At 31.6% G+C, this 72,089-nt stretch overlaps 3 protein-coding genes and 1 long non-coding RNA gene across 8 annotated transcripts in view; 1 reads left to right on the forward strand and 3 right to left on the reverse strand.

Annotated features, from left to right (window-relative positions):
• LOC101265125 (uncharacterized) overlaps positions 1 to 5,484 on the reverse strand; it is an 8,931-nt gene extending 3,447 nt beyond the window's left edge. For 2 of the 5 annotated variants that reach the window (XR_011220713.1, XM_069297152.1), the window contains exons 1-2: positions 4,916 to 5,020; positions 4,345 to 4,403 (exon numbers count right to left, since the gene is read on the reverse strand). Coding sequence is in view for 1 of the 5 variants with exons in the window: in XM_069297152.1 (XP_069153253.1) it covers positions 4,345 to 4,403; positions 4,916 to 4,966 (110 nt within the window). In the remaining 4 variants the exon portion in view is untranslated. Of the gene's footprint in view, positions 1 to 4,344 lie in introns of all 5 variants that reach the window. The other 3 variants (XR_741151.4, XR_011220712.1, XR_011220711.1) reach the window with 2 other exon arrangements.
• Positions 5,485 to 18,503: 13,019 nt separating this feature from the next.
• CYP736A1 (cytochrome P450 CYP736A1) lies at positions 18,504 to 20,382 on the reverse strand. The gene is made up of 2 exons (XM_004237457.5): positions 19,339 to 20,382; positions 18,504 to 19,243 (listed from the first exon to the last, which is right to left on the reverse strand). Exons 1-2 carry the CDS (start codon positions 20,209 to 20,211, stop codon positions 18,632 to 18,634), a joined length of 1,485 nt encoding a protein of 494 aa, XP_004237505.1. The 5' UTR covers positions 20,212 to 20,382; the 3' UTR covers positions 18,504 to 18,631.
• A 14,547-nt stretch (positions 20,383 to 34,929) lies between these two features.
• LOC104646983 (uncharacterized) lies at positions 34,930 to 35,403 on the reverse strand. Its single transcript, XR_741150.4, has 2 exons — positions 35,281 to 35,403; positions 34,930 to 35,179 (listed from the first exon to the last, which is right to left on the reverse strand). It is a non-coding gene; the product is annotated as an uncharacterized lncRNA (long non-coding RNA).
• Positions 35,404 to 65,243: 29,840 nt separating this feature from the next.
• LOC101264513 (cytochrome P450 71AU50-like) lies at positions 65,244 to 67,145 on the forward strand. The gene is made up of 2 exons (XM_010321517.3): positions 65,244 to 66,156; positions 66,379 to 67,145. Exons 1-2 carry the CDS (start codon positions 65,860 to 65,862, stop codon positions 66,994 to 66,996), a joined length of 915 nt encoding a protein of 304 aa, XP_010319819.1. The 5' UTR covers positions 65,244 to 65,859; the 3' UTR covers positions 66,997 to 67,145.
• Positions 67,146 to 72,089: the final 4,944 nt, after the last annotated feature.

Here is a 72,089-nt window from a genome sequence, read left to right on the forward strand (position 1 = left end):
GGTTGTTGTTTCCTGGAGAAATTTGAGCAAGAACAATGTAGGAGAGCTTTATGTCGCATGGTAATTGTGGATGAACTACCATTCAAGTTTGTCGAGAAGAAAGGTTTTAGAAATTTTATGAAAGTAGCGCAACCTCATTTCAAGATTCCTTCTCGTACCACTGTGACATGTGATTGTTTTAAGCTTTATGATGAAGAAAAGCAAAAGTTGAAGAGATTTCTCGGAGAAGCACGTCAAAGAGTATGTCTGACAACTGATACTTGGACCTCTTTGCAATGGATTAATTATATGTATATCACTGCACATTGGATCGATAATGATTGGATTATGCATAAGAGGATAATCAACTTCTGTCCAATTTCCAACCATAAAGGTAAAGATATGGCTAATGAGATCATTAAGTGTTTACGTGATGAGGGCTTAGATAAAATATTTACCATCATAGTCGATAACACTAGTTCAAATGACGTGACTGTGAAAGAGTTGTCTAAGATGTTCACTAAATGGGGGATCAATTTCATGAATGGAGAACACCTTCATGTGAGGTGTATGACGCATATTCTAAATCTTGTTGTTAAAGATGGTTTGAAGGTGTCTGTTGTGTCTATTGAACGGGTTAGAAAAGCAGTTAAATACATAAGGTGTTCTCCTGCAAGGTGTAAGAGGTTCCAAGAATGTTGTGAAGATGTTGATATTAATTGTAAGAAATCTTTAAGTTTGGATGTTTCTACAAGATGGAACTCCACATACTTGATGTTAAATAGAGATATTGAGTTTGAAAATGCGTTTTCCAGCTATTCTGCTCGTGATATTGGCTTGTTACATTACCTTAAGTTTGTTGAGGATGAAGATGGAAAGGATGAAAATGGAAGCGCTGTTGGTGCCCTTTTGAGTGATGACTGGGACAATGTAAGGAAAATTGCTAATTTTCTTCAAATTTTTCATGATCTTACCAGAGAAGTATCTGGATCACACTACATCACAACAAACTCACATTTTCTTAAAATTTGTGAGGTTTCTTGTTATTTGAAACAATTGATATTAAGTGAAGATGATAGTGATGATCTTTTGGGTAAAATTGCTTCAAATATGAGAGAAAATTTTAATAAGTATTGGGGTACTCCAAAGAAGATGAACAAAATGATTTTTATATCTTGCGTTTTGGATCCTCGTCACAAGTTTGTTTCAGTTGGCTTTGCACTTCAAATGATGTTTGGGAAAGAAGCTCCAATTTTAGAGAAATGAGTTAGAGACTACATGGAGTTGTTGTTTGGTGAATATGTAAAATCTCTTTCTAAAGATAAAGGTCGTCAACACTCTTTATCTTTATCTAGTTCTTCATTTGAAAATTCCAGTTCATTGCTTTCAAGTTCAGGCAGTGTTTTCCAATGGATAGGATCTTTAGGGACATTCATGGGTGATCTAATGAAACATAAAGCTGAAAATACAACAACTGTAAAAACAAAATTGCAAAAATATCTTGCTGAAGAACATGAAGTTGAAAGCAAGAACTTCAACATCTTGTCTTGGTGGAAAATAAACTCACCCAGATTTCCCGTTCTTGCTGAGATGGCTTGGGATGTGCTAGCTATTCCCATTTCAAGTGTGGCATCCGAGTGTACATTTAGTACTGGTGGACGTATCTTCGATTCATTTAGGATTTCATTAACTCCTAAATTAGTTCAAACTCTAGTGTGCCTTCAAGATTGGATAAGAAGTGAATCACGACCTATAAGTGTTGAGGAAGATATAGATGTCCTCGAACAACTTGAACAAGGTAATGATATTTTAATTATAATAGTTTTAATTGTTATTGTGATTCGTCATAAGCATATTTTTGGTTGATTAACGTAAATTCTTTATAGTTTGGCTAATACTAGCATTCTGGATGATTAATTTGGAGTTAAAATTATTCCTTTTTTGCACTTGGATCTTGATATTTGGTAAGCCACTCTAGCTACAAGTTGCTCTAAGTAATGTATTTACTTGATTTTCAAAGCATAAGACTTTTGTCAAGATAATAAATTAGAAAATGAGGTCAGATATTACATATTGTTAAGCTTAACTTACTCTACACATGATACATATTTACTATTTTAGAAGTGTTTGGAGTCAATTAAGGGACGTGATGATACTATAAATGGATTAGTTGCTCATTAAAATAGAATGTTAATCGAGTAATTGTGCCTAATAGTATGCAACTTACCGTGTTATTTGAATGTGGATGTTATGCATTTATGGAGCCTATTTCATTAAATATGTTCATCATCAAAGTGTGTTCAATTTTGTCATTAAATGTAAAGATGTACTCTAATAGTCTATTAAACTAGTGACTGTCTTTTTCTTTTTCAGGCTATGTGATTTTTTTGTGAAGAAATTGGTGAGAACTTTGTTAATTGTCTGGTGGATCGAGCAACTGTCAAGATTATCTAATTGAAATATTTTATTTTAGTTTTAATTCTAGTTCGTAATTGTAGGCGATAGTTTTTGCAAGTTTGTGAATGTTAGTAATTTGATCAACATTCAAAGCTTCCTATTATGTTTTGGCGGTAAGTTGGTAACATGTAATTATAACATACGTACTATTATATATTATTTGATCGACATTTTCTTATTAGATTAACCAAAAACCGAACCGATAACATCAAAAACCGATAAATCAAAAATTGATAAAAAAAAATTTATTGGTTTGTTATTGGGTTAGCATATTTTAAAACCAAAAACCGATAAACCGAACCGATAATATGTAAAACCGAACCGAACAGACCGATGCACACCCCTAGGCAAGATTTATTTTGATAATGTGGTATCTGGATTCGCTTATGCATACCTCGATTAATCTTATACAATATTTTGCTATTTCTAGCTTGTGTGTACCTCGATTAATTTCACATAACACCCTCACTACCTCGACTAAGTTCACCTAGCACCCTTCTAAATCAAAGATAGTTGTTTGATAAGTCTGTCAACTAAAACTTAAAAATATGAAATATATCACTTAATATATTTGCTTTCATTAGAATTTAAACTTAAAACCTCAAAATTCTCGACTCAAATCTTCAAATCACTCAACAGTAAACAGAGCAACTTATACCACAAATCTAATTAATATGAGGTTCCAAAGTCCAAAATTCATTAAAATAGAGCAAACTTAGGTACTGCATCAGCTTTTTACACTACATACTTATTTGCTTCTTCTAGCCTAATTGACCAAATATATTCAATCTCAAATACCTATAGCTACAAAATCCGAATGCGTATATTATCGTTTCCATTTTCTCCTTGTTTTTGAGCTAATATCAACAATCAACACGAACATTAAACTAAACTCTTCCGTGCTTTACTTCTAGAATCCTTTTTGAGTACATTTTCTCGTTAGACTTGCCACCGTTTTTCATACCAACGGTAAGTAGCCATTGTTGAAAAATTTCCATTTTGTTTAGTCTAAAATTTAGGATTTACAAATGAAAATTTTGGCACTTCTCACAATAGCATAAATGAATTGGAAAAAAAAATAGTGAAACTTACAAAAGTGTAGAAGTGTAGTAACAGGAAAGCGTACAAACTTAAGAATAGTAGTCACAATAACACAGATGGAATAGAAATTAGCAGTTTAGTGTCAATAGTTGGAAAATATTTAACAGTTGAAGACTAAAGAATATGTAGTATCACTTCAATCAGTCTCTTGATTGGTATAATATATTTTTGTTGAATGAATTTTTTTTATGTTGATAAAACAAAATGACCTATAGACTTCTATCATAAATTGATTTCAGCTATTAGCTCTGTTGGGTAAAGTTTTTCAATTCAATCAAATGTAAATACTAATAAAAAGAACACTAATTTGAGTCGGTAAGTAATGTAGAGGTTATTATAGCTCTCAGACTTGTAAAGGGAGATAAACGATAATAACAAATCAAGTGGCAGAACAGTAAATCATTTCGCAGAATAGTGTCTAATACAGGGATTCGGTTGAAGCAATTGTCTATTCAGAGGAGAATACATAGTAAGTAGTATGTGAGCATAGGCATATAGAAGTTGGGAGCCAGCAGCACATAACAATGCCAATTAATAAAGTAGGCGATGCATTTTTATGTATACGCAACGGATATCTAAAAAAGAATCACGACTTGATCAAGGATGGCGTGACTCCTCAAAGCTTAGGCATGTAGATAGCTTTTATATAATGAAGGCAATCCAAAAGAAAAGTCAAGCATTTATTATAACTAAAGGGAAGAGAAGTGGAAATTTTGGACACATGCTTACTAAAAACAACTAAAGAAACTGCAGAGCAAAGTAGTTAATCGAATATAATTGTAGTAAAAACGAAAAATCGACACTTACAATAGTGCAGGAAGTTGAAGACACTTGTGAATAGTAATGACAAGTACACGTACAGAAACCTGAAAGAGGGCAGTCAAATTTGGTAGCTCAGTTTAGATAATTACAGAAGACTTTAGCAACACAATACGAAGAAAATACCAGTTGTATGCAGAAGGTAAAGTAGTATTCTTTGTTCCAACTATGTGATGCATTTTCCTTTTTATTTTTTTTGCAAAAAACAATATCATACTTTCAATATCATCAGTTTTCCATATTGTGAAACCCACAGAAAAAAATTACAGAAAAATTTGGGGATAAACCCCAGACCACACAAAATTTGGCAAAATTGTGAATTATACAAAGAAAGTCTTGATTTTCCAATTGTGACATTTTTGAAAACATCTTGTGCATTACAAATATCAATTTTGAAAACCCCCAACCCCTTCTATTTCTCCTTTCTGCCTGAGTCTCTAAAAGTCCATATCCTTTCACTACATCTTCTTTCTAAACTACCTGAATTAGCAAATTGCATCTTATTTCCACTTCTATTTTTCAGTTTAGAAAACAAAAACTTGAAGGAAAAAAATAAAACCTTGTATGCTAAATCATCAGGTTGAAGAAAGTTCAATCCCAATTTTCTCATGTTTGGTTGTGTCAGATGTTTTAAAAAATTTTTCCAAATCGGCTAATTTTCCTCAAATTTAAGGAAAATGACTTTCCTTCAAAACATAAGAATTTTTTTTTTCCAATACTCTCTTCCAAACACCTCCTACCAGCCCCCCACCCACCCATCCACCCCTACCAGCTCCCTCCCCACCTCACTAGCCCCTTACCAGCCCCCACCCCTCCAAAAAAAAAAATATTTTTTTAAAAAAAAATCAACTTTAGATTTTAATTTTTTTTACTCCTACCCTCGAACCCCTCACCCCCCACCACGAAAAAAATTGAGTTTTTTTTTATAAAAAAGTTAACTTCAAAAAATTATTTTGTACTCTAGTAAAAAATAAAAGATATTTCTCAAAAATATTTTTCATTCAAAAATCAAACACTAAAATATTTTTCTGAAAAATGTTTTTTACTCACCAACCAACCATGAGAAAATAAGTCAAATATCTAATTTTTTTCGGGAAAACATTTTCTAAGAAAACATTTTCCTTCATACCAAATACACCCTGAGTGTCTATAAAGTCATGTACGACACATATTTATTTATTCAATTATACACAAATTTAAACATTTACTTAAACATATCCAAAATTAAAAAATTTAAATATTAGTTGAAGTAAAATTTAAAAGCATATTTGCTTTCAGCACCAGAGTAGGGTTTTGCTCTTAGGAGCAGGACATAATTAATTTGAAGAATAGTACTGATTAACTGTCACTTTTATTACTTTGCTTCATAAATAATCTGAATCTTATTCTAAAAAAGATTTAGTTGTAATTTACTACTAATTGGTGTATCCCAATGTATATCGGCATATGAAGAGATTCAAATTACGAGTTCCAAAATATTTCATTTTATTAAAATATATAAATGGGTTTCTCACTTACCTGTCAAAGATATGGTTAAGAAAAAAAGTTTTAAAAGGTTCGGTGATTTCATCTATTCATATGCGTTTGTATTATAAATATTTATATTTTATATTTTATTATCTGAACTTTCAAACTTAAATGAATTTTTTTTTTCAACCGTGTAACATTCACCAACTCATCCGGGGCCGCCTCTCCTCTCCATGTTCTCTGTCGTTTGGTTAAATATATCTCATGATTAAGTTTAAAATTAGATTTATGATATACTAAGAATAAAAAAGATAAATAAATTTATACATTCTACCAAAAGCAATATAAATTATATACTAGACTTAATTGTGGATTATAACCTGAGGACTATAATTTCAGGATAATTTAATCCACATGCCCAACCACTGCCAAATATCTTACAATCTACCCACAAACATGTGAATGTCAAAGTAGTCTTTAAAGTCCCCACCCACTTGCTTAATTCATTCATTTCAATCAATTAGATTTGAGTCTTGAGTATTAATAAATTTTTTTAGGGATTGTCACCTCCAAATTTGGACTTAATCGAGGATTCAATTTTAGCACTGGACACTGAGTGAGGAAAAAAGAAATATATTATTATTTTATATTTTTTATTATCATATATATTATTAAAAGTGTAAAACTTCAATTTTAAAGTTGGATTAACATTTTATCCCTTCATTGTATTAAATGTTATAAATTATAATTCACCCAAGGTTTAATTACATGTTCCTGGTTTTAAAATAATTTTTTGTGTAAAAATAAACAATACGTCAAAACATTTCAAATTCTTGATTACGTTAACTTAGAAACAATTACTCCCTCCATTTAAAAAAGAATGATCTCCTTTCTTTTTTAGTTTGTTTAAGAAATAATGACCTCTTTCTTTATTTGGTAACATTTTAATTTCAGTTTCCACGTGGCATGTTTAAGGTCATTAGATTAAAAGACAATTTTGTACACTTGACATAACTTTAATTTGAATTATGATTCAGTTAAATATAATTAAGTCAAGTAATGTTCAATGACCTTATAGATTTATGTCATGTGTACTATATAATAATTTATGGCTGAGATCCATTTAAATTATATACTCATTTTAATAATAAAAAGGGATAATGCACAAGTACCCCCTCAACTATATTCGAAATCTCAGAGACACACATACTATACTAAGGTCATATAACCCCCTTGAACTTATTTTATTAATAATTTTCTACCCCTTTTCAGCCTACGTGACACTATCTTGTGGGTCCAATGCTAGTTGACTTTTTTTTTTCAAGCCAGTGCCACGTAGGCCGACAAGAGGTAGAAAATTACTTATAAAATAAGTTCAAGGGAGTAATAGGACCTTAGTATAGTATAAGTGTGTCTCTGAGATTTCCGGCACAGGTTGAGGGGGTACTTGTGCATTTTTCCTAATAAAAACAACAAAGCCATCAATTATTTTTATTTTTTAAAACCATCAAATAAAATAATTAAGTGTACTCTAGCTAATATTTTAAAGAAAAAAATAAGACTGGTGGGAATATGTGGACTTCTCGACTTTTTTACCCGTCAAATCTCGTACTTGTATTGAATTTTTTTATTTATTCCAATTTTAAAGAATTCGACACATTTGAAGAATCTAAATAGATATATAATTATTTGAAAACCTCCAAATAAGTTTTTTAATGTATTATCATGTTATTTAATTGAATTAGTATTTTAAACTGAGTGATGTTTTTAAGTTTGATTTAATTTTGGAGATTACTTCAGAATTTGGAGAAAGCATGTGCGAAATTACTCATGAAGAAGTTTGGCAGATAAAGAGTAAGGAACTTCGCATATTCCCGTTAGTCTTAATTTTTTTCTTGAAAATATTAGCTTAGTACACTTAATTGCTTTATTTGATAGTTTTAAAAAATTAAAAAAGTTGACAACTTTGTTATTTTATTAGCTAATATTATAATGAATATATAATTTAAATGAATCTCAATCATAAATTATTATATAATATCATGACATAAATTTATTATTATATAATATCATCACATAAATTTATAAGGTTATTGAGTATTACTTGGCCTAATTATACCAGATCTTTATCCCTTTAATTTAGGACCACAAAATTTAAAAGACTTATTTATTTTCTTATATTTCATCTCAAGTCAAACTAGACCTCTCTTTGTAAAACGAATGGATTAATATTTAAAGGAGGCCGCTTTTTAAAATGTTCTCATACTAAATGTTAATAATAGCTTAAGTAATGGTAAGAAATAATAAGTTCTCATTTACAAAACTTTCCAAAATTAGCTTATACATTTCCGAAATTATAATTAAAAATAAATAATAGGTACATATGATTTGATAAAATAATTACTATAAAAACTTGCATTAGCTTATGACTTTATATGATTTTCTATAGCACTAATATAAGTTCAAAAATATTTTAAAGAGATAAAAATAGTTTCAGTCTTTTCACCATCCAATTAACTACACTTACGGACAATATATGTTATTTATGTATATCATTTATTAAATTAATAAATTATATTATCTTGAGCTCTTAGTTATAAATTTTTTGCATAAATTGAATATTTGTCAATTTCCTTCATATATCAGCTCATACTTTTCATTCATCTTCTTTTACTCAACATACTTCCTTATTCATGGTTAGGTTGATATATTCTTCTGATTTTTTCTTCTCTTCCTCTTTTTACAATTTTACATTTTTCATTCCAATTTAATGATATTATTTTTCCTAATTTTTTTCTTTCCTTTTTAATAGAAGTTATTGTGTGCAATTGTATTAAACTGCAAAAAAAAAAAAAGGAACATTGACTTTATAGTGTTTTAAAACATATAGATATAATTGTCGTTATGCATTTCATGTTTTCTTTATATATACAAGGTTGAATGTTGATGTATCGATGAAAGTTTCTCAATGAATTGCTGGAATTATTGTGAGGTATAATTGATGAAACTCATTTGAAATACATATTCTTATTATGCTTATAGTTTGAAATTTGAGGGTATCTATTTTGATTTACTATCTTATACATGCTTTCAATTTATATTACAATCAATTTTTTTATTTATACATAATTATAATTATAGACATATATTATGCAACCATATAATATGACATATATGTGCGACACACATGTCGAGGTACTAATTTTCTCTTATAAGAGGGAGTTTGAGATGCCAAACCAGGCAACGGTCAACATGCCTGTTTTAGTATTTAGGAGCGCTTTGGTCCTTTTTTTCTCTATTTCTTATAATTTGTTTGTCAATTTTTTAATTTTTTTATATATATGTTGAAATAATACAAATTAACACATTTTAAAGACATATAAAAAATTTGATCAATTCTTTAAAATTTATCGGTTTCATATAAGTTAGTATATAAGAAGTAACATGTGTTATTTGAAACCACATAAAATATATTATAAATCTCAATAATTAATAACTTGAAATATTTATTTTAAATATATATTTAAAAGTTAAATGACTCTTAAAATTCTATTTGTATCACATAAATTAAGACAAACAAAATTATATAGGGAAAATGCATAAGTATCCCCTTAATCTATGTCCGAAATTCAGACACACTTATTAATTGTTAAAGGGGTTGGAAAGAGGGATCCCCTCGCGCCGGCGTGGAAAAATGATCGAGAGATTATTTTTTGGACAAATTTGTTTTAAGTACTTAATTATTTATTTATTTAATTAATTAAATTAAATTAAATGCCCAAAACATTTTCAATTAATTAGTTGATAACATAAATATTTTCAATTATTTAGTTGAGATTAATTGAAACGTTTCAACTTTTTAGTTGATTAACCCAACCCAACTCGGATCTGCGTGAATCGTTTTATTTAAAATCTTTCCCAATTTTATCTAAAATTCTCACCGTTTGAAAATGGCTGTTCTTAAAGGTTGCAACCTTCAGGAACAACAAGACTGTTTGAAAGTTTGCAAACTTTCATTAATGTTCTTGTGTGGATTCTGAAAGGGTTTCTTCGTGTACATTACTGCTGTTGAGTGGTTCGCTGACACCAGAGTTTTGAGAATCAATACGCTGGTGATGGAGATCATTCTATCCTAGGAGGACATATTCCAAATCAAACCTCGAATACTTGAGGTGAATAATTTTCTTAAGGAGATATTGTGCAATCAATGGGCTTGATCCTTTTATGTTCTAAGTTTCCAGATTCTGGTAAGTTTACATATTTTTGTTTTACTGAATTAATTTTTGTTCATCTTTCTTACTGGTTCAATAAACTTTGATTACTTCATGTTTCTACAAAGTTTTACTGGAATCAATAATTCTGTTTTTCAAACACAAATTGGCAACAATCTTAAGAAAATTATTATTTTAGTTTAATTTATGTTTCTAGTGGAGACAAAAATCTTCTTGATTTTATACTCCTTTTAAGTCTGCAATTTTGAGTTATTGCTTACTAAGACTGTATTGATTTTTGTTTATCAAAAATTGAAAACAACAATGTTATAGTTGTTGTTGCTACATTAACCCGAACTGTTGTACCACAAGAAGAGAAATCGAGAAAATTCTCTGGCGTGAATTTCAAAGCATGGAAGCAACAGATATTTTTCTAGCTTACCGCTCTTGGCTACAGAAATTAACCAGCGAAAAAATTGCACTATCTGCTGCTGAAATGTCAGACAGAAAAAATCATAATTGTTTAAGCATGAAAACAGGCTGAATTCCTATGTAAGGGCTACATTCTGAGTGCTTTAGAGAATGAATTATATAACGTCTATAGTGCAATGACAACTTCAAAAGAGTTGTTGAATGCACTTGAGAAGAAATATAAAATAGAAAATGCATGCTTGAAAAAGTTTATGGTCGTAAATTTTTTAGATTATAAAATGGTAGATAGTAAAACTGTAGGATCACAAGTGCAGAAATTTCAACTTATTCTCCATTATTTGACTGCTGAAGAAATAGTAGTAAATGAAACTTTTCAATTGGTTGGAATGATCAAGAAGTTGCCTCTTTCATGGAACGACTTCTAGAATTATCTAAAGCACAAGCGCAAGGAAATGAAGCTTGAAGATCTTGTGATTCGACTAGAAGCCCCGTAAGAGTTCAACAATCATTAGAGTTCATATTATTGAAGAATCTCCTAACAAAGACAAAAAGATAAAGAAGTCCAACGTACAAAAGTGAGAACAGGCCAAGAAGAAATTCAAAGGCAATTGTTACAATTGTGGTAAGGCTGGTCATATGTCTTCTGACTGTCATACTCCAAGAAAAGACAAAGACAAAAGCAAAGACAAAAGTCCAGCAAACATCGTGGAAGAGATGGAAGATGAAGATGACTTGAGCGCAATGAACTCGGAGTGTAACTTCGTTGGAAATCTGAAGGAGTGATTTCTTAACTCAGGTGTCACTCAACATATTTGCTCTGCGAAAGAAGCCTTTGCAACGTACACTCCTGCTGAGTACGATGAAGATTTGTTCATGGGAAACACAACAACAAGGATTGCAGGAACTGAAAAAAAAAGACATCCGACAAGGTGTTGACTTTGAACAGTGTTCTGCATGTCCCTACTATTAGGAAGAATTTAGTTTCTACTGCACTACTTGTTAAGAACGAGTTTAAGTGTGTCCTAATTAGTGATAAAATTGTAATAAGTAAAAATAAGATGTTCATAGGAAAGAGCTACCTCAAGTAGGGACTTTTCAAACTGAATGTGATGGTTATTGACAGTATTAATAAGAATTCTGCTTCTGTTTACTTATTGGAGTCAAATGATATATGGCATGCTCATTTGGGACATGTAAATTATAAAGCCTTGGAAAATTGGTTACTCTAGAAATATTGCCTGATTTTAAATACGACAAATTGAAATGTGAAATTTGTGTAGAAATTAAGTTTGTTAAACATCCATAAGTCTGTTGAAAGAAATTTAAAATCTTTAAACTTAATTTACACAGTTATATGTGATATGAAGTCGACACCATCTCGTGGTGTGAAAAAGTATTTATAATTTTTATAAACGATTGCACTCGATTTTGTTATGTATATTTGCTTAATAGTAAGGATGAAGCAATTAATGCATTTAAGTAATACAAAAATGAAGTGGAAAACCAATTGAATCTAAAGATAAAAATGATTCGAAGTGATAGAGGTGGAGAATATGAATCTTCTTTTGCAGAGATATGTTTGAAAAATTGTATTATTTATCAAACTATTGCGCCGTATACACTACAGTCAAATAAGTTGACGGAACGGAATAATAGAACATTAAAGGAAATGATGAATGCCTTAATGATCAGTTCTGGCTTACCTTAAACCTTTAGGGGAAAGCCATCTCTACGGCTAATAAGATACTCAATAGGGTACCCCGTTTCAAAACACAATCAATTCCATATGAGTTCTAGAAAGGAAGGAAACTCATCTTCAAATATTTCAAAGTGTGGGGGTATCTAGCCAAGGTAGAGGTGCTTTTACCCAAAAGAGTGAAAATCAGACCAAAAACGATAGATTGTGTATTTATTGAATATGCTGTGAACAAAGCCTGCTCGTTTTTTGTTAAAAAATCTGATAATCCTAAGGTTCATGTTAATACAATGATTGAGACAGATAACGCAGAGTTCTTTGAACACATTTATCCATATAAAATGAATATGAGTCGATAAGTGAAAGACCTAAATGACAATGGAAAGAATCAACGAAAAATACACTACCTAGTGAGGATCCTAGGCGTAGCACTCGCCAACGGAAATTCACTTTTTTACGACTAGATTTTGTGGCACTGTTGCTTGAAAATGAGCCAAAAAAATTTAAAGCAGTTATGTCTTCGTCTGAGTCAACTTATTGGAAAGAAGCTGTCAATAGTGAAATCGAATCAATTTTAAGTAATGATACTTGGGAATTGATTGATCTTCCTCCAGAAAATAAACCTTTAGAATCAAAGTGGATCTTTAAAAGGAAAATGAAAGTTGATGGAACTATTGATAAATATAAGGCTAGACTTGTAGTCAAAAAATACAGACAAAAAGAAGGTCTGGACTACTTTAACACATACTCTTTAGTAACAAGGATAACATCAATTAGGATGTTAATAACACTAGCGACAATGTATGATCTTAAAATCCACCAAATGGATGTAAAGACGGTCTTCTTAGTTGGAGGAAGAAATCAATATGGAACAAACTAAAGGGTTTGTAGTTCCTGGTAAAGAAGAGAAAATGTGCAGACTTGTGAAGTCGCTTTATGGTCTCAAACAAGAACCCAAACAATGACATGCTAAATTTGACCAAACAGTGTTGGAAAATGAATTCAAGATTAACAAATGTGATAAGTGTATTTACATTAAAAATATTCTGAATCATGAAGTCATTGTTTGTCTGTATGTTGATGACATGTTAATAATGAGTAAAGATATTGAAGATATAAATGTTACTAAGTGCATGTTGTCTAACAAGTTCGATATGATAGACTTAGGAGTAGCTGATTTGATCTTAGGGACCAGGATTCTCAAAAAGTCCACAGGGACTAGCATTATCTCAATCTCATTATATTGAAAGAGTTTTGGATAAGTTCAAGTACTTGAATTTCAATGTTGTCAAAACTCCAATTGATTTAAGCTTCACATTTCAAAAGAATGATAGTGAAAGTGACTCTCAATTGGAATATGCCAGAGTATTGAGAAGTTTGATGTATATTATGAATTGTAAGCTATCAGATGTAACATGTGCTATTAGCAAACTGAGTCGGTTCACTATTAATTCGAATCGAACTCACTAGATGACAATGAAACGTGTGCTGGGATATCTGAAACATACACAACATTTTGTTTTGCATTATAATAAATATTATGTTATGATTGAAGGAATAGTGTTGCAAATTGAATCACTAGGTCAAATGAAGTAAAATCCACAAGTGGTTATGTGTTTACACTTGGTAGAGGAGCAGTGTTTTTGAAATCGTCCAAACAGACATGTATCACTCGCTCCACAATGGAATCTGAATTTATTGCTTTAGATAAGGCTGGTGAAGAAGCTGAATGACTCTGGAATTTCCTAGAGAATATTCCTTTTTGGCCCAAACCTGTGTGGCCAATTTGCATACATTGTGATAGTCAAGCAGCAATAGGTAGGGCAGGAGCGTCATGAACAACGGTAAGTTTCATCATATACGACGGAGACATAACAACGTAAGACAACTGCTCTCTAGTGAAATTATCACAATTGACTTTGTGAAGTCAAGCGATGATGTGTTAGATACACTAACGAAAGGCCTAGTGAGAGAAGCAGTTGAAAGATCATCTAAGGGAATGGTTTACGACTTAGGACAAGTCAACATGGAGGTAACTTTATCTAGCAAACTGGAGATCCCAAGAACTAGATTCAAGGAGAAAAATAAAGTTGTGACTGACGGTTCGTCATTGTCAATCAACTCAATTCACTCTCATGATGAAGACAATATTCAGGAACAAGGTTAAGACTTTAAGACTTGTTAACGAGTTAATAAAACTTAAGATTTTTAATAATTTGATATGTGAGTGTGAAGTGTAAGCCGCTTCAAAGAGAATTTTAGTCAAAAGCCTATTCTCTATACACTTGTGAAACCAAAAGGTGTTCATGACTGAAACAAACATAACCGTAAGAACCATAAACAATTAAGGGTTAATTGTGTGACATATGGTTGTCTAGGTATACATCAGAGCTCAACGGTTCAAAGATATCACATCTACTAATTGACCGAGTATATCCAACATATGTTCACTACAGAAAGTCCAATGGAAAACATACTTATCCGGATGCAATTAATCTTTGCCTGTAAAGTACACATTTGTCCGTGCATCCCTATGTTATAACCATTCCCCATTAATGTGAGAAATTGTTGGATATGTAGCAAGAATTAATGGGAAATGGAGGGAAGATAAAAAGAGAGGAACTTGAAAAGTTGAAAACTTGAAGAGTTGGGAACTTGAAAAGTCCTCTTATGTTTTAATGAAAATGCATTTGTCCTTCATCGGTGGTGGAATGAAAAATTTTAAATATAGAAACACTCCTATTAGTTGTTAAAAGGGTTCAAAAGAAGGACCCCCCTTGCGCCGTCGTCGTCATCGCTCGCTTGGCTGGCTATGGTTATGGCTACAACTACGACTTTTGGTTTTGACTTTAAAAATTGATCGATCGAGAGATTATTTTTTTAAACAAAGTTTATTTTAAATATTTATTTAATTAATTAAATCAAATTAAATGGCCAAAACATTTTCAATTAATTAGTTGATAAGAGAAATATTTTCAATTATTTAGTTGAGATTAACCGAAACGTTTCAACTTTTTAATTGATTAACCCGATCCGACTCGGTTCGCGACGCGTTTAATTTAAAACCTTTTCCGGATTTATCTAAATATCCCACTATTTGAAAATGATTGTTCTGAAAGGTTGCAACTTTCAGGAACAGTCTGTTTAAAATGTTACAAACTTTCATTAATGGTCGTGTGGATTCTGAAAGGGTTGCAACCTTTCAGAACTTGTTCGTTTTGCCTATAAATACCATTCATTCTTTAGAATTTTTCTGATTTCTTCTTCTTTTTCTAGACAACAGTTTCTTCGTGTACTTTACTGCCGTTGAGTGGTTAGCTGACAGCAGATTTTTGGGCATCAATATGCTGGTGATTGAGATCCTTCTATCCTGGGAGGACATATTTTAAATCAATCCTCGGATAATAAAGGAGAATAATTTCCTTAAGGGGACAATGTGCAATCATTGGCTTGATCTTCTTCTATTCTAAGTTTCGAGATTTTGGTACATTTACAGATTTTAGATTTGAATTAATTTATGTTCATCTTTCTTACTGCTTCAATAAACTTTAATTACTTCGTGTTTCTACAAAAAATTATTTAAATCAGTAATTATATTTTTCAAACATAGATTGACAACAACTAATTCAAGTTTTGTGATGGTATGATTCTTCATTTTAATGCTTCCCACCTATTAATTTCAAACCATTCTTCTTCCTCCTCCCACCTTCTTCGTCATCCTCCGATTACACCCATTAATTTAGCATTGTTATAAGGACAATAATAGTTATTCCCATCCTCCGATTGCACCCATTAATTTAGCATTGTTATCATAGTTGGACATCATTCCCAAGTGGGAATTCTTTGTTCCATTAGGCCTAAACCAAGATAACAAACATATTAGTATAGCCATGGTAAAAAGTAAAGCATACAATTCAAGAACTTCAAATTAGTAATGATCCAAGAGCATATGCATACTTCACAGAGCTTTTAAAAAATTTCGCAAGTGACCTTATCTAGGGGGGAATAAGGTGAAAATGGGAGAAGTTATGGATATTTTTAATTAATATAATAATATATTTATCATCTAAATCATGATTAAAGATATATTTTAATTAATAAAATCTTACCTATTTAATCTAATCTATGCCACATGTCATTAAAAAAATTTGATAGTAAATTGTTGGTATTTTTCTCAAAAAGTATATTAAGTATTATTTTTGGAGAATATGTATTTTATATGCATAGAAAAGATTATTAGAAATTTAACAAATTTTAAATATTATGCCTCAAAAAATTAATTATGATAAATTTCATTAAAAATAAAATAATTTTTGAAATTTTAATCAAATTTAATTTTAGGTCACTAATATTTTTTATTGTTCGTACTATTATGGTGCATGCCTGGCAGCCCGATGAGTAAAATATGATGGGAAAATTGTATGAAATAGCACACAATTAATTCAAATTAAATGTATAACTATAGTTTATTTTAATTGTAACCGGTAGTAAATATATCTTTTTTTGTCATCTGATTCGGTGTACAGTTAGCCATTTTTGATATACAATTAGTCATTTTATATAATTTGGTATAAAATATGTTTGTATTTCTGTTTGTATAAATGAGAGAAATGTGTATATACAAATACAAAGACATATATTTTCGTGTTATACACTTATAATTATATAAATACAGATCTTATTATATAAATTACAATATATAAATGAATTTATACAAAACTAAACAAATTTTATAAAATTGGATGTTTGTAGCCAATTATACAAATCGAGAGCTCCATAGCAAACATAAAATTTGTTATGGATCGCAATTATGCAAACTATAGTTATAACATATAAATATGATTTTTTATGTTTGCTTTAGGTGAAAGTTACACATATATGATTGCTCATAAATATCTAGTATCATTGAAAATGTCATTAGAGAGTTCATATCTCATACGATCGCTCAACTAATATTCTTTTTCACGGAAATTCACTTAACTCACTTATTATCTCAAAGTTACATAATTTTCATTTATAACCTCAAAATCATTTAACCATGTTCTTTTTTATATATAGAAAGTCACTCAACTAACATTTCTTTCAAAAAAAAATCACTCAGCTACTGAATATTTCATTTAGAAGTCACCCAATCAATTTAAATATTTTTTTGATTAAATTTTATTGAAATACAATTTTGTAAACAAAATAATAAGACGCCCAATTTAATTAATTTATTTTATTTTACTGAAACATCTTTTTAAAAAACTAATTTCTTAAAAAATAATAAGACTCTCATTTTCATAATTTTATTAAATTTATTGAATCACTGATTTTGTTTTAAACTAATTGTTAACAAATAGTAAAATACTCATTTTAATATATTATTTAATTTTGTTGAAAGATAAATTTATTAAAAACGATATTCTTTATTAAAAAAAAAAGGTATGTTGCGAGGCACCAACACTAGTAACGGTGGATGATGCAATGCAATACATCATTTTCGATTTAAATATATCCTACTCTATATCATGCGTGACGGAAAAAGAATGAGAAATTCTATCCGAACGTTGACCTATGTATTATTTTAGGTAAGAGTATTAGTCACGTACAGATTAATTATTTATTTATTAAGTTATATAAATATGAGTGCTAGTTGTTCACATTTTATTATGGGTAAAATAATATATAGATACCTCATCACTTATACATGTATTAGTTATATGAGTTTTTGAATTTGTCAACCAAATAATATATTAATTCTTACATAATTAGATTATTTTATATTTATTTATCAAGTGTCATATAAATTATACAAAATTAATACTTAAAATAATTTATTTTTTATCCAACTATCAAACCACATCTACCAAATGTCTCACATTCACAAATTTGGAAAATCATCTTCTACAAGTAGAAAAAAAACTTAACATAAGTTATGGTGCATTGGTGGAGTGTTTCACCCTTAATCAGAGGTCTTAAATTCGAGCCTTATATATGGAGAAAATCATGTTAGGAATGAGATTTGATGATAGACAAGATGAATTGGGCAAACTCAATGAGATGTACAAATTGGAGCAGGACTAATGAAGAAAGATGTATTCTTATCTTTACTTGCACATAACTAATGATAGTGGATCTTAGTTTGAGGTTGTTAAAACAATGTCACTATATTATTGACATTTTCTTTATGCCATTGTTCGCTTATTGGGTTATGATTCACTTGATATAGAACTAATTAGGTGTCATCCAATTTAGCAAAATTAGGTCTTAACCATTACAGTTCTCAGTTTAGATCTTTTATCGCTTCTCTTATCACTAGTTAAAACATATTCAAACGGAAACAAGAAAGAAGAGATCAATGAGGTAAATTGTAGATTAGCACACAACAATCACAAAATCATATACTACAAACTTCCAATGTTGATTGTAACAAAATGTAAAGTTGAGAAATACTAGTTGATCTTTTACTATATGCATTGTATCTGCATCATTTGTTTAGCTTATATGTAGGAATAGCCAGCAAAGGTTTTTCTCTACATGTTACTATCCCAAACTTCTCATCAATATCTAAATCACAAGACTCAATACCATTTGGAAGCTCCCACTCAAAGCAATGAACCAATTGTGCCACCACAAGGCGGACGACCATAACTGCCAACTGCATTCCAGGGCAGCTTCTTCTCCCAGAGCCAAATGGTACAAGTTGGAAGTCCCGTCCACGAAAATCTACACTGCTCCCAACAAATCTCTCAGGCAAAAACTTCTCAGGATCAGGCCAAACATTTGGATCCATATGAATCGCGTAACAATTTATTATGATTCTGGTTCCCTTTTGTATGTGGAAACCATCGACTACACAATCTTCTATGGACTCGTGATAAAATAGTGGCGCTACAGGATGCAGCCTCAGGCCCTCTTTTACAACCATGTCTAAGTACTTTAAATTCTCCAGGTCGGATTCTTCCACCATTCTATCGAGGCCTACCACTTCTTGCAACTCCTTTTGGAGTTCCTTCATCACTTGGGGGTGCCTAAGAAGTTCGGTGAGTATCCATTCTGTTGATGATGCTGTAGTGTCCATTGCAGCTATAAGCATGTCCTGTATAGTAAATAGGAAACAGGGGAATCAATTAATATAAACCATTTCATTCTCAAGGCTTGTGGTGTGTATAAGAATGAAATGAAAGTACATACAAAAAGGATAGCTTTTATGTGATGACGGTCAAACTGAAATTTTGCATCTCCAGATTGCATTATGTCCATCATGGTGTCCACAAAGTCCTTGTTTTGCTTATGTTCATGAGCGTAAACATGTTCATCAATAATCTTCTCCAGGAACTCATCAAACACCTTTGAAAGATCCTTGAGCTTGCGAGTGATACCTTGGAGATCAATAGCACCAAGGAAGGGGAAAAAATCACCAAGATTTGGCATACCTGCTAAATGCACGACATCTTGAACAATAGCTTTGAATCCCCTCTTGTCCAAGTCCTCATCCATGTACTTCTTTCCAAACACCATTAAGCAAGTCAAGTTAGCATTCAAGGACGTAACCTTTGCACTAAGATCAATAACTACGCGATCACGAGCTTCCTGTTTAAGCGACTCAATAAGAAGTTCAACCTCTTGTTTTCTCATGGATTGAAATGAATGGATCTTTTGATTGCTCAAAAGGTGCACTGTGCACAATTTTCTTATGTTGCGCCAATACACATCATACTTTGCAAAAACCAAATTCTTTTGGCCATAAGCCAAATGTTGAGATGCCTCATGATGAGGCCTACTAGCAAAGATGTGATCATATGTCTTGAGGACCTTCTCGGCTGCATCAGCAGATGAGGCAATGATTGTAGGTACTAGCCCTAGTCTCATATACATAATAGGACCATGTTTTTTGGCTAGATTTTGTAAATCTTTGTGTGGATTTTTGCCTAACAAATGAAGATGTCCTAAAATGGGAAGCCCTGTTGGACCTGGAGGATACCTTTTTCTCTTGTGAATGTTTAGCAGCTCATACAAGGCATATACAGATAGACCAACCACTAGAATTGCCCATAGCAAAGTCATTGAATAAGAAGAGAAAATACTTTCAATATTAAACCAAACACGTCTGGTAAGATTAGAGGGGTGTGATGTATAACATGTCCTCTATATTAAACCAAACACGTCTGTTAAGCAAGATAGGATTAGAATAAAATTATTACCCAATCACTCCTAAATATCTTAGCACGTACCCACAAACATGTCAATGTCAAAGTAGTCTTTTAAAATCCACGCCCACGTGCTTCATTCATTCATTTCAATCAATTATATGGCTCCAATTCCGAAAGCTATTTGACCAAGATATTATTATGGATTGTGATATAGTGGTGGGATTGATTTATTATTAATCAATTTGGGTTGCAGTCTTAGTTATTTATAAAATCTGCCCAAATGGGTCCTGTAATGCGAAATTTGGATCAAGTCGAAAATTTAATGTGGACTTTGAACACCGAGTGAAAAAAATAATTATTATTTTATATTTTTTGGATACCGATCGAGAATTCAATGTGGGCTTAGACAAACCTTTAAAGAATCATTCACTACAACAAAAACAACTTTTAGTGGCATTAAATATTGACATTAATAAAGTGTGCTAAAGTCTTTAACGACATTAGTTAAGAGTAACTAGAACCAATTTTGCTAAAGGCTTTAGGGATATATACAAAAAGTGACAATTGCCGCTAAAAATACATATTTAGTGACAATTAAGAATTAATTGCCACTAATAATCATTTTTGTTGTAGTGACTTACCCCGAAAAAGTAAGAAGTATTTTCACTAAACTATTATTAATCAAATAGTATCAATTTTAATATGGATTTTTGGTTTATGTAAAAATTTTAATAATATAAGAAGATAATCACTAATAATATAAAGAAGAAATGTAGAGATAAGAGAGCTGCCTCATTGCTAGCTGTCTCATTATAAATCTTTGTAAAAAAACATAGTTGATAAAATATCAACTAAGGGGGAAAAAAATACCATGTGTGTTTTACACCCTTCCTTAAGACATCATTTGATTCTTGTAGATTTTACCTACCATCTTTCCAAAACAATTGATATTGGCAATACTTTCTTTGTTATCATTGCATATGTCTTTTATATATTAAATCCATAAGCTCAACCAAATATTTTCTTGACTTCTTTGTTCATGATTTTATTGTCATTCGACTTGTTTATAGTAAAAATGATAACAAAAATTGTATGTTTGGTAGAATAACATGCTTTTCGCTATATTCTTAAACACAAACAAGTAACTTTTTTAAGATCAAATATCATATAAATGAGATACGAGACTAAATTTCCTTTTGCACATTATCAAATTTCATATAAATGAGATACGAGACTAAATTTCCTTTTGCACATGTCACGATCCAAAACGATTCTTGAGTAGCACCAACACTTAATCTCATAGGTGGGCAAACCAAAAATTTCATTGACTAATGAGTAATTTCTGAACAAGAAAGGGAAAATGCACAAGTACCCCCTCAACCTATGCCCGAAATCCCAGACACACACATATACTATACTAAGGTCCTATTACTCCCCTAAACTTATTTTATAAGTAATTTTCTACCCCTTTTTAGTTTACGTGGCACTAGTTTGAAAAAAAAAAGTCAACCATCGTTGGGCCCACAGGATAGTGTCACGTAGGCTAAAAAGGGGTAAACAATTATTAATTAAATAAGTTCAGGGGGGTAATAGGACCTTAGTATAGTATAAGTGTGTCTCTGAGATTTCGGGCATAGGTTGAGGGGGTACTTGAGCATTATCCCAACAAGAAACCTTAATGATACCAATACATAAGCCTTAAAGAACGAGGGGTATGAGATGTAACCTTTTTATTGAGAGAATGGGTTTTTTTTTTGAAAATGGTTCTTTCATCATGTGTTATTAAAATTGAAAATGAGTACATCGATAATGAGTGATGGAGGGTTAGTATCCCACTCCATCGAACTAGACATAGAAATTAGATGCTCTAGCAAGACAATAAACAACCTCATTAGCTGATTTCTTAGAAACCGATAAAAAAAGAAAAAACAACTCTTTGATAAGAGTTTCACATTTAAAAACTAAAGAGTTAAAGTAAGAGTAATTCACCAAGTTTTCTTCCAGAGCTTGCTTCACACGTAGATTATCAGTTACCACAACCAACCACTTTCTACTAAACCATTTCTTTAGCCAACTAAGAGCCTCACACACTCCTATGATCTTGGTCAACAACGGGCTAGCCACACGATCAAGAAATAAAGTTTTCCCCGCAATAGATTGACCCAATAGATCACATAGCAGCATGCCTATCACTGTCAAACCGGTATTGATATCATAAGAGGCATCGACGTTACATTTAATTGTGTAAAGTAGAGGTCGCTCCCATTTAGCAATCATTTTTGTAGCAACAACAGTTTCTTGGCTCCCGAATTGGCGCTTCTGCATTCCTACAGCTCCGTCTTCGAACAGTACAAAGTGGCAGCAGACACACTTTAATTAATTCATTATTCCAACATAAATTATTCTGGCTTCCCATAAGCTCCACAAAATCATGACTGCTTCCTCAATAATTTTTTTTCTACATTGCTCTTCAAATCACGCCACAAAATCTCCTATTACATCATGCCAACCAAAATTTGATTGAATCCAACATTGTTTTGCAAATTGACAATCTACTAAGCAATGTCTCACAGTTTCCCACACTTGCAAACATAAAGGGCAAATTGAACTAGTTACACATTTTTTCTTGGAAAGGCTCTCACATATAGGTAAAATATTTCTCAAAGCGCTCTAGATGAAGTTAAGCACCTTAGAGGGCAATGATATGCTCCAGGTGAATTCTAAAGTTGTTGGTCCTGCTAGTTGGGTGTTATATTTTGATTATAAAGGAGGTGATACCCACTTTTCACTGAGTATAATCCTTTGTTGTCCAATTTCCACATCCAAGTATCTCTTCGTGGCCTAATATTCAACAGAATTTGTCTAGCAACCTCCATATCAACTTTATTAAAGAAAGCACGTAACAAATCCAAGTCACATCCTTTCACACCTTGCTTCATCAGATCTGCCACAATAAAACTTTCACTTCCAATAAAACTAGAGCTTTCAACGTAACTTAAATTCTCTTTTAGGATCCATGGATCAACATAAACTCTTGTTGTCTTTACATTCCCAATACGTCGGAGATATCCTTGTTTCAGAATACGCTTCTCTGCACATAAATCTCGCCATAAAAAGCTACGATTTGCCTTGTTTCGCATGTAGAAATCATATTTATGATAGTATCGAGCTTGAAAAAGCTTACTCACAAGAGCCTCAGGCCTGGTTAACATATTCCACCTTGTTTTTGCGAGCATGACAATATTAAAATGATGGAGCCCTTGAAATCCCAAACCCCCATCCTGCTTGCGCACACAACCTTTTTGCCAAGCCATCCACATTATCCCTGAATTTTCCCTCGTTCCTGGTTTCCACAAAAATCCATTCATGGCTCGCTCAACAGGTTCACATATATTACTGGGAAGTAAGAACATTTTTATCACATAAGTTGGAATTGATTGAACCACTATTTTGAGCAATACTTCTCGCCTTGCTCGCGAGAGACTAGTACACTTCCAACTATTCATCTTTGCAATTACTCTATCATGGATATAACCAAAGACTGATTCTTTGTTTCTTCCTACTACTGCTGGCAAGCCAAGATACATTCCAGGATAACACCTTCTTGACATGATGGATATCCACAATCTCTTATTTCACACTTTCATTTTGTATGATAACTGAAAAAAATTAAATTTTTCAAAATTTACCAGTTGAGGAGAGGCTGCCTGATAAATCTCCATATAGCCTAATAGTTTCTACCTCGTTCTTTGTTGCTTTAAAAAATATAAAGCATCATCCACAAATAATAGGTGCGAAATAGATGTTGTTTTAGTGCAAATTTTGACACCATGAAATCGGCCCTGAATAGACATTCACTTCAACAACGGTGATAAACCCTCCGCAACTATCAAAAATAGATAAGTTGATATGGGATCACCTTGCCTCAAGCCTCTTCTTGGAGAAATATTTCTGAATTGCTTGCCACCATGACTAAATTTATAAATAACTGTCGTTACCATCAACATAACTTTATTCATCTACTCCAAAAAAAAATCCCATATTAATCATCATTGCTCGCAGAATACCCCATTCAACGCGATCATAAGCTTTACTCATGTCCGTTTTAAGTGTTGCATAACCCACTTTGTCTTCTGTTTTTCTCTTTAGATAATGCATAGTGTTATGAATGAAAATAGTGAGGTCGACTCCAACGTGGCTGAACCAATCGTGCTAGCTATAGTCATGAATGAAAACAGCAAGGTGGACGCCAACGTGGCTGAACCAATCGTTCCAGCTAGGCACAACACACGAGTTAAGAAGAGACTAAAAAGATTAACTGATTTTGAATAAAAGGTGGGGTAAAATGTGTGAAGGAATCTATGAGCACATGGGCGTTGTGTGTCGTCAATTATAAAATAAGTGATAGCAGGAGCAGAAAGTACGGTTTTATTGTTATGGTACTTTTCTGAGTCTCTCATCCCCAATTCTTAGAATTCTAAGCGCCTCATCCCCTTCTTCTCTATCTTATATTTCGGTCTTTTATTGTTGCTTTCAGTCATCACATTCTCTACTTTAAGTTCCATTATAATTCAGTTCTAGTTCAAAATAATAAACACAGTACTTGAGACTTTGTTACTATTACATTGGTTCTTTCATTTTTGCGTGTCTAATCGCGGACCAACACTTGAAGGGTACCGATGACATATCCGTTGCCGGGGAAATTGCAGATTTTTGCGCTCCTCTATACAAAAATTGGTATTTTCAATGGCTACCTTAGTTCAGCCAACTTGTGTACCTGCAGTGGATCCAGATCGTAATCGTGAGCCGGCGCCGTGGGTGAACCACTCAGAACCACCGCCAGCCCATCCAACTCTTCGCACAAGCCAGCACCGGTGGACCTGGGGCGTTTCTATGGCATTAATCCAGAGGCTTGGATCTTCCAAGCAGAATGATATTTTAATTTTTATAGCATTGTTGATGACCATAAATTGTCCCTGGCTTCATTCTATGATTCTATCTTAATGGCGATGCTTTTGAATGGTATTGTTGGTTGTATTACAATAAGCAGTTGATTGATTGGGACCACTTTGCTGAGAAATTGGTTCATCGATTTCGAAAATGGGAGTTAGAAACACCAGAGGGTCATTTGGCTAAGATAGAACAGATTAAAACAGTGACGAAATATCAGAGCAAATTTGAAGCTCTCCCCAATGAGACTACTCCCTCTTCTTAACTAAAAATCATCAACTTCTTTTTCTACTCTAGATTTTTTACCTCTTCTTAACTAAAAATCATCTTCTTTATTTTTCAAAGTAAAAGTAGAAGAACTAGATAGTAACAAAACATTTTCAATCCTTTGACCCACACTATTCTTAGAATCAAAAGAAAATTTATTTTCATGAAAAATAGCATCACCTGATTCTATCACAATATTAACTTCAAGATTAACAATTCTATAGATTGTACTATTTGAAGCCTAACCAATAACAGATAGTATTAAATAATATTAGTATTTACTGTGTACTAATCCTAGTCCTATTAGGATTAGTACTCCTTAATCTTAGTCCTATTAGGATTAGTACTCCTTTCTATATCTCCTATATATATCTCCCATGTATTCCTTTATTAGGTTAACACTTCAATACAATAAATATTCCTTCATGGTATCAAGAGCCAGAAAACCTAGATCTTCTTTTCTCTAGGTTTTTTTCTCGCTTTAGGGTACCGATCGTTCCCTCTCTTCTCTTAGGCGGCGGCAGCCATGACAACCGAGGTGGATCCTCTCTATTCACTTTCTTCTGGCGTTAAACTCCTTCTCAGGCATCTTCATGCCCTGATTCCCAAAAAATTATTTGACATAAATTACCCTACATGGAAAATCACCGTTCTTACAGCCCTTGAGGCCAATTACCTTCTCAAATACGTCGATGGAAGCACAGAACCGCCGCCGGCAGTCATCACCGCCACGGACAGATCAGAAAAAACCAATCCGGCCCATGCTGCCTGGAAAGCCGTGGATGGCCAGATCCGATCATGTTTGCTTGCGGTCATCTCTCCCACAGTTCAGCAACACGTCCGATCCTACACAACTGCTTCAGCCCTATGGACGACCCTCGCAACACGCTATGCATCAATTTCCCACTCTCATATTTTTCAATTGCGTGATCGTCTCCACACAATTACCAAAGGCACGAAAACTATGGCGGAGTATTTAGACGAGGTCTCCACCATCATCACAGCCCTCGACACCGTGAACGAAATCATTCCCGAAAAAAATCTCGTCATGTGCATCGTTCGGGGGCTCCCATTAGCTTACTCTTCCATTAAACAAACGGTTCGCATCAGTCCAACGCCCGTTGACCTGGCTACTCTCTCCTCGTGGATAAAAAGTGAAGAAATCAACATGGATCTGGAGAGCAAACTTCTTCTCTGAGAAGCCGCTGTTATGAAGCCGGCCACCGCCCTCACCGCAAGCCAGAACTATTGCGGGGGGCGTGGTGGCGGACGGCAGGGGAGTCGCGGTGGCTACGGCAGAAACAGCGGAGGCCGCAGGCGCGGTGGTCGGAGGGCAGTCGTCCTCCGTACGACGGTCAGCAGCACGGCAGCAACAACAGCCTGCACTCCTTTGGCAGCAGCGGGCAGTCATCTTCCAGCGGCGGGTAGGGCACTTACGAGCGGGATCGTCCAACTTGTCAAATTTGTCAGAAAATAGGACACACCACTGTTCGTTGCTGGTTTCGGTATGAGGAGAGCTGAAATAGTGATAACCGTGCCAATTATGCATCTCAAGCCGGCCCCTCCTCTGAATGGCTGTTGGATACTGGGGCCAACATGCACGTTACTTATGATCTATCCAAGCTTAACGCTCCAAATCCATATCATGGCTCCAATGGTATTACTGTTGGCAACGGTGAGTCCCTTAATATTTCTCACACTGGCACGGGTACCATTAAAAACCCCACCGCTATCATTCACCTAGGTAACCTTACCCACGTCCCTTTTATTAAAACCAATCTCCTTTCAGTTCACCAATTCACAAAACACAATAATTGCTCACTCTTGTTCACCTCTAATGATGATCAGATCCTAAACAATACTACCAAAAGGGTTATTTTTCAGGGCCCCTGTGAGCATGGTCTGTACGTTCTTCCTGGCACAAGTTCGTCTGCCCACCCAGTTTCAGAAAGCGTTCCTGTGGCTCTTTCGGCTGATGGCCACAGTCTGTTGTGGCACAGTCATCTGGGTTACCCGTCTACTCAAATAATAAATTCTTTAATGTCTCAATTAGGTTTTTCTTCCATTCATATAAACAATTGTGACTCCTGTTCAATTGCTAAATCTCATAAATTACCTTTTACTTTATCTGAGAAGCGTACAACTGCACCTTTTCAACTTATTCATTCTGACTTATGGGGTCCTACTACTGTTCCTTCATTTGCTGGTTCTCGCTACTATATTTGTTTTGTGGATGATTTTAAAAAATACACTTGGTTGTACCCACTAAAACACAAATCACAGGCATACACCACCTTTGTCACTTTTGAAAAAATGGTCAAAACACAATTCAATTCTCATGTTAAACTTTTTCGAAGTGACAATGGAAAGGAATATGTAAACATCTTTGGCCAGTTTCTGCAATCCCTGGGAATTATACATCAAACCTCCTGTCCATACACTCCCGAACAAAATGGGGTGGCTGAGTGTAAGCATCACCATCTCATTGAAACGGTGGTTACTCTTCTACATCATTCTCATCTCCCTGTCTCCTTTTGGGTAGAAGCTCTAGCCAACGCAAACTATCTCATTAACAGAATGCCCAGCCACACCCTCTCCAACAAATCACCCTATCAACTCCTTTACCAAGAACTTCCCAATTATACCAACCTCCGCGTCTTTGGGTGTCTTGCCTACCCTTGGCTACGCCCTCATATTACTCACAAATTACAACCCGATCCCGTCCTTGTATTTTTTTGGGCTATCATCCTACCTCCAAGGGTTACCGCTATCTTGACCCAAAAACTCATAAAGTCTACATATCTCATCATGTCAAATTTGTCGAAAATGAGTTTCCCTACGAGTCTATTTCCTCCTCCACAAATACATCATTCATTGGCGTCCTTCCCCTTTTTCCAACATACTCATAGGGTCCCTCACCACCTCCACCCACTACCCAACCACCCCTCATCACCCCTTCGACCGTCACCCACAATACACCCGCAACCACCACCCAAACCACAACCAACCCGAACCACCCCATACCCACAACATCTCCAGCCCGATCCGTTTTGGGTCCTTCCCGGCCACCCCCGAATCACCACCGCCCGTGCCACCCCCCAATACTCATTCCATGTTAACCCGTGGCAAAGCCGGTATCTTTAAGCCCAAAACCTTTCAGACTACCATACTACCAAATACACCCCTTCCCGATAGTAAACCAACAACCTACTCTGTTGTCTCAAAAAATGCTTATTGGTGTAATGCTATGGATGACGAGTTTAAGGCTTTGACTGATTAGAAAACTTGGGTTCTTGTACCTAATCCCCATGGGCGGCACCCAGTGGGCTGTAAATGGGTGTACAAAATTAAACACAATGCATATGGTAGTATTTCCAGGTACAAGGCTCGTTTGGTTGCTAAAGGCTGCAATCAGGAGTATGGGCTTGATTACTCCGAGACATTCAGTCCTGTTATTCGGCAGGAAACCATTCACCTGGTACTGTCACTCGCCATGCGCAACAATTGGCTAATCAATCAGTTAGATGTTTCCAATGCTTTTCTTCATGGCATGCTTGATGAAACTATCTACATGACGCAACCACCGGGCTATGTTGATCCCCGCTTCCTTCAACATGTTTGCAAACTCCAGAAGTCTCTGTATGGGCTCAAGCAAGCCCCCCGTGCTTGGTACACACGTCTGAAAATGTTCCTCCAGGAACTCAGCTTCACGTGTTGCGTACACGATACGAGTCTGTTTACTCGACATTCAGCCCACGGTACAGTCATTCTTCTTGTCTATGTAGATGATATCATTATTACAGGCTTTACTGCAGCTCTCATTCAGGATGTCACTCGAGCTATGCAAACTACCTTCAAAATGAAGGACCTTGGCCCGTTACATTATTTTCTGGGAATGGAGGTTTCTCGACATGCATCGACTTGTTTTTTCATCAGTCAAAATATGCTCGAGATCTGTTGCAGAAAGCTGGACTGGAAAAATGCACCAGTCAACCAACATTGATGGCAGTCTCTTCGTCTACGAATGGAGCCGACACCCCCTTTGCCGATATCACCTACTTCCGCAGCCTCATTGGGGCTCTATAGTATCTGGCCATTACCCGTCCTGACATCCAGTTTGCTGTCGACCGAGTTGCTCAGCGCATGCATCAACCAAGTGAACATGATTACCATTGTCTAAAACGCATTCTCAGGTACATTTTTGGCACTCTTGATCGTGGTTTACTCATTCGACCCGGGGACTTGGAGCTTCGGGGTTCTCAGATTCAGATTGGGCGAATGATAAAAATGACAGAAAATCTACATCGGGATTTCTCATTTTTTTGGGGCCGAACCTGATCTCCTGGTGTACAAAAAAACAACCCAAGGTCTCTCGGTCCTCGACTGAAGCTGAATACCGCGCCCTTGCTCTTCTCGCTGCTGAGACCATATGGGTCACATATATTCTTCGCGAACTCCGCGCCACTCACACTGTTCCTGCTCTCCATTGTGACAACAAATCAACCATCTGTGTGGCCAAGAATTCTGTCCTACACACCAGAATGAAGCATGTTGATACCGATTGTCTCTTTGTTCGCGATGAAGTTCAGGCCGGCACCATGACTGTGCAGTATGTACCCACTGAAGAACAACCGACTGATATTCTCACCAAGCCTCTCCCGAGCCGACTGCACGATTACCTCAGTTCCAAGCTTCCGTTCGCTTCCGCTCAACTCAGCTTGAGGGGGGATAATAACAGATAGTATTAAATAAATAGTATTAAATAATATTAGTATTTACTGTGTACTAACCCTAGTCCTATTAGGATTAGTACTCCTTAATCCTAGTCCTATTAGGATTAGTACTCCTTCCTATATCTCCTATATATATCTCCCATGTATTCCCTTATTAGGTTAACACTTCAATACAATCAATATTCCTTCACTAACCAAGAAAAGCACAAGAGTAGATACTTTCTTACCCAACCTTGTAATCTTGGGATCCATTAGCCTCACAAAGGCTAGACAACCCCAAACTCTTAGATATACCAAACATGGCTTGTAACCATTCCACAATTCAAAAGGTGTCAATTTTACACTTTTTATGAGGCACACGATTCAAAAAATAACATGCAGATGAAATAGCTTCACCCCAAAAATTCAAAGGTGCATGTGACTCAATAAGCAAGACATTGACCAATTCAACCAAAATTCTATTTTTCCTTTCAGCTACTCCATTAGATGAAGGAGAGTAAGGAGTAGTAGTTTAATGAACTATTTCCAATAATCTTACAAACGAATTAAACTCATTTGATTCATATTCATGGCCTCGATCACTTATAATTCTTCTTATTTTTTTTTCCAAACTAATTTTCAACCTCATGGAGATAAGTTTTGAAATTTTCAATAGCATCACTTTTATTTTTCATCAAGTAAACATATGTAAACTTAGAAAAATCATCAATGAAAGTGATAAAATATCTATTACCTCCACGAGTTAGAATTCCACCAAGTTCACAAATATCAGTATGAAATAATTCTAACAAATCAGTTTTTCATTAAACTTGAAAATGAGGTCTTTTAGTGATTTTAGCTTTACTACAAGTCTCACGCTTTTCAAAATTCTTTTTCACCATTGAAATTAATCCTAAACTACTCATGATTCCAACATAACGATTATTAATATGACATAAACGAGCATGCAAAAAATTGGTAGAAGAAAATATATTTACAGAAGTAGAAGTTTTATTTATTTCAACATTCAACTTAAACATCCCATCACATGCATACCACTTCCCCAAAAAAATACCCTTCTTCATTATTACATCTTGATCAGATTCAATAATCTGTTTAAAACATGCTTTATTAAGAAGAAAACTAGACGTCAATTTTTTTTCTCATAGATCAATTATAAAGTACATCTTTCAAAGTTAATACCCTTCCAAAAGTAAAACACAATTCGACATCTCCTTTTCACAGCACTTAAGTAGTATGAGCACCACCAAGCATGATGGTTTTGGGCTCCTTAAAATGAGTATATTTTTTAAACTAGTCTTTGTCATAACAGATATGACGCTTTGCACCAGAATCAGTCCACCATCCATCAACATTCTCAACCATGTTTATGTCGGTAATCACCGCTACAAAAGGTTCATCGGTAACATTTGCCTGAGGGTTGGACTATGTTTCCAGAATTTGTGAAATCGAGCAATATGCCTACTCTTGCCACAAAACAAAGTATGGTCCCTTTTCTTGAACTTGGTGATTTTGTGCTTGGTTAATTTCACCATTATTTTTCTTGGGAGGTCTACCATTATTTTTCTTGAAATTTTTTCTTCTTAGGCTTCAAAGAACTACTTTTGTGAGTTTCAAGAGTATCATTATTCAAAGTAATTAAAATTAACTTCGTTGTTATGTTATTCTCTTGTGTTTGTAAAAGTGCATCTTGGCCCCTTACTTCTTCCATGCGGATTTTCATTGTCAAGGTTTCAAGAGTGGTTTCTTTTTGTTTGTGGCGCATAGTTTTTTGAAATTCCTTCAAAGAAGGTGGAAGTTTATCTACTATTTCACAAATAATAAGGTTATCTACAATTTTAACCTCTTCAGACCTAAGTCTTCAACAATCATGATAAAGTCTTGAGCTTGGTCTACCACTGTTTTGTTGTCCACCATTTGAAAATGAAAAAATCTATTAGCTGCATATTTTTTCGCTCCAGCCTCTTCAGTATCATACTTACTCTGCAATGCTTTCCTGTTTTTCTTTGCACTAGAGTAAATTCTATCATAATAATCATAAAAATCAGACAGATAGTTAAGAATATAATACCGACACTTATAAGAATCTCCTTCGTATTTTTCCACTTATTCTAGATGAGAAATAGTCTCATCATCATTCATAGAGGTGATGTCTTCTTTATTAGGATTCTTCTTAGTTAACACATAAGAGACATTGAGAAGACTTAAGTAGAAAAGTACTTTACCCTTCCACCTCTTAAATGAGTTACCATTGAACCGAAATGGCTTATTAAGATCTCTCATCTTGACATCCGCATTTTTTCAATTGTAGTCATGATGATTCTCCTTAAAATTGTTAGTGAAAACTTACAGGATAACAAAAATACAAGATTACAACTGAAAATGAAATAAATAAATAAAATCTCTTCAGATTGAGGCGCGAATATCTCGCTCTCTTTAAGGAGATTCAAGCCCACTACAACAAATATTTTTACCTGTCCAGCAGTATTCCTCTTTGACTTGTCCCCTCCAGGTTTCAATAGCCTTCACAAAGTATAATTCAACAACTATGGACAACAGTTGAGTAAAAAACTCCACAAATAAAACACTTTCCTTCAACTAATAACACTACAACCAAAATAACTTTAGCGGCATTAAATATTGACACTAATAAAGAGTGCTAACGTCTTTACTGACATTAGTTAAGTATTATTAGAACCAACGTCGCTAAAGGCTTTAGGGACATACACAAAGAGTGACAATCGCCGCCATAAATACATATTTAGCGACAATTAAGAATTAAATGTCGCTAATGGTCATTTTTGTTGTAGTTTAAGAACTCTCATTTTAACTAACTCTATTCACTCTATATTTTTCTCTTGTGTGTTATATATCAAAGTAAATGAAAACCATCTTTATTTATACTATAAGAAGTCTTTCTAGCAATGAATAGGAAGATAATGAGATAATAAATAGTAAAAATAAATGGTCTTAAGAGTTACATATGTTATAAGGTATAATAGAGGAATAAAGAATAAGATAAAGCAGATTGAATATAAAAAAGTAATGGTCATCTATGACTATTACACATTCTGCCAGAAACCACTAAGTGGTCAACAACATTCACTACATTCATTCTCTAATAAGAATGACAATTAAGCCAAAAACTAACGGACAAAAAGAAGTTATGCACCTAGGCTATTATGTCTAACTTCTTACATGAGTTAATTAGAAGAAGGGAAAATATTTTTAACATAATTAAAAATATTAAAATGCTTACAGAATCTCATTAAACCAACACTTATTACTTGTGATTAGAATACCTGAATGTGTGTTGAGAGGGCAACACACACCAAGTCAAATAAAAGAGCTAATATAATCATGTCACGTTTCAAAATGCTAAAAGAATATGTAAAGTCAAATAATCAAAGGCCAATGAAATTTATCATGTGAACAATTGACTTTTGTAACCAATCATCGTGTTACTTTGATTTGATTAGTTAAAACAAAAGTTTGTGTTTATTACTACTTATCAACCATAAAATTATAAAACATGGGTCTCAAAATTCAAGAAGAGGGATCGGATGCTAATAAGACATTAAAGAGAAAGCTCGTAGATTATACAACTTACAAATTCAAGCAATCATATTCAAGTACAAGTCAAAATCAAACTTTTGAATTCAAGTACAAGTCAATATCAAAATTTAAATTAAATTCAAAAGCGCTTGAATTAAAATTCTTAAAAGAAGATACAAAGGATTGTTATAATAATTTTCCGTTTTTGATTGTAATTTTTTTATAGGCAATTCTTTTTATTTTTTGTGTTTAGTTCTTGGTTTGATTTCATGTTCCTTATTACCTTTAAATCTATTTTTAATTAATTCATTAATTATTCTTGATTAGCTTTATGTATCAACTAATTTCTACAAAAATCTTGACTATATTTTTGCCTTGTATTTTATTAACATTAGGCCATTAAGTTACAATTTAAAATAACATAAGGTACTTCCTCCAAAAGACTTTTTTCAAGTTCTATTGTTTCCCCAGTATTGTTATAATTATTATAGATTCTCATTCAATCAATTTATATATATATATATATATATATATATATATATATATATATATATATATATATATATATATATATATATATATATATATATATATATATATATATATATATATATATATAAGTATCAAATCGACCAAATTGAACAAATAATAGGTCAAGATCATGTTGTTCATGGAAAATTGAAGAGGGGAGAACGAGCAGACATCGAACAATTAATTTCGATTTCTTGTTATCGTGGAATTCGTCATCAAGATGGATCGCCCTTACGCGGTCAACGAACTCATACTAATGCTAGGACTTGTCGCAAGCTAATTTGGAAATGAAAGAAGTCTACCGAAAGCCCTTGGTACTTGTCTGATCAATCACACTGATAGCTTCAATAGTTCACTGAAATTTATGTGAATGATCTCTCTCTCTCTCTCTCTCTATATATATATATATATAATTTAAATTGATGAGAGTAACATCCAAAATCATCATATTTTGAATTTACATCTACTTCACATTGTACCCGCTAAAGAAATTATATTCAAGAAGAGTGTTTTCAAAGTAAAATTTTAGGACAACCATCGATACTACTAAAACAATATTAATAGTAAAGATAAGGAAAAGAGTAACAAAGATCATCTTTCAATCAAAGGCGATCAGAAAATTTTTTCAACCATTAATCAAATACATATTTTTTTTAAATATGCAGATTTAACGCATGCATTAGCTTCATATGAGACTTTATTCGGTACAACAACAACGAGAACTTATAGCACATGATCCATATTTAAATCCTCGACCTTTGCAGTCAAACATGCAATCTTCCTGTGTAAACTCATCTGTGCATTTCTTAAAGCAAAATTCCCTACCTCCATCATTTGTAGATGCACCTATCATGCATTGAAAAAAAATTGATTTACAATTTTTTAGAAGGTAAATAAATTAACATGAAAAAAAAAGAATATAAATATAAGTTTGTTATGTGATTTACCAAGAGGATTTGATGCAATTGAAAATGGAACAATTAAGAGAAAGAAAACAATCAAAAACTTGAAAAACTCCATTTGAGGCTTATATTCTTCTTGATTGATATATGCTTAGAGTATACTGACTTGGTATCAAAATAGAAAATAAAGTAGTTGCTTATATAGGGATGATTCTTTTGTACAGATAAAATGGCATTTAATATTTTGGGAGGGGAAAATTTAAGATTCATTGATTTGCAATTAATGAACGGCTTAATATTAATTATTTAGTCTCTATTATTAAATTTATTTTTCTTCAATCTTAATCATGTATTTGATTTTCTTATTTTGTAATTATGCAATGCGTTTGAATGTTTAAACTCTATGCCAGGTCCAAATATCATTAAAATATCTATTTAAGAATTTCTTCAAAGCGATAGCTTATGACAGAGCTAGAAATTTTATTAAGGATATCCAAAAATAATGGTGTTAGTGAAATTCAAATAATTTTCAGGCTATTTTAAGTAATTTCTGTCGTTTTTTTATAGTATTTGAAAGGTTATTTCATATCATTATATGCATAGTTAGTATATTTTATAAATATTTGAAAAACTATATCAATGTTATAAAATCAAGCTCATAAGAGATATAATTATAAAGAGAAGAAGAGAAGAGATGTAGATAGAAGAAGAGGAATTTTCTTCTTATTCAAGTGTATTCAAGTCTCATATGTCTATATTACAATAGTGAATGAACAACTCTATTTATAGAGTGAGAAATCACTCCAAAGGTCACCATATTAAGTATCATAATAAATAGATACATTCTTATCCAAAAAGATTCATGTAACCTAGTGAATATGAATGGTTGTTCATGTACCAACCTTATGGACTATCCACTCATTCAATGAATTTATAACACTCCCCCTTGGATGTCCATAGATAATGTGCCTCGTTAAAAACCTTATTAGGAAAAACCCTATGGGAAAAAATTCTAGTGAAGGAAAAAGAGTACACATATCTTTTGATACGCACCATTTGTTGCCTCATTAAAAACCTTGTCAGGAAAACCCAGTGGGAAAAAACCTCGATCAAGGGAAAAAGAGTGCAACGCGTATTGTACTCCCCCTGATTAAAACATCACTTAATTTCTTGTGATGATATCTCCAATCTTCATACATTGTGGTTGATATATTCTTTTTTTTTTTAAGAAAAACCACACATTTCTTGAATATGGTGTGTCATTTATCTCAACCAGACGCACTTTTGACTTGCTTCATGGAGGACTTTTATTTCTGCAGAGCAACATTTGCTTCATTGATCCCCAGGATATTATTGTGCCTCCACATGCAAACACATAGCGTGATTGAGATAGAACTTTATGCAGATCAGATAAATATTCTGCATCTGCGTAACCAATCAATTTTGTCTTGGATTCCTCGGAATAGAATAAGCCCATAACTATGGTCCTTCGAGGATATTCAATCATGTGTTCAACACCATTTCAATGTCCTTTTATCGGGGAGAAACTGAATCTTGCCAGTAAATTTACTGCAAAACAAATATCTAGTCAAATATTGTTAGTAAGATGCACTAGTGCCCTGATTGCACCAAGATAGAGTTTCATCACCAAGAAACTCATCATCCTTCTTTTGAGATCAAACTGAATCATCATTTATGTCAAGTAATCTCATAATCATTGGGGTACTCAATGAATGCGATTTATTCATATAAAATTGCATCAAAACTTTTCAGTGTATGTGCACTGTTAGACAAATATTTCATTTGTCAAATTATCAATCTGTAGGTCAAGGCAAAATTTTATCTTACCAAGATCTTTTCATAAAAATACAAGGACTATTAGGGTCATTCTTTTGTACACTTTTTCTTCCTTGATTATTTCAATCCATATAACGATTCTTGAAGCTTTATTGGAAAAGTTTCTTTCAAACTCTTATATGCTTCAGACACCTCGATTGTTTCAAGGATTTTCATATAACCTTCATTGTCTAGCTAGACATTACAATTATTCATTACATGCATTCAAGTTTTCATATTTCGCCAGATCAAAACAAACCTCATTGCATCCACCAAAAGAGAAAACATCTCCAATAATGTCAGGATTTTTGTGATAAATCTTTATGCCCCAAGGCACAAACCGTATTTGATATATTACGGTTATACTATCGCATAATTATTTATTTGTACCCCACTGACATGATACCTTGATTTATGGACTACCAGTCCAAAATGTCACTTTTCTAAGTGAAACAAAATATACTTGAATTATGCATTTTACTTGGCCAACCATTTATCTGTCCACACTATATGACAGATTTGAATTCAAGATCCTCGTCACAATTTATATCATTGAGCGCTACCTCATATCAAAGATACCGTCGACGGTTATTTGATATCGATTCCAACAAGACATAACTTATCAAGATCTCTTCATTTTTTATTATTTCAGGTACCTGAACCTTTTTCAAGATTTTATGAAGTGTTATGCCAATGTGCTCTTTTATAGCACTTGCCTCATTATCATGACCATATTGATCATTTGCTCCTTCCTTCTTTAAGGAATTTTATATTTGGAATCAATTGGTCTATTACGCTTTCGGCGTATCATAGACTCTGTCCTTCAAGGACTTCACATTGGAGCATCCGCAGCTGAATTATATCATAGGGTCAGTGCATTCATCTGGCAACTGATTTGCAACATTATGCAACTGAATTGTCCCTTGAACTTTAAGTTCACATATTTATTTAACTAGGATCTAGATAATTCATAATTAACCTCACACATAATTTTCAGCTGTCAATCATCTCTCCCCCTAATGTTAGAAAATCTAACATTCATTCCAACCTTATTTGGAAGTTCATCTTTGTGCGTGGTGGAGCAATTAAAATCATGACCGCACATTCAACAATTTAGATGAAAATTATATGGTTCCTGACCCTGAATCAATTTTAATGGGGAAACCTTGTTGGTTTGATGCATACATGTGTTGCTACATGTTAAATAAAATTATCTCATACCAAATCTTATTTGGGAGTTTTGTCTCATAACCATGATTTAGCTATAATTGGAGGCATACAATTTCTGTTAAATCAACCAGCATTATCAATATAATTTCATAGTTTGGAACTGTGCTCTTAATTTTAACAATTCGAGCAAACAACCTTACAAAAACCAATTTGTAAGTTGACAACAAAATACATGTGACCATCACATAGATGCATTAATCATATAGTTGCAAATGATCCACATGACAGGTGAACGGGCCCATATTCACCCTTTTATATGTTCCAAAAATTTTAGGGGATTACAGTGCTAACCTTAGCTGGTACAATGATCACTTTATCAAGAGAACAAGCAACACAAGAGAATTTTTGAAGAATCTTTATTTCTTCATCATATAAATCACCTGAATTCTCAATCACGTTTGCATCACATTTAATCGGAATAGTCAACCAGCCATGCCAACTGATCTTTATTTTAGTACATTTATAATTTACTTTTACATGTGTTTTGATCAGCATGTACATGTTTGTATGGAACAAACAAGAGGAAAAGTGGGGTAATCTTTTACATAAACATTTATAACCCTCTTCGGTTGTAGTGACTTATAGTCTTAATATTTATTTTCAATTCATTCGAAACTTAAAAAGTTTCTTTTGAGACTTGCTACAACCCCAATATTATTCCTCTGATAATAGCACAACTCGTTAGAGCTTGCAATTAATTTTGTGTACTATCACATATTGCATGACATCATCCCTTTGGTGAGCATCTCCTTCAAGGAGGAAATTATATTATTATTGTCATGGTCAAAATCATTACGAGCAAGACGTCTTTCTTGCTTTACTTTTGTTGTACCATAGGTACACAACCAATGACAAATTTGTATTGCCATGCAATAATGACCACAACCCTTATAGGCAAGAACTATTTCTTTCTTTTGCCTTTTCGGTAGTTTATATCATAGTGACGTATAAAATGTACAATACAATTAGCCATTTCTGCCAAATAAAATTTATTTCCTCTCAAATCTCCCGTAGAGATGAGAAGTGACATATATCATTTTTTTTCTCAAACCTTCCATAGAGGTGAGTTGTGACATATATCCAACCCATAATGATTTTATCACATCTGGACCCATTCTCTTATAGAATGGTCGAGCATTCACGATACTCATTACAAGTCACATTCTCTTCAAGGATTGGACTAATTATTTATATGTACTTCATAAATTTGCATTGTCATGGCTTTAAAATTCATCATATTTCCATGACACACCTCAACATCACTTTGAAAGAATAAGTGTACCATCACTTTATCTTCTTGTATCATGATAGAGGATTTATAAATTTGTCAAATTATTGGGTTGACAACATTTTCACAAGTCTAATGACCTTTCATACCATTTTGATAATAAAAATTGCCTTCACATTTTGAAGGACTATTTGAAGAACTCATAGTGTTCTTCCTTTTATAATCACCACAATAATGACTATTATAATTCCGTCCCTTCATGCTCTTTTTCATATTGTTAATCATTTGTCATCTTTCAGACTAACTATTTACTGCTACCACATTCATATGATAGAACGGAGCAAGTGAACATGCGATTTTAAAATTATCATATGTTGCTACCACATTTTTTTAAAGGAATGGAGCAATTCAATTGGACGAATTTCAAGACTTTTCATCAAAGTCTTAGTCATCATTATATTATCACTATGGTGCATTGACTCAAACTCAATGTCTTATCCATATAAGGCGTGTTATGCCATAATTCTATGGGACTTGAACCCAATCACGGTACATCAAAACTCAAATTGATGTCTTACCCTTTTGGTGCGATAGAACTCGAATCTATCGTCTTATCCTCAAATATTTTTATTATGGTGCATCCGGACTTTAACCTGATGTCTTACCCTTTTGATGCGATGAAACTTGAATCCATCGTCTTACCCTTAACCAACGGTATAATAAACCGAAGTACAACATGACTCACCCTTTCAGTCTTTCAAAAAAAATCAAAATAACATTCAAACTCATGCTGTTAAAATTTTATACCTTCATTTATTTAAGAAGTTTTGTATAACATGTTATATTCAACCAACAGTAGTATATGTATTCGGTTCTTGATAATTGTTAATGACTGAATATTATTTTTATTCTAGAAAATACATACCTGATTTAATGCATATAATACTTTGATCTTCATAACGAGATCAACCAAAATATGAGCTAAAGAAAAATAAGAACGCACTCTCAATTTGATAGAGACTCGTGCTGATAACGTGTTATAAAATCAAGCTCATAAGAGATATAATTATAAAGAGAAGAAGAGAAGAGATGTAGATAGAAGAAGAGGAATTTTCTTCTTATTCAAGTGTATTCAAGTCTCATATGTCTATATTACAATAGTGAATGAACAACCCTATTTATAGAGTGAGAAATCACTCCAAAGATCACCATATTAAGTATCATAATAAATAGATACATTCTTATCCAAAAAGATTCATGTAACCTAGTGAATATGAATGGTTGTTCATGTACCAGCCTTATGGACTATCCACTCATTCAATGAATTTATAACAATCAAAAGGTTTATACATTGTTAATATAAGTATTTTATTAATTTCGTTTAGTACAACTCATAGTCATAATTTTTAGTTATTTAAATTGATTAGTTATTTTATTTCGTTAAGATTAAGAAGCTTATGAATTGATCTTTATCAATTCGCCGTATTTAGTATTTTAGCTAAATTATCAATTAACTCATTCAGTTAAATGTTAACTTGATTTGGCTACGATTGAAAATTGAAATTTAGTGTTTTTCCAATTGAATTGCAAGACCAAGTTTTGGGCCAGCTTCTACGCAATTTTTTGGGGGAAAACTACCCATCTACACATCTTTATTTGCCATATTTTTTAGGGCAACTTTCACATATAGCAAACAAAAAATTCATATTTGTATGCTATAACAAACTTTGCATAATTGCGCTACATTAAAAACATAAAACTGTATAATTTGCTATACATATACAATTGTATAATTTGCTGGCCTAAATTGTATAATTCGCTGGCCTATTTCGCTGCAATTGTATAATTTGTTTTGCATACAGCTGAATCGAATCAAAATGTATGTATATTACATAATTATAAGTGTATAGAAAGAAGATATATGTTTTTCTCGCTTTATACAAAAACAGATACACAATATATACACTTCTGTTGTATAAAGCTAGAGAAAATTGTATTTCACTACAATTGTATAATTCGCAATTGTATAATTCGTTGGCCTTTTTCTCTGCAATATTTGAAGTAAAATGTTTGTAAATTGTATAATTAAGTGTATAACACGAAGATATACATTTTTGCATGTGTATATACAATTTTCTCTCGCTTTATACATAACAGAAACAGAATTATACACTTCTGTGTATAAAGCGAGAGAGGCGAGCGAGAATGGAGAGTGGCGACCGAGATTTTTGGGAGAGAGACGGTGGCGAATTTTGGCTAATGTTTGCTATGGAGCACAATTAAATCAAACCCTAGCTATTCCATTTAATTTAGGTTATTAGTTTGCTATTATATACAATTTTCCCTATTTTTTATTATTCCCTACTATTTTAAAATATTACAAAAATCCTTTTTTTTCGTTACTCCAAATAGCCAAGGTACATTATTGTAAGCCACGTTTGTGCTCTCCTAATTTAATTTCTTCAACCTCTCCTTATTTCACTCCCATAATCTAATCAGTTGCATCCTTCATCTCAATTTAAATTTCAAATTATTTCTCTCTCTCTAGTCAAATATCAAATCACTGAATATTTAGTTTCAGCTTTTCCATTCTATTGTTCTTTGATTTCTTATAATAAAATTCATCAATTTCATATTGATCCTAAATGGACTGAAAGCAGATTTAAAGTTTTCATCAGTCATTAGCAATAGTGAATCGTTGTTGTTTTTCATATTCTAAAGCGCGAGTATTTTCATATCCATTAGTAATAGCGAATCAATATTGTTCTTCATCTTCTAAAGTGCAGGTTGATAAAAATCTCAAAAGGAGGGATCGAAAATTGACTCCTATAATTTATTGACCTTCTTTACATAAGATTAGTTTTCCATCTTCTTTTATTGATTTTTAAACTTGTTTATGTTAGCCAATCAAAAAATGATAGATGAGTGATAAAACTCATGTTTTATATAGTAATGTATCTATTTTTAAGATTAATTAATCGATACAATAAATCCTAATTTTGTTCATTATTTGAGTAATTGTTGTAATTATATGAAGTTATTAAATATTATAGTATGCTTAGTTGTGTATCAGTCACAAGATGTCATGATATTTATACAAAAATAATATTCAATGACGTATTAGGCAAAATTTATATTATTCATTGTGCATACGATATATTAGCATCATGATAAATGCTTATCAATCAGAATTTGTACTAGTCTATGTGTAAGATACATTATATCTAATTTTAATAATCATCAGATACAAAAAATTGAATACTGATAAGCATAAACAAGTGATTCAACATGTAAATATTAGTATGATCTTGGTTTAAATTATAATGTAACTTCTGAATTTTAAAAGGAATTTGGATTCTTTATTTTATTCAATGATTTTTTATCAGATTACCTTTGTACACGATATGCAATCATATTATGAAAGTTCGATACTTAAAAGGTCAAGACATAATATGTTAGTGAAAATGAGGATCCACAAAAGCCTAAGAGTCAAATCACAACACCATCTCAAGAGATTATGGTTATTGTTAAATATAGATTATCTACCACTTGTCAGACACTTTTTTAGAGTGTTTATGGTTATTAAGATACATTAAATCTAATTTTAAAGTGTTTGTTTTTATTGTATTAGGATACTTTTTTCTACTCAAGTTTTAGAGTGTTTCTCTAAAAAAAAAAACTTGTTTATTTTTACTTTAACATTCAATATATTCAGTTGTTATTTACAGTTTGAATTGTCTTATATAATGTGATACAAAAAGTCATAAAATTAAGTACCATATTCATTCATGCAAAACATACAAAAAAAAAATCTCAGTAATTATAGTTAGTTGTTGATACATTTGACACCTAACAATGCAATGTAGTTGATAACTTGATTGTTGATTCATTCATGTACTTTATAACTTAGTTGTAGTTAGTTGTTGATTCATTCATGCTAAATATATTGGACACTAATTAATTGTAATTAGTTATTGATTTATTCATGTATTCAATTGATAACTTAATTTTTATTTATTGTGATACATTTATAGATACACTTTATTTAAACTTATTTACACCTTTTTTTCACATTCTTATTATATCAGATACATTATTATCAACTACAAAATAATACATTTTATTAAAAATTATATCTGAAACATACTAAATGGTACCATATTCACAAATATAATGGTGTATCATATTTTAAAATAATTAATATTTCATATAAGTCTAAATTATATGCTAGAATGTAATCAATAGAATATTTTATCATATTCTAAAACAATTATAAATGATACTTAACTTACATACCTTACATGGATATCAAATACATTTTTTTATAACTATGTATCAACCAAATAGTTAAGATATTTTGTATTCTAAATTATGAATCATATATGTAAATTTGATGGTTACAGCTCAATTCTAATTTTGTTTTGTAATTTTTAAATAGTTTTTATGAATGCATCAAGTATAAAGTTTATATTGTTGATTGAATTGTTATATATATAATTTTGTATCATACAATCTTTTAAGACCATTCATTTTTATATAATTCACATTCAGATAGACAATAATGACGACATCAAAATCCATAAATACAAAATTACAATACACGACCATTGTTTACTACTAATGTATCATGACTTACATTAGTAGTAACTACTGAATAAATAATCTTAGGGTTTTATGTATCAAAAAAATAAATTGAATGATGATACATTGCAATATGATAACACTAATTTTTCATAATGTATCATGCAAATGAATCAACAAAAGGAAGCTGAACAATCAAAAGAACACAGAAATAGATCAAAAATCATTTACCTTACGTAGATTAGGCCGAATGATTAGGAGATGATACATTGCATAAAACAAAGGCATTATAGTAGTGATGTTACAGATCATTAATAAAACTAACAAAGACGACGTTAAGAATCAAAATAAATGAGATACATTGTATATCTGCATCTTTTGATAATGAAGATTGTGTTATGACGGATCAAACTTTTCCTTCTTTTTTGAGCAATATTTCTCAATAGTAGATTTCAAATTCGAGTATTCATCCTCTTTTTGACTTCTTCGATCTCAAATTCTTCATGATTAATAGATCGTTGTGTTGATTAGATCTATTTTCATGAAATTTTTCATCATCATAATCAAATATACAAGGAACCATACTAAAAGAATGGAGCATTATTCATATGTATGAAAAAATTTAGATGGAAATGCTAATTTTTTATTTATTTTTTTTAAAAAAAGATAACTTACGAACTGGGAAATTTTTTTTTTATGAAGAGATGTTCTACCTTATCTGCAATGGCGAATTTTAGATTCACAAAAAAAATTATTTGTCAAATCAATTTTGCATGCTACATTGATTTCGATATGTCTCGACAATTTCTTATACTTGACGATTTCGAATTGACGATTCGAAATGGTTAATCGTTTGTCCAATTATCTACAATGTTGAATTTGATCACATTCAAGATTTTGAATTCATGAAGAAGATGAAAATTTAATTTCTGAATTTTGTGAAGTTGTTACAGATTTGAAATGGATTGATATTAATCAATTTTGCTGATTTGTGGGAAAAGAAAATCAGTTATGCGTGATTTATTGGAAAGAAAATCAATTTTACATTAATATTGCATATTAAGTGTAATATACAAGTTTAAAGTTTATAGTTTATCATATATAGTGTATCAAGATGAAATTTATGCACGAATGACTGAAAATTTAAAGAATTTTTGTAAAATAAAAAAGATTAGGGATAAAATATAATTTAGTGTCTTACACTATGGGATTTAAGTAAGTTTTATTATTCATTAACAATCCCTTTAACATGATTCATACCATTTTTCGAATTATGAGTCCTTAAAATGAAATGGAGAGATAAAAAAACTCAAACAATGTAAAAGTTCTAAAATCTATCGGCTAAAAAAATTTAAAGCATTGATTTGTATAAGGTTGAAACCTTATTTTTCACTCACTGCAACAAATTCAATTATTATGGATAAATAATTTTGTCATTAATAAATCATATTTCGTCACTAAAAATCTTGTGTGACGAAAAATAATTCGTCACTCAGTCGTCACTAAATGTGTCTTTAAAAGTATACAAAGACGATTTAGTGCTTCGTCGCTAAAAGTAATATATTAACTACAAAAAGAAAAATCGTCCCCAAATATTGAAACATTTGTGACAAATTTATTTGTTGTAAAAAGTATATTTTTCGTATGTAATAGTATACTTTGTCACTAAAAAGGTTATTACTACCGACAAAATAATATCGTCGCTTATTATTTTACTTCAATCAGTGACGAAATCAATTGTCTCTAAAGTTATATGTATTTCGTAATTGAACAAAATCTAAGTTCGTCACTAATGACTATATGTTAAATACAAAAAATTATTTTGTCCTTAAATGTATATATGATAAAATTTATCATTATAAAAATGGTTTATATATTATATAGGAAAAAGGGTCTGATATACACCTCAACTTTGTCATTTGGAGCTGATATACCCCTAGTTATGAAAGTGACTCATATATGCCATTACCCTTATACAAACGACTCACATATACCCATGCCGTTACAAAATGGCTCACACATACCCTTCATTTGACGGAAGTTAAAAAAATTAGTTTTAAATTTATATTTATTACTTTTAATTTTTTTTAAAAATTATTTAGGGGTATAAATGATTCTTCTTTCAAAGTTCAAGGTATAGTTTAATTTTCTTCATACATAAATTTTTTGTTGACTTCTTTTATTATAATTATTTGAGTTTCTTATTTTATTTTGTTTCTTTCATTCCGTAGTTTAAAGAAAAAAATTAAACAATTTTTTTGTGTATATTGTAATTTGATTTTTGTATTCGAAGAAAAAATTTGGTCATATTCAATAAGTTTTACAAGAATATTAGTGAAACATAAACACATTTGATCATCAAAATAATAATTTTAAATTAGTCATTGAAACAAAGAAAAATCATAAAAGTATGTTTGACGATGATTAAATTTACTCATATTGGGATTATATATTTTAGAAAAAAAATCAGAAGTTACATTAAAAATAAATTTCCATTTTCGTTAGATGAAAAGGGTATATGTGAGCCATTTTTTTTATAAGTGAGGGTATATATGAGTCACTTTCATAACAATGGGTATATCAGCTCTAAATGACAAAGTTGAGGGTTATATCACACCCTTTTCCCTATTATATATAATGTATATATCTCCTATCTCAATTTTTTTCAACCCTGGCCAGGAGAGATCGCACATTATGCTACCTTGGAGAATCAAACTCACAACCTTAAGGTTGGAAGTGAAGAGTGTTTACCATCAGACCAACTCTCTCTTGTCATTAATTTTTGTTTTATTTTATACTTCATTCACTTCTTTCAAATTTAACTTTTGTGGAAACAATATATTATATGATTATTTATACTCATACACAAATGCATGAAATTTACCGCCCACAATTCATTCAAATGTAGATTATATTTCAATTAAAATGTGTATTTTTTAAAATACCTTTAACTATATTCAGTACAATTTTATCATTTTATTTATTTATTTTTGTAAATTTTAAAAATTATTCAGTACAATAATAAATTTATTTAAAACTAAACTTTTGATGTCATTAAAAATTGAATAATCGGTTCAAGTTGAACATCAATACCAATAACTATAGTACTTCATCATAATATATTTGAAATCCTCGTTAGTTCATTTCTTTTGTTTGTACTTTACTTTTTTAGTTTATTTCAATTTTCACACTGATGGGAAAACTTAATAGATATTCATGAAATATATTGCACCTTTGCAAAGTCTAACTTTGTAAAGTCAATGTTATTTTTTTATAGTTACTCTACGTACATATTTGGAATTACTATTAAATATATACATATTTATAGACACAAGAAAATAGATCGACATAATCTATGTAGTTTACCAATGAAAAATCAATAGACATGCACAAAAATAAGCACAAAGACTTGACAATTTTTTTTATCATGCTTATCAATGAAAGTGTATCAAATAAAAATCAGAAGTGTTAAACCAACAAATATTAGTGATCTGGTGGTAGAATAGTGCCCACTCACAATACTTTTAACCCGAATTGTATTTTTCAAATGATACATTTTATAATTGCATAATTTTAAAAAATTGATGTATTGAACTTTTTTATTTATACAATTGACCGAATTCATGGATTTTAATGTTTTCACTTGCCTATTAATGAATGAACTATGTCTACTTCTGGAGAAGCACTTGTATTATTCTTTTTGTAAGTTGTCACTTGTCATTATGAACAATTGTAGCAAAAAAATTGTATTTTACTAGGAATTTTTTTCGTAGAAAATATTTAATTATTCACTACAATTTTAAGTCGTAGCTATTTAACACCTTAAATATTCTGTGACAATTTTTTTTTGTCACTAAATCATAGATTGATTATAGACAATAAAATATTTGTCACCAATTAATTATATTATTAGTGACGAAATAAATGACATTATTAAATATAAATTTTTATAGCTAATTTATAATATTTAACTACGAACTCTAATTTTTCGATATTGGAACAACATACTTTTTTAGATGAAATTTTTTTGTGTCCAAAATTTGATAAATTATAAGATAAAAAATATTTTGTCATTAATTTAGATACATTATAAGTGACGAAATACTGTGTCAATGATAACTTTAAATCCATGACTAACACTACATAAAAAAATGACGCGAAATTATTTTTTGGTGAGAAATTTTAGTGGACAAAACTTTGCTACGGATTTTTATGTTTCGTCACTAAAAATATGTGTCTCGTATATTTAAGCACGAAAAGTAAATTTTGTCACTAAAAGTGAATAATTAATGACGAATTTGATATCGTAGTTTGTCATGAATTATATGCACTACTAGTGACGAAATAATGTGTCACCGATAACTTTAGATTCTTGACTAACACTACTTAACAAAATGGCGCCAAATAATTTTTCGATGGAAAACTTTAGTGGACAAAACTTTGCTACGAATTCTTATGTTTCGTCGCTAAAAGTATGTGTCTCATATATTTAAGTACGAAAAGTATATGTTTTCACTAAAAAAGAATAAATAGTGACGAATTTGATGTCGTAGCTAATAATTTCGTAACTATATATTATATTTGTTGTAGTGTCAACTAATGTTAATTATGTAGAGATTGATTTAAATCTTGTACATGCAAAAGGTGTATTGAACTGCTAAAGAAGAAGGGGTAATGAGAGATACGTGTAGGAGTGGGAATGAAGTGTTGAGGGTGGGATAGTGTGAATATGATACAAATGTTTTAGAATTGGGAGGGAAGCGGCCGAATTGAAGAGAAATAAAAATAATTTGAATTATTAATGTCCCACTAATTAAGGAGATATAATTTTAAGATGATTATTTACTATCTTTTTTTACGGTATTCTGTATCCAATTTAATTTTCTAAAATATATGGTATACTTACTAAAAAGTGATAATCTATGTAATATTTTTAAAATAGAGATAAAATATGTATATATGATAGTATAATATGTCTATATATGTAGTTTTTCCCTTTAGATTCTCGAAACTCGATTCCCTTTTTATTAAGCGTACGTGCAACAACCCATTATTTTAATCGACCCGACCTATTTTCTCTTCTCTCCAACGTTAACAAAGAAACCCAGAAGTGTCTCCATCAGAAAATACACAACGTCAACAATGATTCTAGCTACGCGACAATAACAATGGTAACAATTCTTGTTTACAAGTAGATGGAACAGTACACAACATCTACGCATGTAGTTCACACCCGTGTCGTCTTTTCGTCAGTCGTACACTCGTACAACATAAGCAGTTATGCTTTTTCGGTCTTGCCCAGCGCGATTCTCGCAAAAGCAATACTGTAGCCACGAAATCGTTCTTTGACTCACGTGGATGGATGCCATGTTGAGCACAAGGACGATAGATTCGATGTCACAATAGACAATGTACTCCATCTTATGCAAACCAAGTTCTTGAAGAAATCACTTTAGCCATATCATCTCCTTGCTGGCTTCAGTAGTCGCAATATACTCAACTTCAGTTGTAGATAGTGCAACACACTTTTACAACTTTGAATGCCATGATATAACTCTCCCCAAAAAAGTAAACAAATATTCAATAGTGAATTTTCTATTATCAAGGTCACCTGCCATAGATGTATAGCCCTCAAGATTGGATCTGAAGCTCCAAAACACAAGAATTCATCTGAGCTTCCTTTAAGATATTTGAGAATCCACTTCACAGTTTCCCAATGTTCTTTTGTCAAATTTTCAAGAAATTTGCTAACAACACCAACTGCATGAGCAATATCAGGTCTAGTGCACATCATTGAATATATTAGACTTACAATGACGGAGGAACATGGAACTTTGACCGTTGTCATGACCCAAAAATAGGTGTGATGGCACTTGTCTTATCCCACCAAGACAAGTCAGCCTAAAACCCAATATCTAACAAAGTGCGAAAGTAAATGACAATCCAACAATAATTTCTATAAAAGAAAACCAAGTCATATTAATTCAATCCCCAAAACCAGGTTGTCACGTGCACAAGCCTCTAATGTAAAAATTAGAATTGAAATAAAATAGAAGTCTAAAATGAAGTTGTCTTTCAAGTAAAAACAAAATCATAAACTGGAGTAGGAAAGTTCGCTGAGATGACAAGCAGCTATCTCACAATCCTCCACAAGATGCCTCGGAAACGAAGAGAATGGAAGGTATCACAAAAATCCAGGCTCGTATCCTACAAAAATTTATAGAAGCAAGGGGTGAGTACCAAACCACGCGGTACCCAACAAGCAAACCTCTAAACACAAGTTAAGTGAACAAAATACGGGCACTTCTTACACCATATCTAAACCTCCACGCTACAGTCTAATAGTTTACAGTTTACCAAACACACAACTCAATAACCACACTCTATCAGTTTACACATTCTCAATAACAACTCAATATTCAACAGTCACAAGCTTCACAGAGAAACACTCACAAGATCAACAAAACACATGTTCAAGTTCATCAATAATAAAATGTGTATTGCCATGAGATGCAATGTCAAGTATAGTGATGCATGTCTTCCCTAACGATACACACCCGCTGTCTCTCAGTCCGGAACCCATGGGGGACATATCTGTCCATGCATCTGTCGTGGCGCACGACACGACCCTCGATAAATAGTAACCTTCGCGGCGCGCGATACGTCCCTCGAAATATAATATCCATCGCGGCGCGCGATACGACCCTCGAAAATAGTACATCATCCTCTTACTACAACCATGTCTCAGATACAATGCAAATGACATGCTCAAATGAAAAGGGGGAGATAACCATTTGATAACAAAGCACAATTTACAACAAGAAATACAACACCAACAAATAAACAACAAGTCTCCAAATCATTCTCAACATCACACAAGGAAATACACGAATTTCGTACGCTTAACAAAAGTTTAGAAATCCACTTGCCTCAAATAGTTGAACAATCACTATGAGACTTGAGCCTTTCCTTTTCGTTGTGCTTCCAACTCAAAGCAATCTATTCACATTAATAATCACAATAAAATTTCGGAAATAACAAAACTCATGTTACTATAGGTCTAACCTAAACCCAAAAACTCACTCAAATCTATAATCAAATTCCTAATATTGATGTCAACTAGCTAGATGTCAACTTTCATATTTATTCAAGTTTCAAGCTTAGGTAAGTCTTCATTCATTAACCTAATATTAATAATATTCATAAAATACAATACACCTAATATTTAACTACTCATTTCAATAAAACAAAACTTGAATTATAATGTTATAATTATAAGAAGAATCCGAAAAAAATGATTAGCTATCACTTTATAATATATTTTATGCAAATAAACCAATTTCCCCTTCTTCTGTATTCCCATTCCAATTCAGTGTTATTTTTTTTTCTTCTCCAAGGAACCACACTAAACAAACCATAAATTTCCATTCTCGTTACAACATTTATGACAATTGTTTTGTCTTTTTCTTCTTTTGTTTTTTTTTCTTTGTTCAACAATACACACTAATTATCTATTATAAAATCAATCAACTAATCATAATTAATCACTAAATAACCACTAACAAATTGATTTCAATATTATCACAATTTTCAATAATTCACGTGATTTGTCATTCCCTATTTAAGGTTCAACTTGGCAATCACCTCTTATTATCATAAACATATATAAGTACCTATATAATATTGCTATATACATACATAAACTTTCTCTGCCAAAAGCATATTCCAAATCCCCAAACCCCAAATTCATAATCAAATTTGTAATTCTCGATGTCAATTAACATTTCAACTATCATAATTCGATTGGTATTTATATAATATGATATATCTAATATTTAATTACTTAATTTAATATTCCAAAACTTAACCCATAATGTGATAAGAATAAGAAATTAAATTAAATTATCTACTAACCACACATAATATAGCAATCATTACCTATATGTATATATATATATGTATATATGTATATATATATATATATATATATATATATATATATATATATATATATATATATATATATATATATATATATATATATATATATATATATATATATATATCATTAAATTCTAGTTTCAAAATCTTTTTTTTTCCAGGAGCCACGTTGCCACGTTGAACAACCCCTAATTTCTTCACATTACAGCATGCATGCCATTTGTTTTTTGTTTTTTTTTTTGGAATTATTTAAGTACTAAAAGTGATAGGTTTTACCCACATATTTAATTAAATATAGGCTAAAGGGTATAGGGTCTTATATAAATTATCACTTTAGCCCATAAACTATCGATTAAATAATTCAAGTTAAGCAAATATTTAATATTTCCAAAAATGACCTTTCGGGTCATTACAACCGTACTCTCTTTTTCTTCCCTAGCTGTAGAACACATCTTCTTGCTCAACATCATATGACCAGCAAGAGGTGTACAAACAGGCTTAGCATTCTTCATATTAAAGTATTCAAGTACACGTTCAATGTACTTCTTTTGTGAAAAATAAATCTTCCTTTCATCTCTGAAATGAATAATTCCCATGCCCAAAATTTATTTGGCACGACCCAAGTCTTTCATAGAAAATGACTTTCACATCTCTTTCTTCAACTCGTCAATCTTGGAAAATATTCTTGCCCACAATCAACATATCATCCACATACAACAAAAGGATGATAAAATCATGGTCAAAATTTTTTTGTACAAATACGCAATGATCTGATGAAGTCTTCTTATAGACATGCTCCCCCCATAATAAATTCAAACTTCTTGTACTAGTGTCTAGGAGCTTGTTTAGGCCATGTAGACTCTTTTTGAGTTTGCACACAAATTTTCTTTACCTTCTTCTTTGAAAACCTCAGGTTGTTTTATATAAATCTTTTCTTCTAGGTGAACGTGAAAGAAAACGGTCTTCACATTCATCTGCTCAATCTCTAAATTAAGACTAGCAACCAAACCTAGAATTGTACGAATCGTGGACATTTTAACAACAGGTGAAAATATTTCATCAAAGTCATTACCCTTCCTTTGACCAAATCCCTTACCAATCAATCTAGCTTTGTACCTGGGCTTCAAGTTGTGTTCTTCCACTTTAACTTTGAATACCTACTTGTTCTTTAAAACTCTCATGCCCTAGGGCAATTTTACCAACTCATAAGTGTGGAGACTTCATCTAGTTTTGCATGGCTTCAATCCACTGATCCTTGTGCTCATCTTTCATGGCCTCCTCATAACATTCAGGTTATCCCCAGTCAGTGAGTAATACATACTCATTTGGTGAATAATGAGAGGAAGAAAATTGGTGTCTTGTGGACCTCCTAAGTAGAATATTTGATTCGTCAACAACTTCATGAGCAGGAGAATCATAAATAACAATATCATTGTTATTATCAACAGCAACATGTTGATACAATACATGATTATGGGAGTCACCATGATCATCAAGCCCAATAACATCATCCACACCTGTGTGATGAACTTCACCATGATGAACTATATCATCAAACTTCTACCTTCTCCGTTTTGTCAATTTATTCAATTATTTGATTTTCCATGAAAATAATATCACGGATTCTCACAAATTTTTTTTCAATTGGATCATAGCCTGTAATCAAATTCATCAAGCAATATCCAATGAAAATGTATTGCCTTGTCTTGGTATCTAACTTTGACCTCTCATCTTTCGACACATTTTACAAAAGCTTTGCAACCAAATACTCTCAAATGGTCATAGAAAACATCCTTTTCGTATCCAACACTATTTAGTACTTTACTTTGCAAATCAACAACATGAGATAAATTAATAACATGTGCAGCAGTCAATAAAGCCTCACCCCACAATGAATTTGGCAACTTTGCTTCAGAAAGCAAACATCTAACTATTTCCATTGTGGTCCTGTTCATCCTCTCAGTCAAACCATTATGTTGAGGAGTCTTCTGATGTCTAATACCTTGATGCTTACAGTATTCGTCAAATGGTCCACAATATTCACCATCATTATCAGTACGAATACATTTCAGTTTCTCTTTCAACTGAAGCCTGAAACTGCTTGAAGACACCTTACACTTGGTCTTTAGTCTTCAAGACATTGACTCATAGTTTTCTCGAGTAATCATCAATGAAAGTGACAAAGAGAGTGCACCATCGAATGTCTTTGTCTTCATTGGACCACATAAATCAGAGTGCACCAATCCAAACAACTCTGTCTTTCTCGAAGGGGGGTAGGATTTAAAGGAAACTCTATTTTTGTTTACCATCCAAGCAGTGCTCACATTTTTCTAATTTAGCACTTTTAAAAATTGACAATAATTTCTTCTTAGCTAGAAAATTAAGTCATGTTTTGCTGATGTGGCTAAGTCTATTGTTCCATAACGTTGAAGAGTTATCTCTCTCAACTGCATTAACCACATCAACACAAGCAGATGTCATAATCCAGTATAGACCACGACGTTTGCTACCAATACCCACAACCAAGGAACCTGTAATGAGCTTCCATTTTCCATCGCCATTGGTGCTAACATATCTTTCATCCTCCAAAAAATCAACAGAAATCAGGTGCAGAAGAACATCAGGATCATGTTTCACATTGTTCAAAACTAGTTTAGTTCCAACACTAGTTTTCAAAAAAATTTGTACTAATACCAATCACCCTAGAAACAATCTCATTACTAATACTCAAGGTTCCAAAATCACCAGGAGTATATGAAGAGAAAAATCTTCCTTGATATGGCACCAATGTCCACAACCCAGCTTGACTCATGACAAGCTATAGTTATCATATCCGTATCAAGGACAGTAACGATATCTTCAGTGGTAACGGTGGCTAGGAAATTTTCAGTTCCATCTTCTTTAGTTTCTTTGTTAGTGTTCTACTTCTTCAACTTCCTGCAGAACTTCTTTTGTGTGCCCTTTCATACCACAATGATAGCACTAAATATTCGTAAGGCTGCCTTTGGAATTGCTCCTATTTTGTTCTTTATTCTGCGAATAATGAGTTTTATTTCTCCCATTAGAGTCAGTTATCAGGACATTCAACGAATAAGAACCTTGAGTTTTTCTTCTCATCTCTTCGTTCAAGACGCTACTCTTGGCGGAATCCATAGAGATCACACCATCTGGAGCAAAATTTGACAAGAAGTTCAAAATGTTTCACAATAGTATGGTAGGGAACCAAGTAGAAGCAAGCCTTACATTCTTCATCAAATTTGATGCTAATAGAAGATAACTAATTCATGATCCCCCTAAAAATTATTCAGATGGTCTGTTATCGGAGAACCATCATGATCTTTAAACTCAACATATCCATTATCAAGAACATTTTGTTATTAACAGTATTTCGAGCATACAAACTTTTAAGATGCTCCCATAGGATTCAAGCATGTGTCTCCCCATAAATATGGTTCAGCACATTATCGTCGACACATTGCCTAATGAATCCAAAGACTTGTCTGTGCAACAGATTCCACTCTTCATCTGTTTTATTATCAGGCTCTACAATGGTAAACATTGTTTGTAAAAATTCTTGACATAAAGAAAATCTTCCATTTTTCCCTTTCAAATGACATAATTAACATCATTCAAAGTAACCATTCTACTCGTGTTGGCTTCCATCATTTTTTTCAATAATATAGTTATCACAAATCAAAGTAAATCTTTCTGATGTGGAAGTTCAAATTGTGCTGCAACCACAAAGCATACTCAGATAAAACCTTGGCTCTGATACCAATTTGTTGGGAAAACACAGATAAACACAAAAATTTATATGGTAAAAGTAATGGAAATAAAATAGGAAAATAATGACACCAAAAATTTTACGTGAAAATCCTTCTAAATAAGGGAAAACCACGGGCTAAGAGGAGCAACTTGTATCACTATAGTAAGGAATTTTACACTGTGTAGTCACGAATACAATACTCAAAGTAACTACTACACTCAAAAGGAACAACACTCTTTTGGTTTCCACCTTACTAAAATATCACTCACACTCTATTTTTCTTCACAAACTATTTTTCTTGTATAGTCTATGAAAATTTCACTTTGCTCTCAAAATGGTTTTTTCTCTCTAACTTGGTGTATTCTACAAATGAGCAATAATTCTTATTTATAGAAAGAGAAAATCATACCTATGTCATTAATAACATAGGTAAATGTAGCAAAGTCAAAATAAAGGTTTGCAAATCTTATCAATTTGTCAACTATCAAATCTTTATTTTCAACTCTTCTTACTATTCCTTTTTAACAATTACTTGTATCAATTGAATAGCAAAAATTGACCCAAAATATGGGATGAACTCCACACAATCAACACCATCTCCAACCAACACACAAATACAATTGTTAGTCATCAATTCCTTCCAATTGCAATATAAAAATATTAAATTATTTTATTGATATAATATTACATCAATTTACTATATTATTAAATTTTATATCAAAAACATGTTTTTTTACATTTTAATGTTGAGAAACAAACAATCTTAACTATTTGATATTCAGATGTTGATGCAAATTCATAATATCAAAATGTGTACTTAGATTTAAAACCTGATATCTTAATACAAATTAAATTAACAATATTAAGATGTCTATATAAATTAAACCTCTAAATTTTAATGCACATACTAATATTTAAATGTCATTCAGATACATATATTTTAATCCTAATGAAAATAAATGAAATCTTACAATCCTTTTGTTTACTCTAGGAAAGGTAATAAATGTTAGATATTGGATATGGTCATTGAATTATTATTTTTTATTTGATTTCATTATGTAATACAAATAATAATAGTTATTATTTTGTCTATTTCAGTAAATGAAGAGAAATATATTATTAGTTTTAATACTATTTTTTATCAATAAATACCTATTTCCTTAGTTTCGCTTTACTGATCCGTGTATTAAATACAAATTTCTCTTTTTTTATTTGTTCATTTTAATAAATTAAGAAAAATTTATCCTTATTATTAAATAAATATAAAAATGTACTAGTAATTGAATTTAAACTTTCAGAACATAAATAATAATATCAATTCAGTAATAAAAAACTTGAAATCTTTTTCAAGGGAAGTGCTAATATAATTCATTAATTCAGCAGGGTTGAATGTCCATACAATGAAGGGAAATTGTCTCGAATACACCAACAAACTTTGATTAATTTCATATATCTCCCTCCAAGCTTCGCTCTATAACACTGTGATTTATAATATTATGTCTACCTCCCTTATTTTCATTTACCTGTAACTATTCTTTAAACTTATTTAAAATAAATATAAATTAATTTAAATTTGACAATTTACCCCTTTTATATTAATTTTTTCATATTAATAAATATTTTATAAAAATAAACTTATTTAACAACTATTTTAAAAATAAATCAGCACAAATACGTGTGTTTTTTTATCAAACAAAGAACAAAGTCTTCATTCAAGTTGACCCGCCATTTTCACCAAATATTAACTTTTCATCTCCATTTCACCTTCATCAATTCAAGTAGATTTTTTGCCCACAATAAGATCATTTTTCAGCAACAATTTCTTCATATAGAAGATAAAAATGAACTCCTCAAGAGAGAAATTCGATAAGAACGATCAGATTTTATTCTAGTTTAATATTTTTACGAGCAAAGAAAAAATATAATCCAACGAATAGAGATAATTCGTTGAAAATTAGATCTAAACTAGCATAAATAAGGGCAAAGTTGTCAAATCTAGATTAATCATATTTATTTTAAATGGGTTTAAAGAATGATTACAAGGAAATAGCAATAGAGGAGGTAGACGTAATATTGTAAACTACAAAGGAGATGAGTGTTATAGAACGAAACCTAAAAAAAAATCTCTAAAATTATCTCTTTTTATTATTTATGTCATTTATTAAAAATTTAATTTACTTATATTATTTAAATTAACAAATAATTGCATAAACCAATATTTTCCGAAACCGACTGAATGCATTGGATTCATAACATTAGTTTTTTCCCAACGATGATATTATCTTATATATGTACTAATTCTTGATAATTCATATACCAATCAAATAAAGTCTAATTTTTGTTTTGAAAAGACACTTTGTAAATTATAAATAAGTTATCACTCATATAAAGAAGAATCGAAAATAATTACAATTTTTAAAGATATCTAATTATATATTCTCTATATTCTAAACTCTAATATATTCATATTTTTTTATATTACTTATATGTGACAACAACTAATTGAATATTAGCTTAGACAAGTGAAGATCTTTTATTTAATAATTATCACTTTTAAGTATATTTTTAATTTATTATCATTTTTTGTCAACTTTTTGTAATGCTTACTTAAAACAACTTTAATACATGTTTAATACAACACTAATTCATAATGCAAGCTTTAATTTATTTTTTTAAAAAAAAACTTACATATGTCATATAAATGAATTATAACTATTTTTGATACACATTTAATAATTTTTTTCTCATCACTTATAATTTTTATATAACGCAAATGAATTATATGTAGCATTTTAACACACATTTTGTAATGATATACATATAGAAAATTTCATAACGTTCTTACATAACACTAGACATGCGTTTGTAATACTTAATTAGGAGACAAAAACAATGATCCAAATTTTTATAGTAAACTAATCAACTTTTAAAACAAAATGCTAAAAAAAGATTTTATTCCTTATTATTTATTCTTTATCATAAGGCCGAACATTTTTGCAAGTCTTCATGTTGTGATCTTATTATTCACAGTTTATGTTGAGCGAATCTCTTTTAAAAAATAATTACTTATTATAAATATACTCTTTAATTCACAAATTACATAAAACTTGTATCAATAGTTAATTAGACAAGTAATCTAATCGTAAGAAATAAAGAGACATAGCAAATGGTCAAATGAATTAAATTTGAACTAAAAACGTATTACACTCATATTAAAGTTGAATTAGAAGAGAATTAAACATGAACACAAAATGTAGCAAAAGAAAGAGCATTATGCGATACGTAAATCGAATAAAACTTATATCGATAATGAATTAAACAAGTAATTCAATCATAACAAATCAATAAATAAACTGCAAAATGAATTGACTGGTATTAAAAGTGCATTATACAAATATTAAAGTTGAATTAGAAGAGAGAATTATGCATGGATAAAAAAAATGTAACTAATGAAACACCAGACAATGATCTATAGAGTGAATTAAGTTTATATCAGTAATGCATTAAACAAGTAATCTAATAGTAACAAATAATAAACTACAAAATAAATTAAATTTGTGTTAAAAGTGTATTACACAATATTAAAGTTGAATTAAAAGAGAAAATTAACAATGAAAAACATAACTAACAAAAGACAAGACATTAATTTATAAACTGAATTGAATTTGTATTACTCATGAATAAATTATGTATTATAAGTATCTTATAAATTTTTTTGGTTTGTATCTATGAGAATGAGTGATGTTTGCAATGTGTATTGTGCCTATGTTATAAATGTATTACAAGTGTTTTCTTAAATTATTTTGATTGATATCACTATAAAAAAAAATGGAGTGAAGTTCGTAATATGTATTATAAATGTATTGTTCATGATTTTAATACAATTTTAATATATACCTAATACAACTTTCATACAATTGCAATATAATTTCACAAACTTTACTTTTTTTCAAATTTCTCCTAAAATCAATTATAAACTTAACCAAACCCTCTTAAAATTGAGATATAAACTCCAAACGACATTTTCAATTATTTGTATGAACTACCTATCCAAATTAATCACAAATTCATAAAATTCAAATAATGAATTTAAAATTTGAAGTTTTATAATGACAACCAATGGTGAACTCTTGCTTTTGTAATTTTAAAGATTTGAAATTTCTATTCAAAAATTTAAGTTTGTACAAATTCTGGTCTTTTTGTTCCTCTTTTCATCTTGTTTTGGATAAAAATGATAATATGTGGGCAAAAACTAGTTGACGATGGTTATTTAGATAAAAAGTTCAAAGAAGAAAAAGAAAAAAAAAAGAGGGAAGAAGATAAATAAGGCAAAGGAAAGAGACGAAGAAGTGTAGAAAGAGAGAAGATGCATATACACTACAATAAAAATAACTTTTAGTGACATTAAATATTAATACTAATAAAGAGTGCTGAAATCTTTACCAGCATTAGTTAAGCGACATTAGAATCAATTTCGCTAAAGACATTAGGAACATATATAAAGAGTGACAATTGCCGCTAATAATTATTTTTGTTGTAGTGATAAAAAATGAAAAAAGGTTGAGAAAAAGGCAACGACTGTATAATTTTCTTAATTCTAACAAAATGTTATATTTAATTAAAAAAATTATATTGATATAAATGATAAATATTTTTATAATATAGTATATTTTACGTTATTTACCCTATTTCACATGCATCATCTATGGGCCGTGTGACTGTTTAAATGTCGACTTATATATGCAAATCTTTGATGATTTATTTTAGACAGATTTCTGTCTCAAATATAGGCATCCCACCCCCATCCCACCACCCCAAAAAAGTCTTTTGTTATGTTGCTGGAATTATTGTGATACAATATCAAAGGTGGCTCCACATGCCTAAAAAAACAGTAGCTCAAGTTTTGTTTTTCAATAATAAATTATAGGTATTTTTCTCAAGAAATACATTAAAGTATTATTATTAGAAAATATTATAAAAAAGATTTTTCAAAATTTAACAAATTAAAAATATTATGCCTAAAAAAAATTAAAAATTAAAAATTAACTATAATAAATTTCACAAAAAAATATTTAGATTTTTTTTTATCGAAAATTAACTATTATAGTGCATGCCTGTAGTACTATTATAGTGCACGCCTGTCAGACAGCCTTATGAGTAATAAATGATTACTCATAAATATCTTTCATTGAAAACGCCCTCTCATCTATGACTATTATCTCGTGTGGGAATAAAAGAAAGTGAAGTTTTAATCCGGCATAATATATATATTAGATTTTAAATTTAATTTTAAATTTTAATTTTAACTTTTAATTTTTATATATATTAGACTTTAATTTAATTTTAAATTTTAACCTCCAACTTTCATAATGTATAAATAGACACTTTAACTATCCAACTTTTAAATAAATAAATACACGAGTTTTAAATGGTAAAATACACGTAGGACACCACGTAGAACAAAAAATGACATGTAGGATAACATGTAGGACATGTGTGTCTATTTGTTCAACTTTATACAAATTTAAGTGTCTATTTGTGCACACCCAAAATTGAAGAGCATAAATATAATTCAAAGTCAAATTAACGGCATATTTATATATTATTCCTTTTAATCCGGTTGTGTATTATTGTATATAGGTATTCACAATTCATAAATTATAAATTGTGTAGGTACTAATTTTATATCCAATCATGCATAAAATAATTTATAAATATTGCCATACCTCATACATATATTATTTAGGTGAGTTTTTAAGTTATAAATCAAAGTATGGTATTAATTTTATACAAGATTATACCAAAACCGACGCACCAATAGGTAACTTTTGTCAAGTAACGTCCTTTTGTTGAATGTATATCTTTATTCATAGTATGAATGTATATGACTAAAAAGAATCGAGAAATTAAAGGGGTGTTGCTCGACATCCTTTTGCTCAATGGGCTTGTTTATGCCTCCGGTTATGTTATATATATATATTTTTTAAATTTTTTATGTGATATTGATTAACTTTAGTACGATATTTTATAAATGTGGGTATTAACTTATTTCACATGTATAATTTATAGATAACTATTAAAAGTCGGCGAAATATATATCAAATCTTGGGATAATGCACAAGTATCCTCTCAACCTACACCCGAAATCTCAGAGACACACTTATACTATACTAAGGTCCTATTACCCCCTTGAACTTAATTTATTAATAATTTTCTATCCTTTTTTGCCGACGTGACATTATCTACTGATTGACTTTTTTTTCAAGTTAGTGTTACATAAGTCGAAAAGGGGTAGAAAATTACTTATTAAATAAATTCAGAGAGGAATAAGACCTTAATATAGTATAAGTGTACTGTCTCTAAAATTTCGAATATAGATTAAAGGGGTACTTGTTCATTTTTTCCCTCAAATCTTTGATGATTTATTTTAGATAGATTTAGTCTCAAATATGATAACTACATATCATGGAAAAATGACATTTCTCACATGCTTAAGTTTGTGAAGAAATGATTGAAATGGAAAGGTTTTTATCATATATATAATCATAATATATGCTTATCTATCTATATATGGACATGGAGGAAATTCTCTATATAAAAAGAGAAGAGAAATCATATTCCATTTGAACGTACGTGAATTTATATATTATTTTATAAAAAAATATTAATCATGCACGGATTAATTATTTATTTATAAATTACCTAAGTATTCATTTTTCACATTTCAACAGTTATTTTTTTGCACAAAACTACGAAAAGGAAAAAAAATTAAGAAAAATCAAAGGACGTCCATAATTTTTTATTTTTTACAAAATCTAAAGGATATCCACTGATTTTAAAAAGGGAAAAGGGTACTTTGTTTTATTGGTTAATTTTAATCATATAGTTAAAAACAAGTTATTTTTACATCAGTCATCAATAAACTTATTAAATATAGGGCAACTTTCATATATAGCAAACAAAAAAATCATATTTGTATAATATAACAAACTTTGCATAATTGCGCTCCATAGCAAACATAAAAACTGTATAATTCGCTATACATATAAAAGTGTATAATTCGCTGGCCTAAATTGTAAAATTCGCTGGCCTATTTCGCTGCAATTGTATAATTAGCTTTGCATACAGTTGAATCGAATTAAATTATATGTATATTGCATAATTATAAGTGTATATCAAGAAGATATATGTTTTTCTCGCTTTATACAAAAACAGAAACACAATATATACACTTCTGTTGTATAAAGCTAGAAAAATTGTATTTCACTGCAATTGTATAATTCACAATTGTATAATTCTTTGGCCTTTTTCTCTGCAATATTTGAAGTAAAATGTTTGTAAATTATATAATTAAGTGTATAACACGAAGTTATACATTTTTGCATGTGTATATACAATTTTCTCTCGCTTTATACAAAACAGAAACAGAAATTATACACTTCTGTGTATAAAGCAAGAGAGGCGAGAATGGGAGAGTGGCGAGCGAGACTTCTGGGAGAGAGACGCCTGGCAAATTTTTGTCAATGTTTGCTATGGAGCACAATTAAATCAAACCCTAGCTATTCAATTTAATTTAGGTTATTAGTTTGCTATTTTATACAATTTTCCCTTAAATATATCCCTCTTTGGATAGAAAGCCCAAATCAATTAAAATTATCTAGTTTTAACCCGATCCGACACACTTAATAATATACCCAAATTTTCAACCATCTACTAGAAATCATCTCCTCTACGTACAAAAGAATAAGAATCCGCAGCAATTGAAAACTGAAAATTCGATCAGAATTCGTTTTCCAATCGTAACTTGTAAATATATACTCTGATGACGAAGACAATCAGTGGCACTGCAACCATATTTTGAACAAAGATGATTTTGCAAAACAAGCTAATTATTGCTCGAAAAACTAAAATTGGAGTTTTTCAGTTCTATGAGACTAAACTTTACTTTCTAATTAGTGGTACTTAAATAATATCATATCTATACATATGTAATTGACCTTTTGACAAGAGAAATCTTTTGGTATCTACGTTGTTAGTTATCGGATTATGTGGTTGTTGTTCTTGGGATTGTATCACTTGCACCTTTCATTATAATGTCGTTGATTGCGATTCCAGATATTCAGCCCCATAGATGGATAAATATAGGAAAAAAGGGGTGAAGAAGGATTAAAATATGTTCTTCAATTCATTGTTTTGGAATTTTAATTTTTGGGATAATGTGAGTACTTTGGTTGGAGAAGTTGAAAACCCAAAAAACCCTTTTAAAGTTTTTTTTCATCAGTAATCGTAACTTGTTTTGGTTATTCAATTCCACTTATGGCTGTTACTGGAGCAATATCAGTTGATCAAAGGGAATGGGAAACAGGGTTTATGGCGAAAGGGCGGAGATGATTTTTGGTAAATGGTTGAAATTTTTTATTGATATTTCGGATTATTATTAAGTGGGTCGGATCAAATTGAAATTGGGTAATTTAAGTAAAATCGGATAATTTTAATTGATTTGTGATTTTTCATCCAAAGAGGGGCATATTTGTTAAGTTTATTGATGGCAGGGATAAAAATAACTTGTTTTTATCGATAGTAATAAAGTCAACCAATAAAACAAAGTTGACAGGTGATTTTGACCCTTTTCTTTTTTAAAAATGTAAAATTACAATTGTACAAGTACAATTGAAGAATACAAACAAAAATAATAAAAGCATCAAAAATTGTATTTTGTATCCGTCATTTTTTATTTTATACGGAAATTGACAGATACCTATCTATTTTTAAGTGCAAAACTAATGTAAATGGACAATATTTGAAATAAAGTACCCAATGAAAAATGTAGTCTTAAAAGGAATTGCTTATGTATTTTGTTAAGATATGACACATGAGTCTAACTCAACCTCAAAAGATAGCTAATGAGAAAAGGTGTGTCCAAGTCCATACAAGGAGATTAAATTTTCATCCCTCTATTGATGTGAGACATCTTAACACTCCTTGGCACGCCCAGACCTCAACTGAAGCGCGAACACTTCTAAATGGGGGCCCATCACCGTTGAACAACAAATTGGGATGAGTCTGACTCTTATACCATTTAAATATATGATACCTGGACCTAACTCAACCCTCAAAGCTAGATTATGAGGGAAGGATTGCCCAAGTAAGGAAACCACCAATCCATTCCCCAACTAATGTGGGATTTTACCCAGTCTAACATCCCCATCACACCCAAACCCGACTGTTGCATGGACTGGGAGCCCAAACGGAATGGACATGACTCTATACAATATAAAGATATGACACCTGAGTCTAACTGAACCTCAAAAGCCAACTCACGAGAAAATGTTTATCATACCGATGTGACACATCTTAGCATCTTTGAGATTTTTAAGACTAGCATGGTCCTTGCGCCTCCCTTATTATTTAGTACCAAACTTTATTAATACTACCATCATTTTTCTTTTTCTCATTAATATTTCCTCCGTCATGACTTCAATTTGGCTAGTATCTCTTGCATTAGTTGCAAAAATATTCCTTGTGAAAGAATTCATTAAGAGAAAAAAACTTCCTCCTGGTCCAATAAGGCTTCCACTTATTGGAAATCTTCATATGTTTGGTGAAAATCTTCACCAAGATCTTTATAAAATAGCGAAAAAATATGGTCCAATAATGACCATATATTTTGGTCTTGTTCCTACTATTATTGCTTCTTCTCCTCATGCAGCACAACTATTCTTAAAAAACCATGACCAAATTTTTGCTAGTAGACCACATCATGCAGCATGTTATTACATTTTTTATAAACAAAGAAATTTGATCATGGGAAAGTACGGACCATACTGGAGACATATGCGTAAATTATGCACTCTACAATTGTTAAACAATGTCAAGATCAATTCATTTCAATCTATGAGGAAACAAGAGGTTCAAATTCTTGTGAATTTCCTTGAAAAAGCAGCTTCACATCGCGATGTGGTTGATCTTAGCGCTAAACTTACATCTCTTAGCGCTAACATGGCTTGTCTTATGGTAATTGGAAAGAAATATAACAATGTAGATGGGGATTTCAAAGATATGGTCCAAGAGATGTCGCGTATGGCAGCAACGCCAAATCTTGCTGATTTATTTCCCTTTCTTCGTTTTTATTGATTTTCAAGGATTGATTCTTCGTATGAAACAAATAGCTAAGAGTTGTGATGAATTTCTGGAGAATGTTATTGATGAACATACTGGACAATATTTGAGTGACCAGTCTAAAACTAGTATAGATATGGTTGATACATTGATGGAAATTATGCAATCTGGAGAAACTGAATTCGAGTTTGATCGTAGACATGTCAAAGCTATTTTATTGGTAATGTCATAGTATGTTTTTTCTTAATGTAAATGTACATCAACATCACTTTGATGTTGTTTGTATTTAATTTAATTTTTTTTTTCTATATTTCACAAATTAGGTTAAAGAAATTACAATATAATAGTTGTGTCTACTTGATATAGATCTAAATATATTTCATGATCTTTGGTGACAAAGTTTTCACAATCACTAAATATAGATATATATTTTAATATACAGGACTTGTTGGTAGCTTCAATGGATACTTCATCAACATCAATTGAATGGATATTATCTGAACTTTTCAAACATCCTAATGTAATGAAGAAACTTCAAAGTGAGTTGGATAATGTAGTTGGTCAAAAGGGGATTGTAGAAGAAAAAGACCTAGAAAATCTAGATTACTTAAACATGGTCATAAAAGAAGGATTTAGGCTACATCCAGTTGCACCCTTATTACTTCCACATGAGTCAATTGAAGATTGCACACTTGATGGATTTCAAATACCTAAAGGATCTCGAGTTTTGGTTAATGTTTGGGCAATTGGAAGAGATCCAGATGTTTGGCATGAGCCTGAAAAGTTCATACCAGAGAGGTTCGTTGAAAGTACTATTGATGTTCGAGGACAAAATTTTCAACTTTTACCATTTGGTTCTAGCAGAAGAAGTTGTCCTGGTTTGCAATTAGGGCTTACCATTGTTCGTTTGGTGGTAGCTCAATTAGTTCACTCCTTTGATTGGGAGTTACCAAATGGTACGATGCCAAATGATATTAACATGACTGAGAAATTTGGTTTGGTAACAGCTAGAGCTCTATCTCTAATGGCTATTCCTATTTATCGATTGCATAATAAGTAAATACAAATGTGAGATTAAGTCAAATAATCACATTACTTGTGATTAAGTATATAAATAAAGTATTTTTTGTATTTTTAGTATAAGTGTATATGCGTGGAAACATTATCGTACAACTTGTTAGTAAAAAGGAGAATTTTCTTTTCATTTTAGTTATGAAATTCAATAATCTCTTGGTAAGACAATATTTTTCTTCTAAGGGATATCAATATGATTGTCGTTTGACAATGATTAACTTAAATATATTAACACACATCTAGCTAAAAATAAATTGTTATTGATAATCTCTTTTTATACTAAACATCAGACGCAAAATATGATTAATGTTTCTCAAATAGGTGATGTTTTAGAAAGACAAATTGAAACTCGCTGTGATAAGGTCTTATATATCATGTGTTGAGAGTCATTCATAATTCGATTTGGATTGATTTTTAACTAAAGTACAATCAACTTAATTCATTTGGCTGTTAAATTATGAAGCAAATCAAAATCAAATATAATTCATGTCAATTGATTTGGTTTGATTTTTTCATAATTATATATATATATATATATATATATATATAGTCCCGTATCGGTTAGAGAACTAATTCCTATAATATATCACTAGGCGGAACCATTTCTTATCTACTTCATATCATTTCATTAGTCGAAATCATTTTTCATCGGCTTTATATTATTTCATAGCCGGAATCATTTCTCATTAACTTTATATTATTTTACTTATCGGAATCATTTTCCATCGACTTTATATCATTTCACAAGCCGAAATCATTTCCCATTGATTTTGTATTACTTCACTAGCCGGAACCATTTCCCATTGGCTTTATACCATTTCACTAGCCAGAACCATCCATCGACTTTGTATTATTTCATTAGTCGGAACCATTTCCCATCGCTTTATATGATTTCACTAGCCGGAACCATTTCCCATTGATTTTGTGTCATTTCATTAGCCGGGACCATTTTTATCTTTTTTATATTATTTCACTTACCGGAACCATTTTCCATCGGCTTTATATCATTTCACATACCGAAATCATTTCCCATCGATTTTATATCATTTCACTAGCCGGAACCATTTCCTATCGACTTTGTATCATTTTACAAGCAAGAACCATTTCGTATTGGCTTCATCTCATTTCACTAGCCATAACTACTTCATCAACTTTATATCATTTTACTAGTCGGAATCATTTATTATTGGCTTTGTATGACAAGTCTAGTGTACAACAATCAATGCACATAAGTAATTTCATACCATAAGGAAGAAACAACAATTCAAGTCCACAATCATGTTATCAAGCATTTCGAATCATCAAATAAGGGTCATCACAACGCAATTCACAAGCATTATGATCAATATATAACCTTTTCATTTCAACCGGCCCTTTTTATTCATTGAGATTTATCAAGTGGATAATTAACCTTTCAGCTCATTTTCATTACTCTCAACATACACACAATGAAGGGAATACGTGAATTCTAGTATATTACAAGATTTAGGAAATCACTTACCTTAAAGCGATCAACTAGTAACAACAAAAATTGAGTCTTTCCCTTCTGGTCTATGTCCAAATCCAAACAATCTATATCAATCAAGTATTCATAATAAATTTTCAAAAATAACAAACACAATTTTAAACTTTTATAATAGGTCAATCAAAAGCCCAATTCCTAAAAATGAAGTTTGAATCCGAAAATCAATGCTTGAAAATGTTACTCAAGGCCTTAACTAGGAACTCATTGCTAAAAATTATTTCAAAAAATGACTCCGAATAAGTTCACAATTCCCATTATAGTTTAAAACTTGAGTTCTTGGATAATCTTGTTATTTGCCAATAAGGTCCCAAATTTTGATGTTAAATTCCATAAATAATCAAAGGGAAATGAAGTTTTAGGATACAAAAGTTTACCCAAATGATTTCACACTAGAAATCCTTTAGAAAATTGCCTCCCAAGGATATTCCAAGCTCAAAAATGAAAAATGAGGCTCAAAACCTAAAATTTCCAGCTCAAAATCACTTGTTGATGTCGCAAAAATGACCTTGAGTTTGCTAAATGTGAACCCCTTAAAAGTCAGTACTTTGCTTTGGTGAATGAGGATTTGCTTTCCCAAACATCGTGATAGCGACCCATAGTTCTCTTAAGCAAACCCTACCTAATTGATGTAACATCCCAGATTCGAAGAATTTTTTTTTCAGATTTTCAAAAGTTGCAGGGGCCACCAATGGTGCCACTTATGGGACGTCAGTCAGTTCCATCGATTGGCCAGTCAACTTTTAGTTTCAGACCCCACATTTCAGCCCTCTGACAGCCAAACGACTATTGGGTGGTTCGACATCAAAGTTGAACTACAAAAGAAGTGTCGAGTGTAGTTCGTCGTCGAAGTTGCAACTAAAAAAATACTTCATGTGTGGTTCTTCATCAAAGCCACAACTCTAAAAGAAGATGCTACAATTGTACGAGGAGATATAAAGTATGGTTCGTCGACAAAGCCGCTCATCGCTAAAGTCGCAGTTGCAAAAGAAAAAACCAAATGTGGTTCATCATCAAAGTTGAAGCTACAAAAAAAAAGAGATATCAAGTGTGGTTCTTCGTTAAAGTCGCAATTGTAGAAGAAGATGATCCACATATGATTCCTCATAAAAGCCGCAATAGTAGAAGAAGATGTACTAAGAGTGGTTCGTCACTAAAGCCGCAATTGTAAAAAAAGAGGCACAAAGTGTGGTTCGTCATCAAAGTTGAAATTACAAAGGAAGATGCATCAAGTGGTTCCTCTCCAATTATGGACTACACTTCATTTTTTTTATGATATTGAGATTTAGCAATCCATCGTAAACCTAAAAAAAAAAGAAGGAAAAGTGATGTATCTCACGGTGCCAATTGCACGAAGCTTCAAATCGGCATGGTGAAAATTATAGCATATGCTCTCGCTCTCTTCATGATGAATGATGTGTCTCACGGTTCCAATTTCATGAAGTTTTGAATCAACATGGTGAAAATTATGACATATGTTCTCGCACTCGTCATGATGAATGATGTGTCACACGGTGCCAATTGCACGAAGCTTCAAATCGGCATGGTGAAAATTATGGTATATGCTCACATGCTCGTGATGATGAATGATGTGTCTCACGGTGCCAATTGCATGAAGATTCAAATTGACATGATGAAAATTATGGCATATTCTCTCGCGCTTGTCATGATGAATAGGTCCTATTGGCTTAAGAGTTTTATGTTGTCTCTCCATGTAGAGACAAAAAAAAATCTCAATCAATACGGAAATCAATATGCAACTCTTCAATAAAGATGCACAGAAGTAAACGCATGAATACTTAAGGTTCTATTTTCTATAGAATCAAGTATCTCTCCATTCGAGCTCTCCTACGCCAAGATACAAACGTTTTGGTGAGACTCCGCAAATCTGCAAAACAATAACGACAGAATTGAAGTGCAACGTCGAAGATTAATTATCGTCAATCCATAAATAGTTTTACCTTGATTTTTGGATATGTTGTAGACTTTGATGTCTAGTTTCTATAGAAACAAGTTGCTTATCGTTTGAAATCTTCTACACCAAGATAAAGACATTTTGGTGGAACTGCATAGAGCTATAAAAAAAAAGACATATCTAATAGCAAATTTCAAAAATCAATTACCGTAAATTCTGAAGCATTTTGGTTTTGAAGTTTGGATATGTGATAGCCCTCTGAGTCTAGTTTCTGGAACATTAAACAGATCATGATTTCAATATTTCTACAACAAGTTATGAACTTTCTACCGCGGGTGTGCTGTGCTAAAAAAAGTGACGAAAATTGAGTTTTGTATGCCTCAAATTGACAATCAATCCGTGCAAGAGCATATGTATTTATAGAAATCAAAGCACATAAATTGTGTTCCTACAAATTATGGAAAATTATGAAGATGCAAAGTTTATTTCCTACAAATTATGGAAATTTTCCATGGGAATCAAATTATGAAAATTCCATGAAAACCAAATTATGATAAGTTTTCATAAGAATTAAATTATGAAAATTTTCCATGGAAAACAAATTATTGTAAGTTTTCATAAGAATTAAATTATGGAAATTTTCCATTGGAATCAAATTATGGAAATTCCATAGAAACCAAATTATGGAAAAATTTTCTCAGGAGATACATAAAAATATGCCCGAATGAGAATAAACTCGCGTCATGAGAATTTAAATTCCTTGCATTCTATTCAAGTGAAAGCCTAAAATTTGCATCTAAGCCACAAAGTCTCTATCGCCAAGTCAAGCTTGTGGACGCAATCCTTGCTCATTGAAATTGGTGGTCATTTCATAGATAATGGCCCAAATGAAATTACCACACTATGAAGAAATTTCATGCAATAAGTCTTCATGAGCTTGAAACACTTCAAGTCGAAAAATGAGTTGATAAACAACCGAAAGTCAAATGACCTCTTACAAATTAGAGAATATTGTCATGAAGACTCTGGTAAATGTTGACATCAACTTATCGGCATGATCATTTCTCGTGAAGCTTCAAATGTCTCGTGAAAGATCAACTACGACAAAAAAAAAACATTTGCTTCACAAATACTTCAAGGCTTGTCTTTACAAGTTCGACAAATCGAGCACCCCAACTAGCCTCGAAGCAGGGGGCATTTGTAGACAGTGAAGTTTTATTGATAAATTCATATTAAATTTGGGTTAAATCTTAAATCACCATATGGTGACCAAGTCAAATTACTGGTTGATAAAGTCGGACTAATATCTAAGTCAAAATTGTATGACTTAAATCAATCCCAAATCATTTGGGTCAGTCCATTAAGTTGACAAGATGAGCCCAACTCATGTTCTTCAGGCCCAAGGGTAAAAAAAATTCAAACTAAAATACCCCTAATGCCCTAACTCAAGCCTATATAAAGAGGTCTTCTTCTGACCAAAAGACACACAAATACATACATACAAAAATACATAGTTGCTCTTCAGTGGTGATCTGCAAGTCATCCGCATACAAAGAAATCTTCGCTCCAAGTGTTGAGCCGCAAGTATTCCATCAAATCAAGATCATTCGTGAAGAGAAAAATCAGAGGATTACGTCTTTTA

The sequence above is a fragment of the Solanum lycopersicum genome, chromosome 4, assembly GCF_036512215.1.
Source record: "Solanum lycopersicum chromosome 4, SLM_r2.1".
In the NCBI taxonomy this organism is placed as follows: domain Eukaryota; kingdom Viridiplantae; phylum Streptophyta; class Magnoliopsida; order Solanales; family Solanaceae; genus Solanum; species Solanum lycopersicum.

Excerpts from the sequence above, each read along its gene's own strand:
- LOC101264513 (XM_010321517.3), top strand. The coding sequence starts at position 65,860 with ATGGGGATTTCAAAGATATGGTCCAAGAGATGTCGCGTATGGCAGCAA. Across the intron at positions 66,157-66,378 it reads ATGTCAAAGCTATTTTATTG|GACTTGTTGGTAGCTTCAAT; the intron begins GTAATGTCATAG and ends TTTAATATACAG.
- CYP736A1 (XM_004237457.5), bottom strand. The coding sequence starts at position 20,211 with ATGACTTTGCTATGGGCAATTCTAGTGGTTGGTCTATCTGTATATGCC. Across the intron at positions 19,244-19,338 it reads ACATAAAAGCTATCCTTTTT|GACATGCTTATAGCTGCAAT; the intron begins GTATGTACTTTC and ends TTTACTATACAG.